General features: G+C 46.2%; 1 protein-coding gene across 4 annotated transcripts; it reads left to right on the top strand.

Moving 5' to 3' along the window:
- The first annotated feature begins 22,287 nt into the window (after nt 1-22,287).
- Ehf (ETS homologous factor) lies at nt 22,288-65,617 on the top strand. Of its 4 annotated transcripts, none has more exons than XM_075961555.1 (9): nt 22,288-22,435; nt 42,906-43,005; nt 49,862-50,107; nt 52,705-52,767; nt 55,041-55,109; nt 55,224-55,292; nt 60,820-60,882; nt 61,872-62,067; nt 62,166-65,617. In XM_075961555.1, the coding sequence occupies exons 2-9, from the start codon at nt 42,909-42,911 to the stop codon at nt 62,263-62,265; spliced, it is 903 nt and encodes a 300-aa protein (XP_075817670.1). In that variant the 5' UTR covers nt 22,288-22,435; nt 42,906-42,908; the 3' UTR covers nt 62,266-65,617. The 4 variants fall into 4 exon arrangements, with proteins under 4 accessions (XP_075817670.1, XP_075817671.1, XP_075817673.1 ...); XM_075961556.1 differs by lacking the exon at nt 22,288-22,435 and adding an exon at nt 23,044-23,062; XM_075961558.1 differs by lacking the exon at nt 22,288-22,435 and adding an exon at nt 24,853-24,869.
- The last annotated feature ends 5,926 nt before the right edge of the window (nt 65,618-71,543 follow it).

Here is a 71,543-nt window from a genome sequence, read left to right as displayed (position 1 = left end):
ACGGAACAGGCTATGCCTGAGCTGGAAGAACAATCGTTAAGGGAGAGTGAGATTGCCCACAGGCTGCGGCTGCCCAGACAAAGCACTGAATTTAGGGATAGAGAGTTTCTCTGTCCTCATCCAAACTTGTATCTAAGTGGATTCCATCCCTGCCTCCTTTGTTAGCACTATTCAGAGCATGGCTTGGCAAATATTTGCTGGATAGAGACAAGAGAAATATTCTCTGCCCCCCAGACTGGACAGTGTCTGTCCTGAACTCTGCTATTGTGGTGTAAAGAGCCCACAGAGAACCTCAATCCCACACTGCTTTTGCATCTATATAACTTAAGGTACACATGCTGGAATTTGAATTTTGTATGATTTTCACATTTAATATATTATTCTTGTGATTTTTTTTTCGGTCACTTAAGTTGTAAAATATATTCTAGGTCAACAGCTGTAGAAGGTCTATATTTGGGCAAAGGGCTGTAGTTTGTGGACCTCTGATTTAGAGCTGTAAGTCTTATTGCAGTGAGCCCCTTTGAGCATGCAGGGAAGGTTCCCCAGTCATTCACCCACTCGTCCTACAGATGTTTTTAGGTTTCCTGGGTTCTGGGGCTTCTGCAGTCACTGTAGTTGCTGCTCTGCCCCGCACAAAGGCCTGTCCTGGGGAGCTTCAATGTCATATGCTAAATTACCAAGCAACAGGAGTCCTGAATTTTTAGTTCACAAATAGGCACTACAGGGAATTTGGGCTGGGGATCAGGTGCTGCCCATCGGCCTGGGAAGTCAGGGGAGGTATGATTGAGGGTGAGAAAAGGGGGCATGGATGCCAGGAACAGGGCTCGGGGCAGAGCTGAGACAAAGGAGGCATGGATGCGCGGGACATGAGAGGGTGGGCTCGGGCGGAGCTGAGACAAATGAGGGAGAGAGAACTGTTAGGCGGAAGACTCTGGGAGGAAAAGGAGTCACGTGAGCATGGGTCCTCTGACCCAGGCTGAAGGAGAGGGCAAAAGAGGGTCTCCTGTGTCCCAATCAGGCCTTGTCTTCTTTACTAGAAGCGAGAAAACAAACAGGAAGAAAGCAAACCAGCGTTTGAGGAAAGGAGCACCTCCCGCTCGCAAACTCAGTTTTGTGGCTCACTGAGAAGGGCCTTGCTACAAAGTGCCTGCTCCCCACCTTCAGGAGCCACCTGCTGAAGGAGTGACAGCCAGATGGGAGCTACCCATGGGCGGGGTTTGTGCACAAATCTCTCAGAGGTTGGAGCGTCTCTTCCACATCCTGGTCATTGTCCTTCACTGCCCCCTCCCGCCCCCCACCCCTCCGCCACACGCAAGGAACCAGTTCTTGCAGGACCCACATCCTTTGCATCCTTCCCAGTAACCTCCGCTGTTCGGCACTGTGCAAACCTTCTGGGCCTCACCCTGCCCTCAAGGGCTGTGATCCCCAGGGCTGTGCCTGAGATCCTCCTGGTCTTGCTGAGAGAACCGGGTCTGAGTCAGGTTCTCTAACCCAGCGGCCACCTGTGCTCCTGGGGAGCTTCGGGGAGGCTGGGAAACTTTCAGAGCGCAGTTAATCACTAACTAGCTGGAGATAAGGAAAAGAGAATGAAACAATTGAGAAAATGCCCAACCCAGAGCTTAGTGAGGCTCTGCCCACACATGCCAGGAACTGGCATGCCAGGAAAAGCCCCAGGATCAAACTGAGGTTGTTCACTGGAGAGCAGGCATGCCAGTCCCTGGGGGCTGCAGAACCCTGATTGACAGGCTGAGAGCAGCCAATGACCTTCCTCTGCTAGGACCCTTTGGCTTCAGCTAAGACTCAAACCCAAGGACAAACAGGGCCAGTTGTTCCTGCTGCTCGGTGCAAGGCTTGGAAAATCTGGATAGATCAGACAGCTGCCTGCGCTTACTAGGTTCATGCTGAAAAGAAAGTCAGACTGAATACCTGTGTGTAGTCTAGGCTGGCTTGGTAGGAAGACAGACCAGCTGAGGTCAAAGGGAGTGGCCAGTGCCTCCTGAGAGGTCAGGAGAGGGGGCACCACAGCTAATGGAGGGTTTGTAAGTGTCAGACAAGCCTAGGCGCTTCCTTTCTGTTATCCCCAACTTTGTAACTGACCTGTGTTCAAGGGATTAACCCTGCGTTACAACTGGAGAATTCAGTGGCGTGTTTCAGGTCACCTTGCTGCTGAATCCCAGAGCTGGCATCCCAGCTCTCGTTCTTCTGACCTCAAAACCACAGAACTGTCCTGCGAACTGCCCCTTTCCCATGGCCAGTGTCCAAAATGCTTGCACGGGAGTGTTTTGCTTTCAACTAGAGACTTGAATTCTGGAGAAAAACAAAAGCCCAGACTTCTATCCAAGTGCTGACAGCCATTCATGCCTTGCTATGAATGACGGCCTCCCGAGGGACATCGATGAGTGATGTGGGAAACTGAGGGTGCAGGAAGCACAGAGACAAGTTCCCTCAGAGACGACGACCCCAGCACACGTCCTGCTCCTGCCTGGGTTTACCGTACTGATAGCCTCAAGGGGCTTTTAAGTTTTCTCTGTTAGCTCACTGATAAGTATCCCTACCTTCTTGTTGATGCTATCAGCTGGGCTCAGTACAGTTACTTCATCAATTTTTATTACGGTCTGTCTTTTCAGAATATTGTAGATAAAAACTGTCCCCACCCGCAAGCTCAGAAGGGATTTGAGGGGAAGAGTACCCAAGTGCCTGCCAACTGGAAGAGCTCATGATGGGAGGCCAAGTGAGCTGGCATGGCCTGGGGTTCCTTCCACAGCAGCTGCTGAGAAGTGGCCTCTGCAAACTGACCATGCTCAGAGCCGTTTTACTCCCATGATCAGTTGGAAGATGGAAGCGTTTCTGAGTGCTCACTATGCGGCAAATGAGACCAGACAGAAGTACTGACTGTGTAAAAACTTATTTGAACCTGCCCAGAACCTTGCACACCCAAGTTTAAGCAATGGGCTCCGGCCTACATGGCAGGAAAAAAAGAGTTGTTGAATCCATATGTACAGACTCCCCAGAGAGCTTTGCACTATGCAGGAATGCTCCAGGACCATCATCTTGGGTATAACATAAGAAGCTGATCATAAGTAGGGCCCTAACCATCCCCCAACTGCCTTCAATCTGCATCTTTGACAAGATCCCAGGTGACTGGCAAGCGCTTTGCAATTTGAGAAGCACCACCCTCCTTACACAACCCAGGTCTAGTGCTGGTGGCTTCCTAAACTATTGTGTTCAATCAGTTGGCTAAACAATGGCCAGCTACGGACTGACGTTGGATCAGACAACTGGTGTAGGTCAAGGGACAGACATCCTTATGGGAACTTGTGACTCTGCACTTTATAGGAGAGTGTGGGGATTGGACCGAGGTGGTGAGAGTCAGGAAACTTGGATCCAAGCCCTGGCAATGCCACTCACTGTCTGAGTACTGGCTTTTTCTGAGTTCTGTGTTCTCACTTGTGGAACGAGGTAGGTAAGCCATCATGTACCCAGCATAGTGTGAGTCTCACAAACACAGGGAAGGGATCTGGAAGGCTCTGGGGGAGGGGGGAAGAAACCCAAAACTAGTGATCTTCCCGCTCATCTTTCACAAGGAGACAGCCCCCCCCACCAGATGAAGGAAAGCAGTCTGCTAGGGTGGCAAGACAAGAGTGAGGGCTGCTTTGTGTCCCAGAAATGTGGGGTCTTCAGACACTTCCTAACCATGACAGTGGCCTGGATTGCCCCTCTCAAACTTATTTTACTTAGTGAGCAGCTGCTGCAAACTCGTGGGTCACTCAGCAAACTGGCGGGATCTTCAGGGTGGACCGGTGGTGAGGAATGATTTCAGTCTGAGTCTCGAATCTGGGAGCCTCACTCATTAAAGGGAAGGAGATAAATAAGACCCAGAGATTCAAAATAGCTTTCCGACTCTCTCCCTAATCGCCCACCTCTTTCCTCATCTGCACACTTTTTTGAGTCGTCCTTAGATGTCGAGGTCGGACCAATGCCACCTTAAGCACAGCCAGGGTTTCCTTTGCTTATCCCAAGCCAGTCACAGCACTGTGTACTTCTGCTCTATCCCATGGTGGAATCCCTCAGACATCCTGAGGACGCGTAGATACTCTTATTGTCATCTGCATTTTATAGCTGGGGCAACTGAGCCACAGGGCAAGGAAGCAGCTTGCCTGAGGCTACTCACCCCTTTCCTCCTGACAGTGAACAGGTTCTGTATTGGGCTCAGTTCCAAAGCCCGTGCACTAAACCACTATACTTCCCACCTTACAACCGTGGATTATAACTTGGTTCAAACAGTAGGCCTGTTGACATGGCGTCTCCAACCTAGATCATTGGCTCCCCCATGCCAGTAAGCAAAACAACCATATTTCCCTAAGGACAGAGCACAGCTTCCCCCACCTTTAGGTGTCTGTCTGTCTTGTGGCAGTCTGAATCAGCAAGACGGCTGTCGTTTGGTGAGGTTCCCAGGTGTTTTAGAACCTCCGTAGGCTTCATGGCTCTGGGAGAAGCTGGGTTCCATGGAAGTGGCCTTTTTGCTTTTTCTTCATGCAGAGCAGGCTACTGGCTTCTGGGAATGCAGGGTCATTACCTTTGAGGGAGCTTCTTGCAGGTGACCTTTGCCCTCTGAGAAAATGTGGTGACTGAGATAAGGATGTGAGTTTGCAGCAGGAGGTCAGGCTTCGGGGCTCAACTTCTCTCATGGAGAACTGAGCTCAGGGTGACGGGAATTGGGAGGGTGCTAGAGATGGCCTACTAAAACTTATTAGTAACTAAACCTTAAGCAGCAAGCCTGTGGGCTGTCTCACACTGGTTCTTAATTAATATGCGTGTGTTGTGAACATGTTCCTGAGAATATAGGACCATGCCTACATGTGTGGAGGCCAGAAGCTGACACTGGGTTTCTTCCTTTATTTCTCTCCACCTTATTGTTTTGAGACAGAGTCTCTTATTGAACCCAGAGCTCCCTGATTGGCTAGATCTTGAAGGATATGCCTGTTCCTGCCTCTCTAGCACTGAGATCATACGCACAAATGGCCAAGACCTGATGTTTACATGGGTCCTGGAGATCTGAAGTCAAAATCTTGGGCTTCCATGGCTAAGCATGTTATCCACTGAGCCATCTCCCAAGGCCTCAGGTTTTTTAAAGCCTTCAAACAGATGGCTTTAGTTTGTCTGGGTCTTCAGATGTAGACTTGCTCTTGGCACCCCTAGTCTGATGATGCTCCCCTGTTCAAGTCTCCCAAACATCCTTTGGTTTACTTGGTGTATTTGCCACCTACTAGATTAGCCTCTTAGGTCTTTCTTAAACACGAGTCACTTACTAAGGAAAAAGTTCTGATGCTCTGTAGCATCGCAGGGTGACTGTAGCTCACAATACTCTATTTTATATCTTTTTCTTTTTTCTTTTGGTTTTTTGAGACAGGATTTCTTTGTAGCTTTGGAGCCTGTCCTGGAACTAGCTCTTGTAGGCCAGGCTGGCCTCGAACTCACAGAGATCCACCTGCTTCTGCCTCCCAAGTGCTGGGATTAAAGGCGTGCGCCACCACTGCCTGGCCTCTATTTTATATTTTATAAAGACTGAGAAGAGCCAATCAAAGGCTCCAAGCAAAGAAGTAATAAATGTTAAAGGAGATGGAAAAGCTCACCTCTCTGATCTGGTCATTATTCACTGTATGCGGTATTAAAATTACCTCACAAATATGCACAATTACTATATTTCAGTGAAAAAAAATTCATGCTTCTATAAAGCAATCATATCTCTACCAATAGTAGAAAATAAGCATCAATAACTGTATATAGAAATAAAATATTTGCATATATTAAAACCTAGCAAAGGCATGGAACCCTGGAACCCCAGCTCTTTCTGTGGACATGAGATGCCTGAACATGGAGACTTCCTTTGAAGTGTGTGAATAAAGAGCGGATCGGAGGGGATGCACTTTCTATGTGGTTAACTGTAAATCCAGGCCCCTAGGTAGTCTAAAAGCATGCCATTTCTGGTGACTACGGAATGCGACAGCATTAGAGCATCAGCTTCACAAGGGCAGGGCAGCGGTGGTTTCTCTTTTGCTGATCTGTTCGTTCACTGATATTGTTCCAGAGTCTGGATCAGAGCTTGGAGTGTATCAGTTTCTTCTATATCTAAGTCAGACATTATCTGTAGGGTTTATAACCTGATTCTTCCATCCCTTATCTTCTCTCTACTCCGAGAAAGCTGGATCTAAGTGGGGAGAGTGTTCAGTTGGTTCCTTTATCAGGACCCAACCATCCACTTAGGTCTGAGAACTCTGGGAAACTGACCCGTAGCCTACATCAGCTTTGACTTCTTCCAGTTCTTTGATGAACGTGCGACTGTGTTGATGTGGGAATCAAATGATACCATGAGTGGGCAAGCCTTTAAAAACTAGAGAGCCCTCTGCGCAGGGAAAAGTTGAGTTGGTTGGAAATGGCAGAGATGTCTGGTTGTGACTCAGCGACACTGTGTGGCTCCCAGCTGCTGTGTGAGCGCTCCTCCAAAGCCTGGCTCTTCTCCTCGTCTTTGTTTTCTAGCAGAGAACCCATTGCTCCCCTTTTCTCACTGAGCCAGCTCCTTGACCAGCTCCTGTACACTACGGAGTGTTGGAAAGGGCAGTCAGTGATGCTGATGCCATCCTCCCTGTGTTTATTTTTTATTATACTGCTACTAATATTAGTAATAATATTGTCCTTACTAATAATGCAGGGAAACTCCCACTTGTCTGTGACTGGACCGGTTTAGCCTGGAGGCAGAGGCATGGATTCAATGACCTTTTGATCTTCATCTCAGCCCTTCGGCTCTATTACCACCTTGTAAACCTGAGGGTTTTCTGTTTCTACCCTTAAGGAGTTGTGGTTAGAACTCACCGAAAAGTTCCACACAGTGTACCTCCCAATGGCCACTGCCTTTCATAATCTGCCTGTCATTCAAGATTTCCCAGGGCATGACAGTGAAGCAGCACTGGCCATGTAATGAAGGCAGCAGGATTTATGTGTCACCCACCAAGCTGGTGAGGCTGTCATTGCAGAAGTCTGATACCTGTCATCTACTGAGGAGGTGACATCCATACCATGCCATTCCTTATCATTAAGTACGTGTTTGCAGAGTCTTAGGATGCACCAGCCACTCTGATAGTCTATCCCAAGAGAGAGAGAGACAATGAAAATCAGTAAGGGTTTAGGAGAGATAGAGTCAAGGAGAATTCAACAAGCCGGTGTGTATGTGTGTGTGTGTATGTGTGTGTGTGTGTGTGTGTGTGTGTGTGTGTGTGTTTGTGCTCGTGCGCATGTGCAAGGGAACATGTGCTAATTGGTGGTAAAATAGTCAATCAGGAAAGGCTCCCAGAGGAAGCTGTGTTTGGGCTGTGATCTAGGGATGAGTGGCCATGAGAATGAGGAAGAAGGACTAATGAATATATTCTGGGCTTTGCAAGAGTGTATGATATAGTTTAAAGGAGAATAGCTGGCCCATTCATGGAACTATGTTATTGTGAGATGTAGATTTAGGTTTCAGCAGTAGCCATGAGAATGAGGAAGACGGACTAATGAATATATTCTGGGCTTTGCAAGAGTGTATGATATAGTTTAAAGGAGAATAGCTTGCCCATTCATGGAACTATGTTATTGTGAGATGTGGATTTAGGTTTCAGCAGTGTGTTGGTATTCCACCTCTCATAATATCCAAAGTGATGTGTCTGAAATGGTATTTATAATAACGAGTTGACTAATGACGGTCATTCCTAGGTTCCTTTAAGGTACAACATGGACAATGGAAAACCCAGGGGCTGGTGAGATGGTTCCGTAAGTAAATATGACAGCTACCAAGTCTGGCGACCCAGAGGATGGAAGGAGAGAGCGGATTCACGCAAGTTGTCCTTAGATTTATACACATACACAGAGGCAGGCACGCAACACTTCCTACAAACAAACGAACAAAATAAAGAAGAATCTATCTAATCATGTGGTTAGAGCGCTGTCATTCAGCCCCGTTCTGTACCTCTGAGGGTGAGACAGGGACTGGAATTTGAGTTAATTGACGATGGACAATGATTTAGTCAATCATGCTGAGCTAATGAAGCTTCCAGAAAAACCCAACAAGACCCGTGCTCTGGGTTTCCAGGAAGACGAACAAGAAGTCATCCATATGCTGAAGATGGTGTACCCCAGTTCCGTAGAACTGGAAGCCTTGTGCTGGGGACCCTTCCAGACCCTGCCCTACACAGCCCCTCATCTCACTAGCTGCATCATTTCAAATGTCTATTATAATAAACTGGTAAATACGGGTGTCTACTCGAGGCCTCTAAGTTGCTCCAGAAAATTAATTACAACTCAAGCAGCAGGTGTTTGGGAGCCCCAGTGTGTATCTGTCTGGAGCAAATATCCCGGAGTTTATAATCCACAGAAGTTTTGTGGAAGTAGGTGTTTAATCTATGAGGTCTGGTGCTATCTCTGGTGATTAGAGGACACCCAGCTGGTGTCGTCTGCAGCATTGCTTGCTTGGAAATGTGGGCAAAGTCCCACATGAATTCCATCACAGAAGCAAGCCGTGTTATAAGAGTACTGTAGGGCAAATTGAGCCTATCCTATTAGGATCCGGGTACTAAAGGAGGGATTATGCAAGGTGAGAAATACTCGGAGAAAAGACTGGAGAAGTAACTAGATGCCAAAATTATGCCGTAGAGGCTTGTTTTTTTATTCCAAGAGGCAAGGATTCCACTGGTGAGTTTTAAACTAGCGGATTCACATTGGAAGAAGAACTCTAAGCTTCCTTTGATTCCTACCCAGTGCTCTGGGTACATCTGTCTTAAGATGCTCCAGGCAGACATTCATATGTCCCGCTATAACCAGAGTGGTCCTGCTACCATACTGGAGTTTAGACTCAGTTCACAAAGAGCTTAGAGCAGGATGACGTTAAATAACCAGTGCTCTGTCAACAGAGGGAAGAAGGCATCTGTCGGGGTCTGGCTTTCCTGGTTTTCTGATGGTTTAATTGGAGGTTAGGATACCAGGCTTTTTGCTTCCTCAACCTCTTTTAATCCCCCTTCCCTACCATGTCCGTCCGGCTCAGTCTATTCCCCCTTCCTTACCATGTCCGTTCCTCTCAGTCTATCTGCCCCTTCCCTTTCAGCTTTCTTAGCTACTCTTTGGTTTTCTGAGTTTCACATATCCCAGAGAAGTGCTGATTTTGTTTTTTGATAACCAATGGGACACTGACCAGCTAAACTGCTCTGCTCTCTGTCTTACTCACCTGGTTCTTTATGGCATCAGAAGGTTCGATCATTTGAAGAATGGCTTCCCAATCAAATGAAGGGAAGCAGGTCCTGAGATGTGGGGAAGGCTTGGCTCTGAGGTTAAATGGAATCTCCGTAATTCCAAAGGTGCCGCTTAGAAGTAGTTTAATACTTTAAGCGCGAAGAATTGTGTCCTAAACATTATGTTTTCTGATTTTGTTATTATAGGAAGTTTGTGTTGGGAAGGGTGGCACTTAGAGGAAGGCACGAGGAAGTTGAAGTGTTAGCTTAAAAGAGTGTGTCCCTGTCACTGTCAAGCTGTGACTAGGCTCATATCCTGATCACATGACCTTTCATGTTACTGGATGCAAAGGATCTGGTAACCAAATGGCATTTCCCTGGAAAGAGCCCATGGCTGGAGCTGTGTGCTGGTGAGTGGGCGAACTCTTGTGAGGGAGAGAGGAGGGAGGGGACGGTGCAGCCACTGGAACCTTCAGAGAACTGTCACCTTGGTTAGATTTTCTGTTAGTGTGATAAAACACTGATCAAAAGCAATCCGCGGAGGAGAGGGTGTGTTCACTGAGTTTGCCTACACTCCACCATGCAGGGAAACCAGGGCAGGAACTCAAGGCAGAGACCTGGAGGCAGGAGCAATGCAGAGGCCGTGGAGGATGCTGCTGAGTGGCTTGCTCCCCTTGGCTTGCTCAACCTGTTTTCTTGTAGAACCCAGGACCACTTGCCCTCAGTCATCAATTTAAAAAACAAAATGCCCCACAGACTTGTCTAAGGGCCAGTTTGATGGAGGTCTTTTCTCAGCTGAAGTTCCCTCTGCTCATCCAATCCTGATTTTGTTGACAAAAAACAAACAAACAAAAAAAACCCCAAAATAAAACAACACAAAACAACTAAACAAAACACCCACTAACGAGAGCAGTTTCTGTATCACAGTGATTGACAATACGGCTGCCACTCCTTCTCTAGGGACCCAGTTGGGAGTTGGTTCTAAATCCCACTGACCTTATTTTAAAAAATTCTCAAAATGGACCCAAGAGGTGGCTCAGCAGTTAAAAGCACAGGCTGCTCTCGCAGAGAACCCGAGTTCCTTTCCCATCTACTACACAGAACAGGTTACATCTGCCTGTAACTCTAGCTCGAGGGGATCAGATTCCCACTTCTGGACTCGTTGGGCCTCCCCACACACATGAACCCATAATTCAGAATAAACTAAATCTTTAAAGTTTTACAGGGCTGGAGAGGTGGCTCGGGGTACGTGAGGCTCTTACAGAGGATCAGAATTTGGCTCCTGGCATACACATCAGGCTGCTCGCAACTGCCCATAACTCGGGCTCTTGGGGATTAGATGTCTTCTTTTGGACACCATCAGCATCTGCACACACAAGTATATATATGCTGTGCACATGTGCCAATTATTATACACAAATGTTATTTATTTGTATAAAGAATAGCTCTAAATTTATCATCTATCTATCTATCTATCTATCTATCTATCTATCTATCTATCTATCTATCTCCCAGAAGCAAGGTCAAGAGTCAAGTTTGCCTTCCTCTGAGAACATAGATATCAGTGGAAATTGTTTAGGAGCTTCAGAAACTGGAGGTTTAATTTAGGAGTATAGCAATAGTAAATGAAACAACTGACAACGGTACCCTTTACATATGTCATCCAACTTTGTCTCTTTATTAACTCTATCAACTTAGTAGTGCTAAGATCTTCAGATAGAAAAAAAATGGGTTTAGGGGAGGAGGATGTAGTTCACTTAGGAGAGTGCTTGCTGAGCGTGCCCTGGATTTGATCCCCATCCTCAAATAAATCAGCCATGATGGTATATGCCCGTAATCCCAGTATTCAGAAAGTAGAAGTAGGAGGATCAGAAGTTCAAGGTCATTCTTGGCTATACAGAGAGTTTGAAGCCTGCCTGGGATGAGCAAAAAAAAAAAATTGCTATCAATAATAAATAGGAATAAATTTAAAAAGAATAAGCTTAAAAACTCAGTGAATCCAATTGTGTCATTTGGCCAATGTTGTATTGTCACAGATGACCAATCTGGGCACAAAGCTGCCTGTCTGATTTTACGCCGAAATGCTTCCTGAAGCATGACGGGGTTTGGCTGGACATAGAGGCTGCTGCCACAATGACTGGTACACAAGAATGAAAGTGTTTTATTTTATTTATTTTTATCCTGGTGAAAAAACGAGCCCTTTTCAACCTCCCACAGGACAGTGGGGCAAGTCAGGACTTCCAGTGCTTACCGGCACTGCAGATTTGTGCAGATTTGACAAGTCTCCCCCTCAAATCCACATTCTCCCCTCGCTTTTGGAGAACACAGGGCAAGTGAGAGACAGAGATAGGGACTTAGCAGGATGTCTGGAAGAGTAACAAGGAGACCTTGCAAGGTGGTAGAATGCCTGAGTGACTTTTTTCCCCCTTTTTGTTATTTGTTTGTTTTTAAAACAAACTTTACTTGGGTCCGCAGTACCTGGTGGAAACTCTGGACCTCCTGAAGTCTTTGAGGTTGTGATTTATGACCCTGTAAACTAGACCGCCCTTGGCCTTCGTGTTGCTGCTCCAGCTTGTAATTATCCTGGCCACAAGTGGCTGCCCGGCTTTGTTCTGCAGTTAGATACTCCTTTAGTCCCTCTGTGCTCCTGAGTCATTCTCAAGCTCCAGTGTGCACATTCACCCTGGTGAGTCACTGCCATCACTCGGGAGGGCGGTGTGGGCAGGGAGGAGGAGAGGGTGCTCCTGAGGATAACCCCTTCTCTTTTACCCACGCTCTTGAAAAGCAGGGCCTTGAGGGATGTGCAGCCGAGGATGGGAGCTAGGCTCACCAGTGTGGGCAGCCCTATTCAGAGCTTTGCCTGTGAGAGAATGCACACCAATGACGGACAGGCTTTCAGGTCAGACGATCTGTACTCTAGACCTTGCCCTACAGCCTTGGCCCAATTTCCCACTTTTCTGTGACTGGGTTTTCTAAGGTATAAAATAGAGATAAAAGTAGTCCCTATGTGCCAGGGACATCTCAGTCAGTGTGGTACTTGCCTTAGAAGAGTGAAGACTTGAATCTTAATTCCTAGAACCAACCGACTGTCAACATCTGGGTATGATGGCACATGCCTGTAATTCCAGTGTTGGGAGATGGAGATGGATTTTGGAAAGCTCAGGGGCCAGCTTTCCCTGCACGTGATGGTGGAGACCCAGGCCAGCAAGAGACACTATCTCTAACAAATAGGTGGGAGGTACCTTGGGATGGACACGAGAGGTTGTCTTCTGACGTCTATACGTGGTATGCATGTACGTGCCAGTACACACATATACATACACACGCACAACACGTACATGGCTGTACACACACACACACACACACACACACACACACACACACACACACAGTGAAAAATATAACCACCTCATTAAAGGGATTTTGGGCTATTAAGTGGTACCAGAGGTGATGATGACCTCGATAGGATGGGACTAACTTATATTCATTTTAAAGATGGTCGAATTGAGTCTCAAATTGTCCAAAGTAACATAACTAGTAAAGAGTGGGGTCAGATAAGAACCCCAGTGTTTCCAAGGCAGGAACCTTTCCCGCTGTAATTAGTCTGTGTTTGTTGTGGGCTGACAAACAAGCTGTCTCTGCTACAGGGGTAATATCACCCAAGTGGGTTCTCGGGGTTTTCTCCTCAGTGTCAAGCTGGAAAGCAATGTAATAAGATTATGTAAATATTAGTTCAGGGTTCTGGTAAAACCAGCAGGGCTTCAGGGTAAGCCGTCTCCCAGCAAGCAAAGGCTTGCCTGCTAATTCTCTGGCCTTCTAAGACTGATCAGGTTGCCCAGTGTGGAGGTAATGCCAGTTTCCTTCTGTTTGGAGGCAGAGCGGCTGTCCACTCCCCCTGAGGCTGGGGGAGAGCACATTCCTTGTGCATGGCTAGAGGGTTTTAGGAGAGGGGCCCCCAGGTCAGCCTAAGCTGGTTCCCATCTGTCCTTCCCAGAAGTGTGACCTTGGGAAAGTCACCTAATTTTTCTCAGCTTCAGTGTTCTCATTCTTAAAATATGGGATTATGATGGTACTTTCTGGAGCCCTTTTGAGGATTAGGTGATAAGTTAATAAAACAGTGTCCAAACCAGTACACAGTGGGTACTTGACCAAAAAAATACAACTGGGTAAAGGGGGGTTTGGTGGCCCGGATGCTGTAAGTGTGATGCTTCTTTCCTGACACATGTTGACCACCCAAAGAGTGATGGTCCCTCAGCCAGGACTAACCAGCTGTCAGGGTTTCTGATTCAGCAGGGAGCTCTTCCTTTCCACACAGCTCTCAGTGTATCACCCACAGATACTCATCAATGCAGGCACTCATGGTGCCTGCCGAGCCCCTTTACCTTCTCTCCGTGCCAGCAGTGCTGGGAGTCAAGCAGGCTCTCAGTCCAAAAGCAGAAGAGAAGCATGCTCAGAGATGGTCACGGGTCTAAGGATGCATGCAGGCTGTTAGAGAAGATCAGGTTGGAGAATGTCTGTTTGACACGTGCCTGGGTTGGCCAGCTTTTCTAGTTTGACTGGGAGTGAGGGGTTTCCTGGGACAGTCAGTGTTAAAATGGGGGTGTAAAAACCCAAACAAAGGAGGTCCTGTAAAATCCCGGTGGTCCTGTAGCTCCCATGCCACTACAAGACTATATGCAAGCCAGTATCTCCGCCATGAGGCTGGAATCACATAAAGCTAAGGAATGGGCTGGATCCAACTGTCAAAGCCACGGCTTCAATCCTACCAACATTGCTTAGTAAATTAAAGACTCATGTAGTCAGAAAAAGAGAGATATACAGAAAAGAGAGATTCAAAGATGAAGAAAACTTCTAAATGGTTTACAGTGTGTTAAAAATATATGCAGGCTTGAAAAAAACCAAAAAGGTTAAAGCCATTAATGATTCTAAGCCTGGGTTTTCAACCCTGGAGCTGGTAGCAGCAAACATGGCTACTTCATTTCCATCTGTATCTGCCACAGTAGACATATTTGTTTTTCTCCTATGACGGAGGCACCGCTGCCTAGTGCCCCCTAGGCATGCGGTAGGTGGTCCGGAGCATCTGTTGAATTTTGACTGTTTCCAAGGACATGGGATCCTGGGAAATTCAAATTCTGAATGAAGGCGGATGGGAAGATGACACCAGGGAATGGCTGTCTTGCCCATTTTGGTCCTGTCTGGGTGGTGGGACAAAAGGGAACAGGAAGGCACAGGGTGCCTATATAGAACACACATTCCTGGTGTCGGGATGTACCCCCTGAGGTGAGGTTGAAGATTTAGAGACTTAGAGCTAGAAATTTAGGTGGAGCCTATACTGTGGAGGAGTCAGTGTCTCTCCCTTGGCAGGACGCAGCACCAAGAACTTGCTTTCTGTCATGGTTCTGGGAACCTTGGAGTACCCATCTTTAAACCATCCCCCCTCACGTTTCAACCACTCCCATATCTTTGCTACCATTTTTGCTGTTTCCATTCTCACCAGAATTACAGAACTTAAGAATTTTCCTTCAGTTGGGTAACTTTTACTTATTAATTTTTCACATCAAGATCATATAACTTAAGAACAATGGTTTGCTCTTGAAATCATCTTTCATGTCACCAGAGATGGGTGTGTTTCCCTCTGAGGAACATGGGACTGGGATGGAGAACTGGCAATGATTTTGATTGAGAGAATAAGCTAGTTGCTTTCTTGAGAAGTTCACAGATGCAAGTAAGTCCAGAATAGTTCTTGTGTGTGTGTGTGCATGTGTGTGTGTGTGTGTGTGTGTGTGTGTGTGTGTATGTGAAGTTCAGGCAGAACTGTGTACTAAGATGGTAAGACACTTTATCGAGTGACTTTGCAGTCACTGGGGTCAATTATAAACCCCCAAGCTCCCCTCTCTCTTGGTCACCCTCTTGCCTAGCAGTTCTGTCCTCTGAGCTGTGTGTGGTGGAAGCCCAGACGAAGAGAAGAAACAGTGAGCACAATGCACGCGTCTCCTCTGAGGGAGACTGCAGACTCTACAGGGACCTGCAGGGCTCTGGATGCCTGGCAGTTACTCCTTCCTTCACTGGTGTGATTTTATGGCTTTCTGGACTCATCTTGCTTGGTTCTAAAAAGGAAGATAACCCCCAGCCAAGGCTCAAGTTTTATTCCTCCTCCTAGCGAATTGGAAAAAACAAATGGATTAGCGAAAGTTGCCAGGGGAGCCCCTACCTCATCATGATTGCACCCCTCCCTCACCATGACCACATCCCTCCCTCACCATGACCACATCCCTCCCTCACCATGACCACACCCCTCCTTCACCATGACCACACCCCTCCCTCACCATGACCACACCCCTCCCTCACCATGACCACACCCCTCCCTCACCATGACCACACCCCTCCCTCACCATGACCACATCCCTCCCTCACCATGACCACATCCCTCCCTCACCATGACCACACCCCTCCCTCACCATGACCACACCCCTCCCTCACCATGACCACACCCCTCCCTCACCATGACCACACCCCTCCTTCACCATGACCACACCCCTCCTTCACCATGACTGCACCCCTCCCTCACCATGACCACACCCCTCCTTCACCATGACTGCACCTCTCCCTCACCATGATTGCACCCCTCCTTCACCATGACTGTACCCCTCCCTCACCACGATTGCACCCCTCACTCACCACGACCACACAATCATGAGATCTAAGATTGGATTTCCTGAGGTTTTCTGCCCTGGTAGTTCTAGAAACTTTTGAAGATCCACAGACCAAGGAGACTGAGGACCCATAAAGAATGTTTTAAGTTTTTTGGTGTTGATAGGAAAAGTCCATTGACATTGGATTTCACTGTTGATGGAAAGGAGTCCACAGCCAGTGGAACTTGCCTGTCTCTAGCAGCTTGTTGGAGCGGTTCCTTCCTCTTCATTCCTTGTATGATTCTTTTTCTTCTTATTCATTTTAAACCAGGTGTGTGTCCATGCAAATGTGCCTGTGGAGGTCAGAGGTCAATTTCAAGTGTCTCCCTCTTGTTCTACACCTGATTATTTTGACACAGAGTCTCCCAATGGACTTGGACATCACCAACTGACTAGACTGGCTGGCCAGTGAACCCCAAGGATCTTTCTGTCTCCACCTCCCCAGGATTAGGGTTATAGGCATATACAACCATGCCTGACTTTTAAGTGGGGCTCTGAGCCAAAGTTCTCCTGCTTGTGGGCAGGCATGTTACTTTTGATTTTCACTGGGAGGGGATTGGTGCAGAACTTAGCTGTTCTCGCTTGCAGCCGGGTTGTGCTCCTAACAGAAGTTTTCGCTGCACTGACGGTGCAGATTTGGTTCTCTTTGTAGCCAAGTTCCTTATTTCGCTTTTACTATACATCCACCTACACAATATGTGCATGTATATATATATATTTGGTTTTCTGAATTTCAGAGATATTTGCCTCCAACCTTAAGTCAGGACTCTTATCAAACTTCCCTGGGTCAATGTTATGAAAGAAGTTAACTCTCAAAATATCATTATTTGGTATATAGGCTGTCCAGAGCAGAAGACTGACTAATCGCAAACCCTGAACTAACATGTGGTTACTGAGAGCTGGGGCGGGGAGAGGAGAGAAAAATCAGGGACATGTCCCAACACCAGCAGGGAGATTTCATCTGGGTTTCCCCCAAATATGAAATTATTCAGAAATAATTCCAGAGGCCTCTTTCCTGCCATCCTACCAGCGAGCAGGTGCAAATGTTTTGAATGGCCTGAATGGATAACTTATTTATGCAAATGAGTATTTTGCATAGTCCCTGTAGATGTGCCTGTCTACTCTCTGAGGTCACTGTCGGGAGGGTTAGAGATGTATTTGGTTCAAGGGCATGGACAGTCCCAGTTTTATCTGGAAGACGTTTTTAGGAATGGCCATCTGGGTGGTCACTCTGAGACACCCTAGGCCACTTTGGAAGAGGGATGGCGACTGATGGTGACCCTCTTTCCCTGTTAGGCTCCTCTGCTGTTCCCCATCTTTGCTGCTCTCACATCACAGCCCCCCTCCCTGCCATTCCTCAATTCTTGACCCAGAGACTCAGTTGGCACTTAGCCTGTCCAGTGCCCAGAAGCCTGGTGAGCAGCAGGGTGACCTTTGTGTCAAAAGACCCTCAAGACTTTCAGGGCAAGACAGAATCACTACTCTTGCAGTGGGGTTTCCCCTCAATTTTTATTTTGAACGTTTAGCTTTTTCGGTATTTGATCTTAAGCTATAGCAGCTGTCTTAATACATTAGACGTTTTCATTTTGGCTTCCCAGTTTCATTTTGATCTCCTGTTTATTCTTTTATTTTTACTTTTTTGAGACAAGGTCTTACTCTGTAACCTAGGCTGGGCTGGAATTCAGCTCATATGATGTGATCATCCTTTAATTGGTTTTATATTTAAGGTTCCATGATAGTAGGAAGGGCAGTCTTATGCAGAATGTAGTATGTGAAAACAGCTGCTAATTGTTCGACCTGGTGACTGTAGTTAAAAACAAAGCATTGTGTGCTTGAAAGCTGCTGAGAACAGATTACAAGTGTTCTCACTGTCCAAAAATGTTAAGTATGTGTGGTAATGCATATGTTAATTAGTTTGATCTATTCATCCCTCAAGATATACATGATCAGAACATCATGTTGTAAAGTTTATATATATATATATATATATATATATATAATACAATTTTAATTTGTCAGTTATAAAAAGAGTAGCACATTAGGTAGAAGAAACCTGCTATAATTATGAGAAGCATTTCCCTGTATAGAAAAGAAAATACTGGCCACAGGAAATCCGTCTGGCAGAGGCTAACTTTTGCTTGGTCTTCTGGCCTTTTTCTGAGACTGAGAATTGAACCAGGGAAGCTCAAAGTAGTTTGATTCAAGAACCAGGGTGAAGTTTTCACTCACTTGGGACAGTGTGTGAAGCTCTGCATGAGGAAACATAAAGCAAGAGAGAATTCAGCAAGATCATGAGCTACAGAGGAGACAAAGCTGGGCACACTATACTAGGCAAAGCGGAGGGGCCCTGAGTCACATTTTAGGGTGGCCGTTTTTCTTTGGTGCTTAAGTAGGGCTGGGGACATATTTAAACTGGAGAATCTGTCTGTCTGTCTGTCCGTCTGTCTGTCTGTTTCTCTCTCTCTCTCCCTCTCTTCCTTCCCTTCCTCTCTCTGTGTGTGTCTGTTTCTCTCTTACCACAGAGAGCTCTTTTCAGTACCACTGGGTGACCCCCCTACTCCACAGTGAGGCTGTTTCTCGCCTTGACATTTCAGAGGGTCTTCTCAGCCTGTGGGTGTCCAGATGTGATGAGAATAGCTACAGAGTGTTCTGTGCAAATGTTAGGAAAACTGTCAACCTATGACCTCCCCGAGAAACTGAAATGCCACTTTCAGAGCCCATGAGCTATCTCAGAGTACAGGAAGGTACCCTAATGTTCAAAATTAAGGAGAATGGTAAAAGGCAAGATGCATAGGAACCCTAGTTCCTTATTTAACTATAGCCAGGGTAACCAATGATTGACTTTCTGTACCCTGTGAGTTTTACTGAACCAGAGAGAGAGAGAGAGAGAGAGAGAGACTCTTGTTCCTGTTCAGCTTGTATTAATATTTTTGTTGTGTCTCTTATTACATAGCTGTCCCATTCTGCCCTGGGGTAGATCTATATCATCAGTGGAGAATGAGAGACAGAAACATACACAAACACACATTTGCTTTCAAAGATAAATATAGGCTTCTATTTAGGAACAGATGTGTAAAGCAAGTGAGCATCTGTGTGTGCAAAGTAAGGACATCCTGCTGCCATTGGCCTGTAATGACATCAGGGCTTTGTCTGAGACTTGGACCCCTTAGGGCTTGATAATCTCAGAGAGGCTCTTTGTCTTGGCCTCCATTTAGCAGTTAGGTCCCTTTGCTTCCTTGATTTTGTGATATGGATCTTTTAGCAGACAAACCAACTAACTCAGGAACTCCACGCCACTGCAAATAATCCTGTCTGCCCTGCCTGCACCATTTGCGTGTGTGTGATGTGTATGTGTATTTACACTTGAGCGCTTGTGCGCATATGCACATAGAGTCAGAGACTGACATTTTCTTCAGTCACTCTCCGCCTCATTTTGAGACAGGGACTCTCCGTGATTCTGCAGGACTAGCTGGCCGGCAAGCCCTAGGGAACTCTTCTCAAGGCATCTCTGGGGCCAGGATTGCAGGTGCACACTGCCATGCCTGGGCTTTCTACCTGGGTGTTGGGGATCCAAACTAAGGTTCTCATGCATGTACGGTAGGCACCTTACTAACTGAGACACCCTCGTCAGGACTTGACTCAGGTTCCATGCCTTTGCAAAAGCCTGGGACTGGGAGGGAGCCTTGACCTGTGAAGAGACAAGGCAGGTTTCAGAAGATTTGTGTTTCTAGACTGTATTCCAGTTTCTGGAATCATCTTGATTTTACCTCACCTCATTACTCTATGTCCTTCTTCTGTCTCCCAGAGAGTCTTAGAAACAGGATGAATGGTGGAAGTCTGGTGATAATGACAGTCTTCTGCATCCCGTTCAGGAGCATACTCTTAAAGTATCTACTGTTTGATGTTTCCATAGTTACTATTTAAAACTTATTATGGGGTTTATTCCATCCATCCATCCATCCATCCATCCATCCATCCATCCATCCATCCATCCATCGCCCTCTATCTATTATCTATCATCTATTATCTATCTATCTATCTATCTATCTATCTATCTATCTATCTATCTATCTATCTATCTATCTATCATCTGTCAATCAGTTATCTAGCTCTCTACCAACCAGTACTATCTTGTTAAAACTGAGCATCAGGTAAATGGTCTCATCTGGAGGAGTTTTTCCATTGATGCATGCCTAAGAATCAATCTCTCTCCTGCGAGGGAGGTACTGTTTTGGCTGTTCTTCTTCTAGAAGGGTCAGCTCAGTCTCAAGTAAAGAAAACAAGCAATACTTGAAAGGACCTGCTAATTATCAGGCACTTTGTTTGGCATTTCATATATATGAACATGAACCTCCATAGTGGCCGTGGCTATAAGGTGACAGCTTTTTATCTCCTCCCAGCTCCACCAATGCCCTGATTGATGGAGTGTCCGTCCAGCTGGTTAAGAGTGGAAAACAGTAGAGATGGAAACAAAACTGTCTCATCTTGAATTCAAGTGCCTACAACTTCAGGTGGCTGGGCCTGAGCTAGGATCCACATTATCTTAGGCGCCTGCATTCGGTGTTCATACCTCAGGAATACACAGCTCCTACCCCTTACCACGCCAGGCTGCCTCAGGTCAAGGTTTGGCAAAAGTGTAGAGTAGGCTAAGGTTGCTTGCTCTAGAGTCTTTTCCTCCCCCTGCTAACACCCACCCCGCGGTGGGTGGAGCTAGAGGAGCTTGGGCTGCTCCTGATTCATCTCTCCAAGAAGACTCTAGCCGGCTGTTCCCTGGGGCCTCTCTCTCAGATCTGGAGCCGATAAACTAATTGGGGCTAATGTGATAATAGGCAATGATGACATTTACTGTTTTTATCAGGCCCAGGGCACACATTTGCCTGTTAACAGGGCCTTTGGCAGATAGACACGCTGAACTGGAGGGGAGGTGGGTTTATTTGCTGGAGGTTAGAGAAGCAGAGGGGCTTTACAGACCTGCCCCGAACTGTACCCCAATACCTCCTTTAAAGACCCACTTCCTTCCAAGACCGCCCTCCCCAAACCCACCACTGCCCCACCACCGTCTTTTGCACTTGAAAGTTCTTGAAATTCAAGTCACTTAAACCAAGCAAAACAAGAGAGCACTGCGTGGGCTGGCTCCCCATCCCTGTTAACAACTATTTGGTGTCTGCTCCTTTCTCAAGCCTTAGCTTCTATATTTCATTTTCACAGATGGAAATTCTGGGTTTTGACCACAAACATCTATCTACCTTTGCCGAAACTCCCCCCTGTCTCCCGACAAAGAGGGAGAAGTTCAAGAAACCTGTCTTGATGCTTTGCTCATAGAAGGCTGGTGTCCAGGAAGACCCAAGGGGGAAAGTTAATGGTTAGGAGACTGTATTTTTCCTGGCCAGGGCACTCGCTCACCTGTGCAGGTGGAGAAACATTTGGGACCCAGTGAAGCAAGAATAGGAAACTCCCTGCATAGTCTTGACTCAGGGGGATGGGGCTCTGGAAAATCTGAAGATCTCCTTAGCAGTTCACGTCTTGTTCAGACTCTGTTGGAGTTTGGATTTTTTTTCTGGATTCTACAGAAAGGGTTGATAAACAGTACCAAAAAAAAAAAAAAAAAAAAAAAGGAAAAAAAGCATCTCGGAAGTGAAGTGAAGATGATCTTGTCAACCAGTCCCTGCCTTGTCAATGATTGTTACCCTTAGGCGTCTCATAGTGGACCCTTCTAGGGCCACCCCCTTATAACCTTCCTCCAAGGTGCTTACCTGGGGCTGGGGAAAAAGCCTGTTCAAAGTCCTCTAAAACTGTCAAGAGTCACTACCAAGAGCCGGTCATGGTGCCCCGAGAGAGAGAGAATGGGCTAGACGCTCCTTCCACGCTTGGTACCTGCACAGCCAGAGCAAAGGTCTTGATGCTAAAGCAGAGAGGACTAAATACAGGTTAGAAAATGAGACAGATCTTCAGGAGCACCTCACAGCCCTCTTCCTTCCTTCGTCTGCCCGCCAGGGACTTGGGTTTTTATCTACCCCCCCTTCCCGAGTGTCTTTGGGAAGTGAGGCATTTTTTACCTGAAACTGCCTCTAAGCTGAAAGGCACGGTCACCACCAAATCAATTCCTCATCCATTAACAGGTTGTCTCTGTTCTTGAGACACAGGCATAACCTGGTTAGACCTGTTTTGTTTGAACACTAACGTGTGAGTTGGCCAAATGCAAATGAGCCAATGTTTGTAATCCTTTATTTTATTTTTTTAAAGGGCTGGGCAGCCAATCAGAGGAGGGGGAAGTGACTTAGGGAATTCCCGGTTGGTGGCTTATTGCTTAACATCCTACAAAATGATTTTAAATTATTGTCATATGCATTTATCTTCACTCTGATGAGAGCTGAGACGTGATAAGGCCGTGGCTCCCCATCCCGGTAGGAGCTGGTGCCATAGCTGCCTGCCTTCTCCTCCATCCATAGAGCCATAGGACTGCCCATCCAGAATCTTCAGGTAAATGAGGTAAGTCCTCACCTTTAAATCTTCTTTGGAACCTGAAATTCATACACCTGTGTGGAAAGAGAAGCCTGTCTTGACTCAGACAGGTGAAAAGAAACCAGAGGCTCCGGGACGCAGCTGGCAGGAAGTGAAGCTTGTGTTACCTGGCCTCACCTACTGAGTCTTGTTCGAGTTTATTTGGGTGAGAGCCTCTGGGCTGTGTGAGTGTTATCTGTAAACTTTTTTTACATTGTCTGAATTTCCAGTCAGCAAAATTCTAAAAGCCCCCTGGCTTCTCTCTGCCCATGTGGTGTGACAAAGCCATATCCCTGGGTTAGAGTTTTGTGGAATGAAAAGTAGCCCGAGACAGGTGACTCTGATGTTGCTCAGTGACGAGCTGGTTGGCTAAAGGCTGCCAGGGATCAGGGATCACAGACTCACAGTCTACAGGTGTCTTTGCTGATATATTTTTTTTCCTGACTTACAAGCAATAAGGAAAAGCCAACTCACCTCCACTGTATTCCAGTTGGGGAAAATGGCTGAAGATAGGTAAGGTAACCTATATTCACAAAGGGAACAGGGACCAGGTGGCCAAGGCGGGAAGACTGTAGCTGTAAAAATGATCCCCTGTAGAAAGAAGACTCAAGTTAGGTAAATGATTTTTCCATATCACAAGGGGACAGACTAACCCTTTGTTTTCCACAATGGGATACTATGACCAGACAGACAGTCATGACTCACCAGCAGCAAATGCCTTCGATATAGGGACTCTGTCCTTTTGTTTGTACAGCATGAACAAGTGTTGGCCCCAGTGCGGATCGAGGAGAGAAAAGTGGGGGAATGAATCTTGATGGCTCGTAAGAGCACCACGGTGGCAAGGTCACTTTTATTTTTATTTTTTATTATGTTTTAAAGTCTGCTTTAGGACACTCTGAGCGTTGCTGTGGGGTGGTGTGTGAAGTGTAAGCTGAAGTGGAAGGTTCTCTGGTTTTGAGTCCTCAGGTGCCTCTGCCTTTCTCTGTGCTGACCTCAGGGAGAGCGGGGGAGTTCAGAGTCTGAGATTTCTGGTAGAAGCAGCAGTTGATTCTGTGGGCATTGGTGTGAGGATGTATCAAGACCGTATCTTTCAATGTCTAAGGGGAAGTTAGGACCATGAACCGCTGTGTGCCACTTCCCCTGAGGTCCAGAGAACAGTCAGTCTCTAACAGAAGAGATTCAGATGTGTTATGAGAAGAATTTCACAGTCGAGAGTGGAATTGGAATATGGAGCCGTGTGGGACTGGTTACTGCTGCATCAATGGGCCGTGCTATTTAAAAACTGTAATGGAAGAGACGAGAGTTATTTGGAAGTTTGTAACCACATTTAAACACTACCAAATAGCATGAATACCATCTTCCATGTTTCTAGATTGTCGGGCAGAGATTCTGAAAGAGAGCGATCTTGAGGACTCTACTATGTTGCAAGTTAGAGAACCACTCAAGACATCGTTATTCAGGGCCTCTGGCTGTAGTTGTGGGAAGGACGTGTGTTGGACCCAGGCTTCATTTATGAAAAGGTCTCAGATTTGATAACATCGTTTTGGTGTGTGTGCTAAAAAAATTATATTACCTATATCCATACAAGCTTCCTGATATTTTTATTATTAAATTATTATACTACGATTTCTCATGGGAGTACCTTGGGTCTTTCTTAACCTCTGGTAAGCTCCAATCACATTCACAATTCCATATTTGTGGGTCTCATGAGGGTTTCCCCTTCATCCTCTTTCAGTACCCTTTTGACTCCATTGAAGGCCCGAGACAAAAATGGAAGCTGAGAGCTCAGCTCTGCTCTCAGTGGCATTCTGTTAGCTAGCTGGGGTCAGGTCAGAAGGTGAGTGCTTTCCGGGCCATGTTCTGCTCTAAGGAAGTGGACTGCACTTTCTGCAATCTACTAGGTTTTCTTTCCTTCTTATCGTCGGTGCTCTCTGGGGGACTTGAGAGCTGGGCTGTGTTCACTGGACTTTCTTGCAGTATTTTTTTTTAAACCTAAGTATGAGAATCTTGCTTTGCATTGCACCGTCACACACAGTTGGGGGAGTGTACTCGGTCTCCTCTCCTTTTGGATGGTGGCATCCCTAGGGCTTTTCCAACAGATACGACCTTTGAAGGCTTCTGGGAGGTGAGGTGGAGAGGGTACCAAAACACCGAAACTGAGTCTGCCAACTCGCAGCGCTCCGGTTTGAAGGAACTAAACATAAACTCAAAACCTCCATTTCAGTACCACCACTTCGCTGGTGTCTTAAGCCATTTCCCCCGTTCAACTGCCTCTCCTCTTCCACAGAGGCGAAGCAGCAGGCTTTTCTGTCATGGGTGGGGCCCCAGTTGGGGAGCATTGGCTTGCTGTTTCAAGACCACACAACCTGACCCTGCCTTTGTTACTGTTTAACAGAGCACAGAACAGTGGCTTTCAGAGTGGGTAAGCTAATTCTGTTCTGGGGTCCTCAGAGCAGTGAGCGCTGCCCAACTTTTCTTAATTCGATTCCCAACAGCTGGTGGGAGAAGGTGGGTAATTCATTTTATTTGACATTTTCATACCTGCTTATAAAATGGTTTTAAGTGATATAATTTGCTCTGAGTAGCAGGCATTTTTTTTTATCTTATCTCAGGATGGGATGTATTTTCTAGCCAAATGCCATCATGGTGAGGAAGCCAAGATGCTCTTGAGTAGACGTTTCTGTCAGTCCTTTGGAGTTAGTTGACGAAAACTTTACTGCCTTTTAGATGGGAGCAAAGATTATGTCTTAAGGCTCGTCCTGGACAGCTGGCTGGTGCTATCTTTGGAGTGATCAGGGCACACGACAGGGAAGGCAGTTGGTGGGACAGTGCTAAGCATGACAGTAAGGAGACCTGGCAAGTCTGAGTGGCCCAAAGAGGACACGCTGCCTCTCTGGGTTTTAGTTTCCTCTTTTATACATACTGAATACCTTTAAGACATATTTGAACTCACAGATTCTGCCGGCTATGGTGGCCAAAGGTAGGTGGAACATTTGTGCTGAGTGTCAGCAGGATTGAGTCTATGAGAATAAAGAGAGGGATGACAGATGCCCCCGAGGCAGAAAGACTACTGGGGGCCCTTAAGTATCTCTGTTAGGATCTTCAGAACTTTGAGGAATGAACCTGGCAGCCTTCATTGGCGGTGTGGGGAGGGGGGGTCTCAGCCGCTTATGGCACATGGTACCCCATCTTAATCAATAGACTCAGAGCAGGTGAGATAGCGACTTGTGATAATGGGGAGCCCGTGATGTACTAACAGCACTTGAGGAAGCACCGAGCTACTTCTGGATCAGCCCAAGGTGAGACTTCCTATGCTGGCATCCACTTGGCCTGAGCTGCATTGATTTGTCTGTGGTGACTGGGCAGATGAGAAAGGTGTGGACCCTGTCCTAGAGGAAGATTCGATGGTCATCATGTGGGCAATAGGGCTAGTTGGGTCAACCAGGAGCCTGTGTTGTTTCCAGATGGTTCAGCCCTGTATCTGCAGCAGACAGAGCTCACAGGAGGGTCAAGCACGGTGTCCCACTTAAAGAGGCTCCTAGGGTATTAATTGACTTGGTTTAAGAGACACCCTGTAAAATGCTCCTTTGAAAATGATTTCACTAGCACCTAACCACATTGTGTCTTTGGTTTGCTGTGCGGGGCTGGGCTTCCCATCGCCGGGCCACTGGCCTCACTCGTATCTCCTCTCCGGCTCTCTCTCTTGCTTCTCAGCGTTAGAATCATTGTTAAGGGTTTCTGGCCACTCATTTAAATTATGGTGTGTATAGGTCTACCCAAAACATGATTTCTGATGACACAAGCCTAAAATTAAAAAGGGGCAAAGAGCCAAACAGATAATTGTGTGCCTGTTAAGAGAACCGAGTATCCCATTAACCCAACTATTTCACTATGAAAACTTATCTCAGATAACCTTGTCTAGATGCACACTTTCTTTGAGGTAGCTGTGGTGAAGTCAAGGTGGCCTGCCTGTCCGCTGCTTCTTGCTCTTCTTGTATCACGGACTCACGATAAACAGTCTTTGGGGCTGGGACCATATGCCGGGTATGAATGTGAGAAACTTCAGTCACTATTAACCCGTCCCCACCTGATACCAGCTGAACTCGGATGAGCCTCTCTCAGAATAGAGAGGAAGTTCTTGTTGTACTTGCTGTGATGGCAGAGTCTTGTGAACATGACCAACATAGGGAGTTTGCCCCAGAATCTCTTAGGAGACCTCTAGCAAGCTTCCCTCAGAAGGGCTGCTGTTACAGTCTTGAGGAGAGGTGGGGGGAGAGCTATTACCAGTTCTGTCTTCCACGAGACCTCTGAGCTGACTTGTTTTGGCTTTGTGTGGGCTGTAGATTTGGCCTGAAATTTAGCCTCTGCCTAGCTTTGTTCTTTTTAAGAAATTAAAGGGCAGCTGGTTGCGATTCTGCCCTCTTCCCTCCACTGGCCAGAGGCTGTTTGGAAGATCACGAATGAAAAGTAGATTTTGACTGTTTGTGTCTGAAGGGGCAGGCAGCGTTGAATTCTCATGGCTGGGAAGGGGCTTTGCTGGGATGTGGTAAGCCGGACACTGGAGGAGTCCTGGGTACCTGGCTTTGAACTGGACACTGCCATTGAACAGTTGAGTGCTTTGGGACAAATTAGACAAACTTTAGCATCCAAGTCTCTTCATCTAGAAAATGGGGTAATAGCATCTACTATGCAGGAGTAATAAGGATTAAATTAAGCAAAGATGTGAAAGCACCCAGACAATGCTCGTGAGTAATGTTCAGTAGTCATTTGCACGCTGGAAGTCAGAGAGAAGTATTCAGCCTGGGCGTTTTTCTCTCCTTCTCCACTGAGTTGGAGCAGATGAGTTTTAAATTCTGTTCATTATTGTTGCTTTTCAATAATGACCAGCTTGGATTCTAAACTCTGACTCTGGGAAAGAAACTGGAAACTTAATTTCTCATAGAGATGGTGGGCATGAGGAAACGGGAAGGTCTATATTAATAGGAAACCTCCAAATTGATTCTCATGCTGAGCTGGCTTCAAGCCACAACACACATAGGGGTGGCCTTACAGGACATCTCTGTACCATGCCTTGATGCCTGGCATGTAGGAGACTCTGGAAGAAATGTCTCTCTTCAGATTGTTCACCAGCTAACACAGCTGTGTGAGAGGGTGCCCACTCCTACAGTCCTTAAGTGTTTCTGTGGGTATCTACTGATCACTGCCACAGAAAGTGGCATCTAGGGGCTTTGGTGTGTGTGTGTGTGTGTGTGTGTGTGTGTGTGTGTGTGTGTGTACTTATATATTTTGATGAGATCTTGTGGGCCTGCCTCTTGCTAAATTGTTGAGCTGTTGTGAACAGGTGCAAGTCATTTCTAAAGACCAAGTTGAATAGTCCTTGCTGTTAGTAAAACATCCATGGTTCTACCTAATGTCCAGAGGAGAGAATTCAGGGGGATCTAGGAACTTTGATGCAGAAGAAATGACATTATTATTTTTAGCAATTTTCAATTATAATTTAATATATCTCTCAATGTGAATATAGGCAAATCTCTCTATTAGTATTAGCCATGATTGTGATTATTCCCAAGAAAAATCATTAACATTTTTATATCACATTGTACTTGTTCCAGATGTATCGACATCTGAAATCGCAGAGGTGATTAGATATGTGACAGATATGAAGCACATAATTTAATATCACACGTTCAGCAAAGTTGAGAAGAGGCTCACAAACTCCAGCAGACTGCACAAAGGGTCCATGGAGAAAGAAAGGGGGAGAGGAACCAGGGGGCAGCATTTTTTTGCACAGGAAATGACTGTCGAGTAGATTAGCTGATCCACATTCTTCACTCCGACAGGGGAGTGTGTTTTTTCTGCTTATGGACTTAGAGTTGTGGTTTTACTCAGGCACAGGGCGTAGTGAAGAAAGTAACAATAATACCGATGTTAGTAAATGCTGTTTGCTGAGTGTCTGCTGTAGGACAGGGAGGAGGGGGTTGTCCCCTGCTATGTTCAATGTTGTATTGTATTTCATTCTCTAATCTATCTCAGAAGGCAAGATCATGGGGCGGGCATTCAGGGGCAGGAAAGATCACTCCACCCTCAGTGGTGATGGAGTCTTAATGGGGTAGAGGCAAAAGTGGGGCTGATGTCTTGGAGATGGTCAGCATCAGAGAAGACTTCTGTGGTTATATAGGTGGGGGCTGTGTTCCAGAGAATCTGTGCTTAGGAAGTCTATTGGGTTTAATACCCTGTTCCTAAGCTATTGATCTGCTTAATTCTCTCTCTCTCTCCCCCTCCCTCCCTTCCCCCTCCCTTCCTTCCTCTCTCTCCTCCCTCCCCCTCCCTCTCTCCCCCTCTCTCCAATGCATAGCTAGGGATGACTTGGGACTCACTACGTAGTCCAGGCTGGCTCACACTCCTTATCCCCTGTGTCTGTATCTCACTCAAGTGCTGGTCTTACAAGCCTGTGCCATAGTACCTAGCTTAATATTCTTAATAAGGTTTGAACAAGGGGCTCTGCTTTTGGTATTTGCTCTGATTCCTACATTCTGGAATTTACGTTGCCTTTCATCAAGGTGAGGTTTTTGAAATATGTGATCATTCTTGGGGCTTGGCCATCTGGGAAGTTGTTCTGCACGTGTTCATCTTATTCATAAACTAACCCTGGTATAGAGCTGAGACTTGGGTCAAGAGGGGGGAAGATGGGAGTTGTGGCATGGGTGAGTTCTTGTTTTGTTTGTACACTGAGAGTTTCCTCTGAAATAGTTGTGGGATGGGCCATGTCATTATTACTGTGGCAGGATTTAATTCCCAGGAAAGCCTTTGTGAGATTGAGGTGCTTGCCTTCATGGTGGGTTTTCATTCTTGAATTTCCTGAGAGCTTGTTGTGTACATAGAAGTACATAGGAGAAGCAGAGGTGTGTTCTGGAGGGAAAATGAGACCCAGGGTGCCAAGGGGCCAGATTCTTATAGGAAGAGTCTTAGAAGGACCTTGGGTTGCTTACCTCTATCATTGAATGGTTATCTAAACAAAAAGAAAGCTATGTTGCTACCTTTTCTTTTTTTCTTCTCTTTTCTCTTCTCTTCTCTTCTCTTCTCTTTTCTTTTCTTTTCTTTTCTTTTCTTTTCTTTTCTTTTCTTTTGAGACAAGGTTTCTCAGTAGCTTTGGAGCCTCTCCTGGAACTAGCTCTAGTGGACTAGGCTGGCCTTGAACTCAGAGAGATCCGCCCGCCTCTGCCTCCCAAGTGCTGGGATTAAAGGCATGGGCCACCACTGCCTGGGCCGAGAAAGCTACATTTTCTTAAGAAGTCATCTTTAAATTTGCAAGGAAATCTAGATGTTATTTGCATCTGACACTGTAAAGACGACGATAGGACCTTACATGCTTCTCTGGGGTTTCCAGGTTGAGCTGGAGACCTACCAGGCTTGGCTCTGTGGTCATGGAAGATGGAGGGAGGCGTTGCTGGTTCTCTTTAGGTAGAAATTAGGCTCCCCAAAGACACACCCAGTCTCTTCCAGTGCTATGGTGTTCCCGACAATTGCAGGTCTTCCCCCAGACTTCGGGTGACCTCCAAAGGGGCTATAAACCCTCCTTAATTTTCACCGGGGTTTCCTGCTATTATTAGTGCTCTTTTATTAAGGACTAACAAGTCTGAGGTGGCTTCAGGCAGCCACTTCAACACCTGAGTCAATCTGGGGCTTTCAACAGAAAGGCAGACGGAAGAGTTTGGTGTTGGGGATTGAAGCAAAGGGCTCTCACATGCTCAACCGTGCCGCTCAGGGACATCTTCAGCGTCTCCTCCCCCCAGACTTAAGGTTTCATGAATATGTTCTGGGGACCACGAGTCAGCAACCTTGTAGGATCTAGGCTCATGTTCACCCAAGGACTCAAGAAGCACAGCATGATCAGTTCATCTCCCCCTGGCATGTAGGGTGGAAATTCAAGGAGACATCCTGAGTTTTTTTTTTCTTTCTTTCTTTCTTTTCTTTTCTTTTTTCTTTTTTCTTTTTTTTTGAGACAGGGTTTCTCTGTGTAACAGCCTTAGCTATCCTGGAACTAGCTCTGCAGACCAGGCTGTCCTTGAACTCACACTCAGATACTTTTAAATGGAAAGTATGAGGTCCTAGAAGAGACTCTCTGTTCTTTAGTGACAGAAAGACCCATTTTCAAAGCTACAAGGAACGATGCTGCTTTCCCCAGCCTTTCCAATACCCAATACACTTATAATACCCCCTCTGTTTAGGAGATCGACGGGTAAGTTTTTTTCAATTTCAATATGTCTTGTCTTTTGTAAAATGGAGATATTAGTAGTTATGTTTAGCATTCTCATGAGGATTCCAGGAGATGATTCATGTACAGTTTGGCTCCATTCAGACTAGGCAATAAAACACTTGATAAATATGAACTGCCTTCCCTATCTTAGGTTTTGCTATTGTCTTGTAATTATGCAATTTGTGAGATTTCAGATTGGTAGTTGTTGGCTTGACATTTTGGCGTTTTCCGCAGAGGAAACTTGACTCTCGAATTGGTCAAATCCATTGTCCTAGTCCATCCCAACCCCTCCCCGCCTCCTGTTCCCACCCCTTACCTCCCTCCACCCTTCCCGCATTCCTGTGCAGTTGGTCTTATTTATTTTTCAGTCAACTAAGGGTGTTGTTAGAGCTCTTCTTTTTCTGCTGCCTGGTTTGATGTGAGGAGCTCCACTCCCTGCCCTGCTCACGACAAGAATGCCTGGGAGTGCTCAGCCAACCATGTCCCACCCCTACTGGATCTCCCTGTCCTTAACACTCAGACGAGAAGGCACAAGCCCTGCCTGTTCCACAGTTTCTCCCCACTGCCCTCTGACCCTTTAAGCCCCTGGTGATAATGGGTCTGTGGTCCAGAAAAGGCTGGGGGGGGGGGGAGGCGTTTGCGGTGGGGAGTGACGCTTATTGCCTGTGACTATGCTTGAAAAGAATATGAAGATGCTTCCTCTGACGGGCTGAAGGCTGGGTGACGAAGCCGTGAAGCCACTGGCTAATTGATGTTGTTCATCGTTTTTGTTGGAGTGATTTGTTTAGAACTTTGTGCCCCTTTTGGGCCTTAGCTCATCATGTGCTATTGACAAACTGATGAGGAATGAGGGCACCATGTTATTTGGGTTAGAGAAGAAATCACACCTTGAACGTCACAGGTCCTCTTTCTTCCTCCCTGGACCTCAAAGCCCTTGGTAGGGCATGAGTGAGCTTTTCCAACTTGGTTTGCTATAGGTATGGCTAGACTCATTGCCATGGTCAAGGGACTAGAGCTTTTCGTCCAGACTAGATGTTGGGCATCTGTGGGAGAGGCTGGACTGAGACTGGGGATGTGTATGCTAAGTCTCCCCTTTCGGTCTCCACCTCCTCCTCAAATACCCTGGCTTACAGAAGTCAACCATTTGAAGAGTGGTTTGGGATTGGAGCATCACCCAACAGTCCCTTCTCCACCCTTGTTCATCTCTTTTCTGATCTGAACCCAGGCTGGCTGGAGGCCGGCCATATCATTCTGCAGACCTTGGATACCCTCAGTGCCCTTGCAAACCAGTCAATGGAAAAGTACAAAGTCTTCTGGCTCTCCTTCCCTGCCAGCTCCCACTGGCCTATTTGATCCCTCCTTTTCTTCCGAGGGAGTGGGAGGATAGCCTCAAAACTGAAAGTACAGGGTTTTCTCTCTTTCTTTTTTTCTTTTCTTTTTTTTTAATAGAAAACAAATTGCCATGAAGCTGAGACAAACCAGCTCAGGCTGTCTGGGCAGATGCCTTTCTTTGCTTTTTTTTCTGTTTATTTTCTAACAAATCAATGCTTAACTGCATTGTTATCGGAGTAGAGCAACAGGTGCAAGAAAATAATCCCACTGCCAACTCAAATGAAGAGGGAGGGCTTATCCCCTCTGGGAGGTATTCAGAAAATAACAGAAGCCCCTGCCAACAACTGAATTAACAGCTCTGTGGACGGTGGGTTCTGTGTTAACAACCCACTCCTAACCCTACGACACATAAACACGCCATTGTCTTGGGAAGAGAGTTTCAGTCATGCAGACAGCCGGCTGCTTCATTCTGCCCCAAGTGGAGATTGGTTTTGGCTGAGGCGGCTTTGTGAAACTCAGAGGAATTATCCTGTGCCAAGTCTATGTCTTACTGAGGGTTTTCTCAGAGGCCGAGGGGATGGGGTTGCTGCTGAGAAGAGGAGCTGATCTGCTTGTTACATTGGTTGAAATTCCTTCTGTGGTTACTTCTCCCCAAATACCAGAGAGGGTTGCCTGGTATTCTCTGCTCGCACTCCATTACCAAGGAGATGAACGAGCTCAGGGGACTCTGGAAAGATCTGATATTGTTTTGGAAGTGTGTCTTGGCTGATAATCTCTTAGTGCAGGGCGGCATCTGTGTTTTGTTCGCTATCTTTGTTTCCCCGGCACCAAGCAGGATGCAGAGCATCTAGGATAGATGCTAATTGGAAGGGACCAGTACATATTTGTAATAGTTGAACAAGCATTTCTCAGAGATGGTTTCTTTCCTCTGAAGGCTGATTCATCAGTTTTGAAGGGTGTAAGGCTAAACACCTAGGCGGTTAAATAATCTTTTAAAAGTGGAGGTGGGGCTAGGTCAAGTCAAGGGTCACTGAACCGGTCACAGGATCCTTTTGAAGCAACACAACAACCAACAAACATAAGGGCCACCTGGAAATGCAGGGTCCCGGGGCCAGAGTATCTTCTTAGTCTTTATTTATAAGGAACTAGACGCTGTTGAATTTGACGGTTGGGGGTCCTGAGCATCAGAGGCTGGCCTGTTGACAAACAGTACAGCAGTAGGTTCTCCATAGACAGATTGGGTCTTGAATCCTCCTGCTGGAAATTTTCGTCTCTCTGGCTTTATAAGGACTGTTTTCTTGTTTGAGGCTTTCCCGTCAAGGCTGATGTCTCTAGGAGTTAGTTACCTGTGGTGAGAAATTGATGTAAGAGCAGGTAAGAGAGTCTACAGACCAGACATTTTCAGCTGTGAGGGCGCTCAGGGTTCTAACAGAGGGGCTTGGGAATACAGGTTTTGGTTTGGAGGTTTGGGTAGGATTCCATGCGGGTTGAAGTTCAAGCCTTCCTTGGGTGGTGAGCATGCCTTGGGGGATCAGTCCTGGTTTTCCAAGGGAATTTGGAAGGCGATTGTTGTGGCAGTCATGGGGTGCTCCTGTCTCTGCATCTGTCAAGGTCCATTCAAAAACGCAGTAGGAGTGAGGTTGTGTCTTTACTATGTGTCCTTCATTAGGCTTTGAAGTCCAGACGGGGCCATAGCGAGGAGACAGATTTTTGAGGTTCAGAGGTAGTAAGGAAAAGAGTGAATTCTTAGAAATGATCATCTTAGGAGGTGACATGGTTCCTACTTCAGATGCCACTCGAGAGAGACAGTGGAGCCTTTCCTGGTCCCAGTGGGAGGCACCAAGGTGACACCAAAGCCAGGTCAGAGAACAGGGCTAAAATCTCACAAACCTTTCAGGGATGGCAGCCTTAGCTCTGATAACCTGTCTCTAACATAAAGTTTTTCTAAAATTCTAATCTCACATAAGTGTGGAGCTTTATTATTTGTTTTATACTAACTTGAATGTTATCCACGACAACTATACCGGTGTCAATTGATCTGTGGGCGTCAGTAGCTGCTCCTTCGAGGGACTGTGGTCCACAGGACAGAGGTGTCGCAGCAGAAGCATATGCACATTTTTGGTAGAAAGAGAACAATTGCTCTCTTGAAGTCTCAAAGCCTCCGTGATCTTTTGAGATTCAATCTAGTTTATAATATCCGGATGAAATTTACAGAGGCCCTGTGGGTTATTCCAGGTAATCTTGTTTTGATCAGTTTTGGTGCCTGCCACTGTCAGTATGTGCCATCTTGTCTAGGTCTGGCACCGAGGCTGATAGGGATCAGCACGATCTGTCTATTTCCCAGTGGCCTACGGCCAAAATGGTTTCTCTGCCATAGAGCCAACCTCACCCTCCCCCATATTGATATTATTGATCGTGAAAACACTCAGTATCCCAGGAATATACTTCAGATGTTGTCCCTGGAAACAAGAAATGTCTGTCTCAAAACATAGGCGGAAGATAGGAAGTTAGCTCTGACATAACTGGAGGGACAGATACATTCTCCACGTTTTGATTCCTTTGCAAAAGCACAAATTATTGCCTGTATTCTATTCAACTACATTTCACAGGGCCATGCATTTTCTTTTCTCCTGCTTGGGAGTAGTCCTTTGAAAGAACAGTCAGATTGAAGCAGAAAGTCAGAAAGCTGTTGCGACATCTTTAGCACAAATGCTGTGAATTCACCTGCTGGCAGATTTGAGGAAGGATAGAGAAGGTATGGCTGTTGCTGTCACAGAACAAGTAATTATTTAAAAGGCTTAATTGCTTTCCTGGCTTGGGAAATAAATGTGTCCCATGGCAACCAGCTCTGTGGCAGTGGGAAGAGCATGTGGTTGACTGAAGAAGGAGAGAGCTGTGAAGGAGTTACATCGTGGCCTTCCCTTGCAGTTCCTGGGGCTGAGGACAGGGAATACCAACACTAACCCTGATGAGAATCTGCTCTATAGTGCTGGCTGTTCTTCGAACACTTTCCACCTGTGATAGGAGGGAATTATACCCTTTGGCCTGGGATCTAATTCAGGGACAGCACCAATAATTATGGGCCAACTTATTTCTCAAATATTAAGTTGAAAATAAGTAAAGGAATTATCAAGGAGGTTAGTTATATCATACAGGTTTATATATATATATATATATATATATATATATATATATATATATACACACACAAACACACACACACATATATATACATACACATATATGTATCTATTTATTGTGCATATATTTGTACATTATAAGGCAGTTCAGTGGTGTTGAAAATGCTGTGGCCACATATGGAATGGTACTGTGGGTGCAAATGACTTGAGGGGTACTCTAGACTCTTCTGAGTGTTATTGTTAGACTGATGTTGAATTTTCAGTTAGTTACAATCTTGCTGAACCCCGTGATCTTGAACAAGTTGCTGAACTGCTCTAAGCCTCAGTAGGTCATCTGTTAGATGGCATAATGCCTCAGGGAGTTATGGAAATCCTCAGCATCCACTGGGATAATGTTTTCAAGACTTTTAGCACACAGCTGGCACATTTGAAATATTCCCAAAGTTTAATCACTATTATACAATAAAAATGGCAAATTTTGCAGCGTTTGGTGTTTGCTGGGAGTCCTACCACTGAGCAAAAGAAAGACCCGCTTCTAGCTGAGCAAGTCCATGTTTGCCTTGTTTGTCTTTCCTGGTTCTCTGCCAGCTCTCCAAGAGGGGCCAGTGGAGCTGTCTTTGGTCTTGTTAGGAGTACCGAGGCTGGGAGAACTTCCTGTATGATACAGGGCTTCATTACCCTCTCAGAATCCCAAAGATGTCTCTTTCCTTTCTTTTTCTGTCCTGATACCCCAAGTTTCAGAGCCCACTCTTTGGAGTCCTTGTGGTGTTTCTGTATGAAGGAACCCACGGGCAGAGAGCTCCGTGGTCACGCTTTATTACAGCCATGCTGCTCTTCCATCTATTACTGCCCCAGCACAGCAGCCATGGGCTGTGGGCAGTGCAAAACCTGTGATCACACAGAGCTTGGGAATGCGTGCCCTTCCACTGGGCTTGGCAGCCTCAGGCACGATGTGGTTGGGGAGAGGTGAGGAACCTGGTAGGGTGGAGTGGTGGTTTCCAGTCCTCCAATAACATGACTTCTGCAGCTGTGGAGAATAAGCTTGATTAAGGCTTGGCTGCTCTGGCAGCTGGAACCAGAGAATTGTGCAGATGACAGAGATATGAGGCTCTGCTTGAAATGAATTTGGTTCTCAGTTTTCTCTGTGGAGGTTCAAAAATGACAAGGCTGATGATTGCTGTTAATGTTATCATTATACAAGCTACCCGATGTTTATAAAGTGTTTATTATGTGTTCAAAACTTTCCTAAGCACATATTAGTTCATTTCTTTTTTCACTCAAAGATTCTTTTCAGAATATCCTTACTTCATAGATGGGGAAACTGTGGTCTGGAGAAGTTAAATGAAGTGTATAAATTTGTCCTGTTGATAATCTGGCAAAGCCACGACTTCAAATATGGCCACCAGGCACTCTAGCCAATGGCTCCCAGACTCTTACACTCTTTTGCTTCTGAGGAGTCTAGTCATATCCCAAGAATATCCCCGAAGCTGGCCAATTTCCAGCTTAACAAGAGGTTTCTGGGTCAATCCTATCTTTAGAGCTAATGAGTATTGCGCAGCGACAACATGTAAAAGACTTGAGTCTGCTTTGACCTTTCTTATTTACTTTTGTAACCTCGACTTTTTGCCATATGGGGAAAGAGAGGCTGTAAATAAGAGTACTTCTCCATAATCAATGTGGCCATAAACATCTCAGCTGTTGTGGTACATGTCACGGTCCTTGGCATTTAAAGGCTGCCCTGCAGACCAGGCAGATTGAAATGAGTTGAAATCTTCTGATACTCATGAACATGTCCTTCGAGCTCAGCTCCGGGGTGAGCCAGTCTCTGTGGCTAGACCTTGCCTTCTCCCATGTGCAACAAAAATCCAAGACTTAAATTTTAGAGTCAGGTCAAATGCTCCTTGTTCTCCTCTCTATATTTCTCTCAAGTGGTCCAGTCTGAACGGTGACTGGGCTGCACCTCCTCTGGAAGAGAAGGGAGCCTTTGATGAAGGCCTAGATGAAGAGCGGTCCCAGGGCATCATGGAAACTTAGAAGAAGCCTCTGTCTTGGCATTTTAGGAGGTTGTGTTGTTTAGCTTAAATCACTCTTTAAGACAGCGATGGACAAGGAGCCTGTCACTCCTGCAAAGATAAGACGATGACAACCCAATCCACCGCAGCGTTTTCTTTCTGTAGAATTAAGTTCTGGGTTGGCTAATTCCTAGTGGCCCCTGATTCTCAGAGAAGCTGACAGCTCATTACTTGTAGGGAACTTGTTGCTGATTATCCAACCGGTCCCAACTAGTCCCAACTAGTCACCTAGCGTGAGGTAGTTGTCTGGGTTTTACTCTGAGGGTAACATGGCTGGCCCCTTTTCTTTAGGTAATGTATAGGCTTTTGTCCCCTAAACTGTCATGCTTATCAACTTCTGCACAGAGTGCTGTCATTTTGGGTAAATAGAAAAGTCTAGATTATCAATAAGAGCACAGATGAATATTCTTCTCTCTCCTTATCCATACCTACGAAGAAGGAATAAAAGACTGAAGATTGTTTTTATCCCTGTATAATTTACATTTTATTTCACTCCTAGGGTATGAAATAAAATTTACTGTGGTATACTATAGTTTTTAAGAGGCCAAGCCATACTTCATGTTTTTCTCTCCAGTTAAATGTACTCTAGAACCAGGCTGTGCCTAGGGTACCTGGTGCTTCTTCTCAACCACTGATTAGCAATGGCTTTGTGTGCCAGGCGTGGCTCTGTAAGCTCACCTGTCTCCGTTGTGTTTAATCCTCAGTGAGCCCATGTAGCCAGGAGAGATACTGCCTGCTTCTCAGGATAGGAAAGAGCAAATTAGAAATGTCTAGATCCAGCCCAAGGTTCCATTCCAGCAGAAGAGCCCTAGCTGCCACCTCCACAGGCTTTAGTTTGAACTACAGTTCTCAACCAGGGGTGACTTTGATCTAGGGGACACATAGGAGAGATAGATAGATGATAGATAGATAGATAGATAGATAGATAGATAGATAGATAGATAGAGTGAGCTTCTGGCATGTGAGATCTAGAGATCTAGTGGGTAGAAGCCATGGGTCCTGCTGGTTACCTTACCTGTGTGTGGCAACTTCCACACCAAAGAATTTCCCAGTTCTTCCTAAATTCCCATGTTTCTTATATCAGTATTGATAGTGCCCAAGATATGGACCATTGAAAGATGAATGGGTAAAGAAATGAGGTACATATATGCACTAGACTAATATTCAGCCATGCAGTGAATAAAATCTTGTTATTTGTGGCAATGAGGATGGAACTGGAGGGCATCATGGTGAATGATAAGGCAGACATGGAAAGACAAACACTGCGTACTTACTCCTACTCCTTGGTGGCAGGTTAAATAATGATCTCATAGATGAAGGGAGAATAGTGGATGTTAGAGGCTAAGAGGGTAGAGAGCGAGGGGGTGCAGAAAAAAGGTGATAGGTGGTGATAGGTAGCAAAATGCAATTAGAGGAAGAATTAGTGCCAGTGTTTTCCAGAACAATAGTGTAATCACAGTCTGCAATCATTCAATAAATATTTCAAAACATCTGGGACAGAAGTATTCTAAACACAAGCAAATGACATGCCAGAAATGAAAAAATATTGATCCTATATTGTATGTACGTATGAGTTGCCAAACTGCACCCTCTAAGATATGCACAAATACTAGGCCTTAATTAGAAATTTCAAGAAAGAATTATTAAGCCCCAAGTTTTGATTGTAGGGATGTTGAGAGGCTGCAATTAGCCACTGTCTGGCATGATGAGGATCTGGTCCCTGGTGCCTGCACCATGACCCCTGACAGCACCATCAGCATCCCTCAAGCTGAGGATGAAGAGAACTGAGCCCTTTCTCCAGCTTGCTTCATACACATTGCATAGAATGCTGCTCTTAGCCCTGAGGTGCAGAGCCAGTCCCAGCAGAGGGGAAGAGTGTTGTGGCAATGCCCTGACATCTATGTGTAGAGAAAGAAAAGGCTACTTTTATATTGGGGTGTGGACATGCCGTGCACTGTACTGGACACTTCTAAAGTCACTGTGCTATCCTCCAGGACAGCTCTCCTTGCACTTAGTCAGGGTCCCTCATCTCTCACCCCCATCATCCCAGGCTGGGAACGAGCTGGGGAATGAGCCTGGAGCCTACCTGGGGTCCTGCAGGCTCTAGCTGGACTCGACTCATGACTTGTTTTTTTTTAAGAAAGCTTTGCTGAAGGTTAAGTAGGGAGCTGAAAACAAGTCCTAAATATTCCTTGCTCCTCCTTTTAATTAAAAGGGTAGCTCTTTACACCCCATAAAGCAATCAGTGTACAGCACGAAGAGTCTATATTAGTATACGGGGGTGTGGGTACGTTGGTCATAATAGGACTTTTTTATAGTTCCCAAGGCACATTTATTATCCATTATCTCATTTGATCTCCTCAACCGTCCCGGGAGTCTGTTGGAGGACAAATGTCTGCATTTTCTATTTGAAAAGCTGGGAGTAGTAGGCTGGTCCAAAGGCCCTGGCTAACCCAGTCCACCCAAGGCGCCTCCTGTGGCTCCCTGCAGCTGCTGTCAGGGTCCAGGGCCAGCTATACTTACAAGCCTGGGGGAGCTCCCGTGAACTCTGACTCACTAAGGGTTAAGCCACATAAACTCTTTTATGGGTGGTAACCATTTAATGGGCCCTGTAAAAAGGGCCCCTCACTATGCTGCCTGCTTTCCCCTGGAAAGGGGGTGCTGGCAAGGTGGAGGGCTTGGGAGCGGGTACAGGGTAGGAGGTGACAGGACCGCTGAGACACTGACGTCCTAAAGGCTTCTCTGCGAGTTGGGAATAATTAGGAAAGTTTTCAGGAGGTTGCGTTAAGAAAAGACACCTGCCCAGCTAGAACCTGAGCGCTGGCTGAGACACCTACCAAATTCCTGTTTTAAATGTTTTTATCCTTCTTATTATTAAAACTATTTTTAGATTTATTCATTTTGCTTGTTTTATGTGTATGAGTGTTCTGCCTACACGCAGGTATGTGCACCTGTGTGTGTCTGGTGCCCAAGAAGATGAGGACATCACATTCCCTGGGTCTGGAATTAGGGATGATTGTGATCTACCATGTGGGTGGGACCTGAACCCGAGTCCCCTGCAAAAGGGACAAGTATCTCACCGTCAGAGCCGCTTCTTCGCGACAGCTCTAATTAGGACCTCTGAAGATCTTGACGTATTTAGTGCCAAGCGATTCTTCTCAGGCTTTGAGTTTCATGATATACCCATTTTGCAGTGGAGAAAGTGAGGCTCAGGAAATCTGGGGCCAGACAGATACAGAACTTCGCATCATCTACAGTGAACCAAGGAACCAGAGTTTCATTTCCTTCTGCTACTCAGAAGAGTGGGGCAGCCCTCAAACGGTCTGCTTCATACCTATGCCTTTTCTTAGGAGGTGGAGAACAAAACCCTGACCTGGCTAAAAGGGAGGCTCCTCCTGGATCCTGCGGGTCTCATCCCCACCAGCACACCCACTTTGAAGCAGCCCTGCAGGCAAGTTCTTGGGAGGCCTGAGCCTGCAGGACTGCTCTCTCCAGCAGGGCTGGGCTCTGAGCTTCAGTACTCTTGGGGTTAAACAATAACCTTTCCACTGCTTGTGGGTGAGCAAATGCTGCCAAGGAAGAAACCCAGCCTTGAGCAAACATAAGCCAGGGCCGGGCCCTGTCCCTCCCCAGCTGCCAAGTCCCCCCATGGATGAATTAGCTTAGGGGGATTGTTTTAAAAAGCCCGATGTGAAAATGCCACCATTACTGTGTGAAAGGAAGGTTTGGCCTGGTTAATTTTTCTTCCCTCAAGGTGAGAAGAAAAAAGTTTGCTAGAAGGGGGCTCAAGAATCTTTTAACTTTTCAGTCTGAGAAATGGAGGCCCGGGGTTGTTTGGAGTCCAGCTTATCCACAGAGGTAGCATTTCCCCCTTAATTGTTAGACGTGTGCCGAGTGCTGCTAGTGTAGAAATGTGTTTGTCTTTAGTGTCCAGGCGAGATGTGATGGTCTGCATTTTCACACGGGGGAACGGAGGGCCAAGGGATGTTGATAACCCATGTGAGCTAGCGAGTAGGAGAGCTTGCAGGAATCCCAGCTCTCCTGTGCGCCCTCCACAGCCTCCCTTCCCTGACTTGATTGCCTGTCATTTCTACTCCGCCTTTCTTTCTTCCCTTTGCACTCATGCTGGGTGCAAGCCTCCATGTTCACCCGGCAGCAGTGATGTTGAGGTCAACAATTACAAGTGGTGTCTAGCCCAGCTGAGCCCCCAGGTGCTACTCTGTTCTCAGAACCTATAGACAGCACCTAGCCCTTCATCAGGGTGATAAATATTTGCTGCATATATGAATTATGAATATATTATATATAATATTAATATATACTATTAATATATAATAATATATATAATATATAATAAAAGATTATATATCTTTTCTCTCAGGTCCTACATAGAACCAACCAGAGGAGCTGAAGCTCAGTTAGGTGTGTGTGTGTGTGTGTGTGTGTGTGTGTGTATGGAATTACTCTGAGGGGACCATTCCAATTTGTTGGCATGGATGACACCTGAGAATGCAAAATTCCTTCAAATGGGACAAAAAAGCACCATGATGTGTAGTTTTCCATACATCACCATTTTATAAAGAACAGGAGCATTGCTTCTCAGGCCTTTTGGCTAAGATCAAGTGTGAAGAATGAGAGACTTTTACAGCCTCACTATGTTCAGAAAAAAAAAACCCTGCTCTTGCTTTGATGATTGCACACACTCCCAGACTCTGCGGGTATCCAGTTTGGGGGCAGACACATCATAAATGCCAAGGAATTTTTCTGAGATGTAAAATTGTTACATTGTTCCAACGTTCCAGAATCTGAGGAAGTCACCTTGAGGATGGCTTCAAGGCCTGTTGAATTTTCCAGGTCTCCATCAGAAGAAAAACTAGACATAACTTTTTATCAGAACATAAAATCTTAGTTTTCTGTACCAAGAAGATGAAGTGTCTGTCACAGAAATCAAAGGATTCCTAATCGTAGCCCAAAGCCAAAGGCTTAAAAAGCCCTACTAAGGCTTTTAATCCCAGCACTTGGGATGCAGAGGCAGGAGGATCTCTGTGGGCTCGAGGCCAGCCTGGTCTACAGAGTGAGTTCTAGGATATCTGGGGGCTGTTACACAGAGAAACCTTGTCTCAAAAAAGAAAGGAAGAAAGAAAGACAAAAAAAGAAGTTTTACTAAGATATGATGAGCTTCAAAGAGGACTCAACAGTGAGAAAGTCTTCCTGTGTCCCCAAGCTTGGGGCCACTTATGTGAGGACTCACAGGGGCGTCTGACATAGGGACTGAGCCTGATATTTCACCGATCGCGACTCCACTTCACATACGATCCCTCTGGCATTTTCACTTTTGTAAAGCGCTTGGACACTGGCCAGGCTTGCCCTGTGAGCAGGTATTGTGTTTTCTTCCCTGCTTCGTTTCTGATCAGAGATTATTCATTTATGAATGGGTGGCTATAAAAACTTGCCTCATGCATATGAAAATTGAACCTGGAAAATTTTAATTGCCATGAGTTTTGCTTTTACTGAAAGGGCTGTGGCAATGGGTGGAAGGACACGTTCCTTCCTCCCTCTCTTTCTTTCTGTCTTCCTTTCTTAATGAACTCCATGTTGTGGACTCGCCAGCGAGTGTCTAAGGGGCGCTGATTAGATGACTGTTTGATCCCTTGCAGATCATGATTCTGGAAGGAAGTGGTGTAATGAATCTCAACCCAGCCAACAACCTTCTCCACCAGCAGGCAGCCTGGACGGACAGCTACCCCACATGCAATGGTAAGGGCCCTGCCCATGTCTATCGTCTCCTGGTCTGACTTCTTTTCCAACTTAATGCTTGAAAAGTAGAGGTTTTACTCAGCGATGACATGGCTAGGGACAAGTCTCACTCTTTCCCTCCTTTCTCCAGGTAATTCAGTGCGTTGTTTATCACAGACTTTATCACTGATTTATACTTTCTTATATGAGAAAACTTTCAATGCTGTTTACCCTGTAGTCCTCCAGGCCCCTATGGCAGAGACCATTTGAGAAAGATCACTGCCTCCTTCCAAAATGCAAAGATTTGGGGTTGGCACTAAAGGTGGTAGATGAGATGTCCCAAGGGAAGGGAGACATATTGTTGAAGTTTTCGATAGTGTTTCATTAGGATATCAAGATAGAATCAAGAAGGTGAGCGCATACATGAGTATACACATGCGTTTAACACACACCACACCACACCCACACACCCACACACACACACAAGGGTTAAAGAAAAAGGGGTTATAATAGTTTAAACTTCGTAGCTTATTTCCCAATCACATCCCAGTTTAAGGAAGCGAGATTTGTCAGGGAACCCCGGTGCCAGCTTTCACTGCGTTACTCTGGAACATATAGACTCCAAGCGGGAGGACCTCGTGGTACGCAATGGTTGGTGATCCAGCCTGTGGCTCCCAGGAAAACTGAACCAGGGGCTCCATGCCTGGTAGTGAAGGCATTCAGCACAGCCAGGCTGCTGGGTGTCCAACAGTGCTGGTTTAGAAAGCTCAGCGCACCCCCACCTGCTGCCAATTACCCCCCCCCCCACTCCCCCAGCCGCTGCTGCCCGTGTTTACCTTGACACACAGAGGTGTCCTGTTAGAGACCAGATTGAGAAGTAGGGGTGAGTGTAAATGGCAGGGTGACATTCTCTGCCGAGTGGCGGGTCCACGTGGCACTCCTCTTTTAGTTTGGAATCCCAGCCAAGCATGGCAGGAAGTTTGAAACAGGTGGCCTTCCTGTTTTAAATCACTTGTCTCCTAAAACTGCTGCCCTTTCTGGACAGTTGCATATTCTGTGACAGACCTTGAACTTGCTGTGAAGGCCTAGAAAAAAAAACAATCTTCCAAAGAGAGCTGGAAGTCTTGGCATGCGCGCCCCAGGCATCGGCTCTACTATTTGCTTTGGAGAAAAGTGGAGCAGTGGACTGAGCAGGGAGCAGAATTCAGAAGTCACTTTTATTTCTTTAGCTCAGGAGGAAGGGAGGTGTCAAGAAGACACTGATCTTCATAAGGACTGCAGGGGAGGGGGGACCGCAGCTGCCTGGCAGAGAACAGAACCCACTGGCTTTTCAGTTTCCCTGACACTGAGGGACTCTGTTGACTCTGCCTGACGAGGGAGGTGCCTTTCTCCAGCCAACTTCAAGCAAGTTTCTGGCTCTGCTCTCCTAGGTAGTAGCAGAGGATCAGAAGCTGCCGTAATCAGGTTACCTTGAGTGCACGGGGAGAAGGCCCTCGGTCTGCCACTGAGCTCACGACAAACCCACAGCTTACTTGTTACAGAGCCGAAACCTACCTAGTTCTCATGCTCAGCCAACGTCGTGTGTGAGATACAATGATAAAAAAAATGGTAACAAGGACCGGAAGCGTCCCGCATAAGCTCTGTATTGGGGGAGGGTTTCTATAGACCGCAAGTTTTGGACCACTCCACTCTCCCGTGTAGGAGGGGCTAGGGGAACGCACTGCTCAGCTGTGTGGTGGGAGCAATGAAACTCACCCGGTGAGCGGCAGACAGCAAAGACCATCCCCTAGCCTTCCTGCCTCTTCTTGATTGTGAGGTCTGGAAGCAAGGCTAGATTCTAAAGGGGGAGAAAAAGTGAGATTGCCTAAGACCCTACCCCCTACCCCTTCCTATCCCTCCTCTGGTAAGATAGAGGGTTGGCTCTGAGGCAGTATGGGAATGGAGAGTCCTGAACGTCCCTGTCACTCCGTAGTCCAGCAGCAGCAGCAGCAGCAGCAGCAGCAGCAGCAGCAGCAGCAGCAGCAGCAGCAGCAGCAGCAGCAGCAGCAGCAGCAGCAGCAGCAGCAGCAACAGCAGCAGGGCAAAGCTTGCTAGGAACGCAGAAATTCAGGCCTTAGCCCCGACCTCCTGGACTGGGGCCTGCATTTAGGCAGTAGTCCCGAGCGATTAGCGATCGCAGTCACACTGAAGTTTTGTTGTTGTTGTTGTTTGTTTTTTTTGGGGGGGGGCGGTAAGTTTTTTGTTTTCTCTTTTTTATTGATATTTATTGAGCTCTACATTTTTCTCTGCTCTCCACCCTGCCCCTCCCCTGCCCCCTTTAACCCTTCCCCAAGGTCCCCATGCTCCCAATTTACTCAGGAGATCTTGTCTTTTTCTACTTTCTACTTCCCATGTAGATTAGATCTATGTAAGTCTCTCTTAGTGTCCTTATTGTTGTCTAAGTTCTCTGGGATTGTGGTTTAGTTTTAAATACTTCAGCCAGCATGATTTTAAAGGGATAATTAGAGGTATTTTCCTTGTAAATACATTTCCTCATAGAATGCTGTCCCCCGATTATGGCTCAGCTGTGGCTTCTGGAAATTGGAGTAAGTGGGACCACTCTTAGGAGACCCACGTATGATGGGATCCACTAACATTGCTTTGTGGAGGGAAAACCAACACAGTCCACAAGGCTCCTCCCTCCACAGTATGCAAAGCTCCTCCTTCCACAGTATTCAAGGCTCCTCCCTCTACAGTAAACAAGGCTCCTCCCTCCACAGTATGCAAAGCTCCTCCTTCCACAGTATGCAAGGCTCCTCCCTAGACAGTACTCAAGGCTCCTCCCTCCACAGTAAGCAAGGCTCCTCCTTCCACAGTATGCAAGGCTCCTCCCTCCACAGTAAGCAAGGCTCCTCCCTCCACAGTAAGCAAGGCTCCTCCCTCCACAGTATGCAAAGCTCCTCCTTCCACAGTATTCAAGGCTCCTCCTTCCACAGTACTCAAGGTTCCAGCCCTCTCTGAAGATACAGAAACAGTGAACAATTGCAGGCTGGAGGAGACTCCTTTGGTGGTACTGTTTAGGGTCACCAACACTTCCATGATGAACCCCTCACCCATGCTCCTATAAGTAACCTGAAATTAAACTCAACAACTCACCCAGCTAGACTTGGTATTGAGTCTTTGGTCTGCTGGTGGTGTCCTATCTTCAGTGAGCAGACACCTGCTTACATCTTCCCAGGAAAAGCCGTGCTACAATGGTCCAGATCTTGAGTTTGTGTCAAGTTCAGTTACATTGCCCGGCTTGGGTTACAAGGTGTCTGCCTTTGACTTTGCCATTTATCTTTCTTGGAAGAGGGCTCTCTTCCCCTTTATCTCTGTTTTCAGAAGACCTTGAGGGCCTTCAGTTTGCACCACAGCCCTAGAGGCTGGTGCTCTCGTCTCTAGCTCCCATGCCTTTGGGTCGGTTCTCTGAAGTTCTTGTAAGTGAGCACAAGGCAGCCATGTACACAGACTATTAACATATAACATGCTCAGCAATTTAGCCACCAGAATGTACTCTACATCATCATCCAGTTCACCTCACAGTACAACTATATCCTGCATTATTTGTTCTTCAGCTAAACTGAATCACAGTGACTAGGTAATGAGCTTCCACCACGGCTCCAAAGGAGGTTTTATGGATATATGAAGATGAGTAAGACAGACAGAAGGTCCGTGACCTTGAGCGTACACTTTGCAAAGGACAATAAGCCAGAACTTAGGAGCCTATAGAGATAAGCAGAACATAACAGGTGCTGTTGAGAGAAATCCTAAGCATGATTCCTGGAAGTTCAGTTCTCAAAGTGAGTTGGGGGAACTGCAGCTCTGAATTCAGCTAGAGGCTAAACAGCAGCAAATGATGGGACAGAAAAAACACAGAGGAACTAGCCACTTCAAAAGCAGTTGGCCAAGTGCTTCAGTGCTTGGCGTTGCATTTCATGTCTTAGTCCAGGGAATAGTAGAGAGCTTGTGAAGGGACCTGAGCGGAGAAGAGGCATTGGGACAAGAGATGTATCACCCAGGTAAGAGCAAAGCCATCAATCAAGAAAGGGAAGCTTAATTTAAGGCCCCATATTTGGTGGAAAATAGTCTGTATTTGATGAATCTCAGCTTTTGTCTCTAAATCTCTGCCTCTCTCTGTCTTACTGTGTGTGTAAGAGGGGAAAAAAAGAAGTGGGAGACAGAACTATGATCAGCCCTCTGATCCCCAGGGTTCCACACCAAAGACTCAACCAACTCCAAATTTAAGATATGCGTCTTGGGGCTAGAGAGATGGGCCCATGGCTAAAGCCCTTGCTGGAAAAACACAAGTGTCTGGGTTCAGACCCCAGAACATGTGTGAGAGCCAGGCAGGTGTGGTGATCACACCTGTAACTCCAGACCCCAGTACATGTGTGAGAGCCAGGCAGGTGTGGTGATCACACCTGTAACTCCAGACCCCAGGACATATGTGAGAACCAGGCAGGTGTGGTAGGTCGCATCTGTAATTCCAGACCCCAGTACATGTGTGAGAACCAGGCAGGTGTGATGATCACTCCTGTAACTCCAGACCCCAGTACATGTGTGAGAGCCAGGCAGGTGTGATGATCACACCTGTAACTCCAGACCCCAGTACATGTGTGAGAGCCAGGCAGGTGTGGTGATCACACCTGTAACTCCAGACCCCAGTACATGTGTGAGAACCAGGCAGGTGTGGTGATCACACCTGTAACTCCAGACCCCAGTACATGTGTGAGAACCAGGCAGGTGTGATGATCATACCTGTAACTCCAGACCCCAGGACATATGTGAGAACCAGGCAGATGTGGTGATCACACCTGTAACTCCAGACCCCAGGACATGTGTGAGAACCAGGCAGGTGTGATGATCACTCCTGTAACTCCAGACCCCAGGACATGTGTGAGAGCCAGGCAGGTGTAATGATCACATCTGTAACTCCAGACCCCAGTACATGTGTGAGTGCCAGGCAGGTGTGGTGATCACACCTGTAACTCCAGACCCCAGTACATGTGTGAGAACCAGGCAGATGTGGTGATCATACCTGTAACTCCAGACCCCAGTACATATGTGAGAACCAGGCAGATGTGGTGATCACACCTGTAACTCCAGACCCCAGGACATGTGTGAGAACCAGGCAGATGTGGTGATCACACCTATAACTCCAGACCCCAGTACATGTGTGAGAGCCAAGCAGGTGTGGTGATCACACCTGTAACTCCAGACCCCAGTACATGTGTGAGAACCAGGCAGGTGTGGTGATCATACCTGTAACTCCAGACCCCAGGACATATGTGAGAACCAGGCAGATGTGGTGATCACACCTGTAACTCCAGACCCCAGGACATGTGTGAGAACCAGTCAGGTGTGGTGTATCACACCTGTAACTCCAGACCCCAGTACATGTGTGAGAACCAGGCAGGTGTGGTGATCACACCTGTAACTCCAGACCCCAGGACATGTGTGAGAACCAGGCAGATGTGGTGATCACACCTGTAACTCCAGGCCCCAGGACATGTGTGAGAGCCAGGCAGGTGTGGTGTATCACACCTGTAGCTCCAGACCCCAGTACATGTGTGAGAACCAGGCAGGTATGGATCACACCTGTAACTTCAGACCCCAGTATATATGTGAGAACCAGGCAGGTGTGGTGATCACATCTGTAACTCCAGAAGCCAATACATGTGTGAGAACCAGGCAGGTGTGGTGATCACACCTGTAACTCCAGACCCCAGTACATGTGTGAGAGCCAGGCAGGTGTGGTGTATCACACCTGTAACTCCAGACCTCAGTACATGTGTGAGAACCAGGCAGGTGTGGTGGGTCGCATCTATAACTCCAGACCCCAGTACATGTGTGATCACACCTGTAACTCCAGACCCCAGTACATGTGTGAGAGCCAGGCAGGTGTGGTGATCACACCTGTAACTCCAGACCCCAGTACATGTGTGATCACACCTGTAACTCCAGACCCCAGTACATGCGTGAGAACCAGGCAGGTGTGGTGTATCACACCTGTAACTCCAGACCCCAGTACATGTGTGAGAGCCAGGCAGGTGTGGTGGGTTGCATCTGTAACTTCTGCACTGGAAAGTCAAAGACAAGTAGCTCCCTGCATCTCCCTAGCCAGCCAGTCTATCCATATCAGTGAGATGGGATGGAGAACTATACTGACATTGACTTCTGGCCTTTATCCACCCACTCAACACACATGTGCATGCACCTGCATGTACACAAATATATACACACACAGCACACATACACACACATACAATGCATCTGTTCTGAGTAAATACAAAACTTTCTCTTGTCATTATTTTCCAAACAATCTATCACTAACTATTTACACAGCATATACATTGTTGTGGGGATTGTAGTTAATGTAGAGATAATTAAAAAAAATATGGGGAAATGTGCAGGTTATATATACGAATATGAAATGTTCCATAAGGGATGTTAGGATTTTGGTATTCATGAGATGTTCTGTCAAGGTAAATGTATTTGCATATGTACAATCAGCTAGAAAGTAGATGAAATTATAGCCAACTCTTTTACTTTGATACTTGTTTGTAGGTGGGGTGGGGAGCAAGCTCAGGGAACTTCAGGTATCATGCATTATCTAGTATTTGCTGTCGCATTAGGAAGAACATGAAGATGCCCTGCCACTACTAGGTAAAACGCCCCCATGCGCAAGGAAGCTGCTCTGCAGAGCACATTTTGTATTCAGTCCCCACGGTGATGTTCGTAGGATGGAGCCTCTGGTTCTGGTCTGCATTATATTATCACACAGTCGTGCCTCTTGTGTCTGAGACTGCCCAGGAACAAGCAGGGGCCACTCACAGGGCCATGTTCTATTTTGCAGTTTCCAGTGGCTTTTTTGGAGGCCAGTGGCATGAAATCCACCCTCAGTACTGGACCAAATACCAGGTGTGGGAATGGCTGCAGCACCTCCTGGACACCAACCAGCTGGATGCCAGCTGCATCCCTTTCCAGGAGTTTGACATCAGCGGAGAACACCTGTGCAGCATGAGCCTGCAGGAGTTCACGAGGGCAGCAGGCAATGCTGGGCAGCTGCTCTACAACAACTTGCAGCATCTCAAGTGGAACGGTGAGTGGTGCTGGAAAGTACAGGGGCTCCACTGCTGGCTGGGCTCCCTGTAGATGCGACACACCAGCTTACTGGTTCCCAGGACAGGGAAGAGCAGCGAGAGGAGAGGAGAGAGAGGAGAGGAGAGGAGAGGAGAGGAGAGGAGAGGAGAGGAGAGGAGAGGAGAGGAGAGGAGAGGAGAGGAGAGGAGAGGAGAGGAGAGGTGCAGAGCCTAGCACAGTGTGTCTAATCCCTTAGAAACAGTGATAGAACTCCTCTGTGGCCGCTTTCATTTGCAGAGAGACAAAACTGTCCACGTGTCCACAGAATACTCTTCATAGTAAGACAGGCTTTTCCTTTACATGAAAAAAAATTATTCCTATGTATTTTATTTCATTTGACTGTTTATTTATTTTGCCTGTGCATGTATGTATCTACACCACATGTGTGCCCGGTGTCCACAGAATGCTCAGAAGAGGGTGCTGAGTCCTCTGGAAGTGGAGTTATGGATGGTTATGAGTCACCATGTGGATGCTAGGGACTGAACCTGGGTCCTCTGCCAAGTTCTGCAAGATGGCTCACCCTTAGGCACTGAGCCGTCTCTCCAACTCTCTTTTCATTTTCTAACAGAGTCTAAGAACTTAATTCTCAGTTGTTCATTTACTTGCTAAAGATCATCAGTAATTTTAAAGAAGAAGAAAAACTTATTGACCTAGAATCTTTTAATCTTAATTTTAAAAATTTTGGTCCAGTTATCCTGAGATTAGTGGGACTACGTGGTTCTAGAGCTGCCCCTGAGCTCTCTATGTCACTGGGGTTGACCCTGAACTCAGCATCCTCTTTCCTTAGCCATCCAAGATCTAGGGTTACAGGAATGTACCAGCGCACCCAACCCAGACCCACATTCTTAAAATGGGAGTAGAGGGCATTTCAGAAGGCGAGTGTAACTAGATTCGTGCATCTGGATGGGAGAAGGCTGACCCCACTCCCTCTCGCTAGGGCTGGGAAGGTGGATCAGCAGTGAAGAGCACGCACTGCTCTTGCAGGGGCTGCATTGGTTCCCCACACCCACATCAGAGACTGGACAATCTCCTATATAAACCTTGTTTCAGGGGATCCAACACCTACGACAATCCACGCTGCACCTGTGCTTATGTGCACATACTTACACACAGAGGCACACACATGAGGACACACACAATTAATAAATATTTAAAAATAGAACTATGCTGAAAATACTTCTGAAGACAGAATAGTTCCTAAAACATCATGTTTCTTTCCTCGGGTTTCTCATCTCACACACAGGAGGCCACTTTGCAAACTGTTCATGGTGACATAGTTCACACACACACACACACACAGAAAGAGAGAGAGAGAAAGAGAGAGAGAGAAAGAGAGAGAGAGAAAGAGAGAGCGAGAGAGAGCGAGAGAGAGCAAGCTGACCCACTGTAAAGTGAATTTATGTCTCAGTAGAGCCTATGTCTGACAAGTAACCAGGGCTCAGTAAACGTGAGCTCTAGAGCCGTGAGGACAGCTGCCATCAGCGGGGAGTCTGGCAATATTTCTGGCAGCCATGGATGTCCTCATCTGGCACCCTGGCATTCCCTTCTTCCCATTCACCTCACGGTGGTGGTTATTCATTTTTTTTTCTTATTGGAATCACACAAAACAAGGCTCTATTATTTAAATAACCTTCAGGAATCTTTGCAAAGAGCAGACTTATAGGTGAAGAATTAAAAATGCCACTCTAATTATCTGCACTCCCGTGAAGCTTTGCTCTGACAGACGACTGAGGCAGGGAGGCTTGGGAAGTGTGGTGGCCATCTTTGACCTTCCACGAATTGTTTGGTCTTACCGTTCTTGCCTCTAAGTGCCAAACGGTAGGCGTTTCACTCTGGCCTTGTTTCCGTTTCCACACAGATTCCACTAGTTTGCATTTATTGCGCCTTTATTTGTACTGTGAATTGATTCATCAAATGTCCCTTAGGGCAAAATATTGTACCCATTTTGAAGATGGGAAAACTAAAGGTCAGAAGTATGAACTACTGGTATCATAGGAGGCTATATGGCAAGCACTGCATGTGTGAGGGCTGAAGAAAACTCCTGGTATTTTATCCAGATGTGACTCATAAACGAATCTAATAAAGGTGGGGTTGATTGAGTTTAAGATCAAAGTCTTGAGTGCTGGTGAAGGTAAAATGCCTTTCTGTGTGTTTTTACTTTCATTTCATGTGATATCTGAGTGTGAGACAGCATCTCAGAGGTCACGTAAGTAACTCTATCCAGTTTAATCCGCTGACTTTACCGAGGAGGAGACAGACTAGAATAGCAAAGTCTTGCCGCTCCTAGTATTGGAGAAGATGACATTCTTGTTTATGCCATTCTTTACTTCTAGCACCAATTAATCCCACTCGTACAGGTGCCTAGGACTAGGAGTTCTCTGTGGACAGAGACGGTCCCAGACTCGGGCGTGCTGAGGCTGGCGGGGAGACTCCCACTGACAAACCAGGAAAGGCAGCAAGATGGCAGACACTCTTCAAAGAAGCCTTATGTTCTTATTAACTTGTCAAGTTTTGACTCTGTCTGGGCTTTTTGACTTTTCCATCTGTCCTTCACAGGCCAGTGCAGCAGTGACCTTTTCCAGTCCACACACAATGTCATTGTCAAGACTGAACAAGCAGGTGAGTGTGGAGGGGTGGAGGGAGCCAACTTGACCAGGCAAAGCCCTGGGGAGAAAAAGAGGAGGGAGAAGAGGGGAGCATGGGCGAAGAGGTGGCAGGGAATCCACGGAGGTGACTCCCCTGCCTCCAAGGGGCCTCTTCCTTGCCCTTGGGACCAATGACCACAAATTATGTCTAATGTATGGATGGGTGCTGAGGCATCCTTCCCCTGGTCACAGTACCATCCAGATCCAAGGCCAGTCACTGAGTAAATACAGACGTTAAGGTGGGCTTTCTTCTCAGCAAAAGTGAGATTGGGTTCAGAAAAGCAAGGGAACAAAGAAGTCTTTGTTACGTGTCCCTCCATGGGAGTGAGCTTCATAAGGAGGAAGATGCTGTCTTGATATTGTAGCTAGCATAGTCTCTGGGCCCTAGTGAGCTTCCCTGGGGACGTTGAAGGTGACTGTAGAGCCCAGTCCTCGCGAGGATATTTCTACTTGAAAGATCCTATCCTGAGCGCTGAGCAAAGTCTACAGTTTCATAACGTCTGCATTCATTTTTGTGCTCTTTCCTCTGTCCCCTAAACTTCACGGGCACAAAAAAAAATTACACAGGTGGCACTGCTCCTGAGTCACTCCCTGTGTCCACATCAGGTAGATTATAGGCCACGTGGGCTGGCAAAGCTTGCCTCAGGTCTCCCCGAGGGTTGTGCGATAGTCACCAAGGACACGATTTGACCTGGGGTGCTTTGAATCACTTGGCACCAAAATTAGCTCATGTAGTTATTTAATCTTTTATAAGGGCTCTGGTCTACCATTATTAAAGAAAAAATAGCTGCCAAGCATATTAACTCGGCCTCCCTAGGCCTGTCCTTTAACTCGGATGGTCTGTGTTTTGTAGGTCTGCCCAAGCTCTGGAGACAAATCAGGTTTTGGCTTAGAAAATGGCCTTGGCCTTACATATAACCCTGCTGCAGGGGCCAGGGTGATATTGGAGAGGCCCCACAGAAGATGATAATCCTTCTTGACCATCCGGACATTCTTGTGTTGCTGGTTCAGAAAAGTTGAGCTTAAGGGTGGAGAAGGTCCACCCTGGGAAGAGGGAGAGAGGAGGCTCACAGAGGGGCCAACGCCCCCAAGTCTCTTTGGAAGTTGTTTTTAGAGACAACAACAGATGTACAAGGTGACCCAACAAGGACAGAGGGTGTAACCCCAAGAGATTGGGCTTAGGGTGCCCAAACACGTAGCTGTGAGTTCAAATACCAGCTAAATCCCCATGTCGTAAACAGGAGGGCTTAGCCAGTGAGTCAGGCTTGATACCATTTATGCTATAAAAACAAAACACAGCTCTGCCAGTGGCTTGCCATCCTGGTCCTTACATGTGGAACTTGGGTATCAGGGAAGTCAAAGCAGCCCAGATTGGGGGCTAAGAGTTTGATGCCCGGGACAAGTTAAGAGTGTCAAGCTCTTGGCCAGCCGGCAGAGCAATTGCTTATGTTGGAGACTGGCCTGGATCTGTCATTGTGTGGGAGTTGGGCTTACTTGGGGCAGGTGGAAGGGAGTTCCCTTCTAATCCGCAATCTGAAGAGTGTGTCTCACTCCAACTAACTCTTGAGACATAGCATACAGGAGAAGAAACTGGGAGTGAGGGGGCCATTTTCTGCTTCTCCTAGAGATACAAAGGCCCACCCATAAAAAAAACCCTGTGATTTGGTAACATTTTCCACCTTCTCCGGAGTTTTGAGAATTTATATTACCCCTTACTTTACTTGGAGAAAACCCAGGCAGCAGCGGCTATCACTCATCTTAAGAGTAGCTAGTCTCTGAAATTCAGCAGTGAAGGAATTGTAAGAAAACTGGCCTGGTTTTTCTCTGAAAGAAACACCACCAGTTCCCTATGACCCCCAGAAAGAAGAATGCTCATTAATCCCTTATTATACTTGCCTTTATCTCTTGCAAAGCCTTCCCTCCACTCCAAAGTAAAATTCTGGTGATTATGTGGTAGGAGTGAGGTCAAGTGAGGTCAAGCAAGGTTGGAGCAATTCTAGATGAAAGGACCTGGGAAGAAAATGCGTGTGTATCACAAGGTTAGACCCATAACAAAGCTAGCCTCACGGAGCTGGGAGAAAAATGGGCTGGCGCTGTTATAAAGAGACACATAGCTGGAGTAGACTCTTACTCCTCATGGCTGCCTCTTCCTTCCCTCTGCCTCTTGAATGAGCAGACACTGAGAATGGGAATTCTTCGACCAAGAGATAACAATTGCTGACCTTCCCCATTCTCTATTCCTCGCAGATCCTTCCCTTATGAACACGTGGAAAGAAGAGAGCTATCTCTACGAGCCCAGCTATGGTAGCACAGTAGGTAACTAACTCTCGAACTTGGAAGGCCCTTCTGCATGCTCTTCTGCTTCGGTATTGTGTCATCAGGAGGGTCTCTCAATGTCCTTTCCCTTTCCTCCTTTTTTGTTTCCTGCAGATCTGTTGGACAGTAAAACTTTCTGCAGGGCCCAGATCTCCATGACAACCTCCAGTCACCTTCCAGTTGGTAAGTTGTCCAGACACAGACTGGCTTTGCCTCCTGCCTACACTTAGTAATTATCAATAAAACTTACTGCTGCCCTACCTTTCTACCTTGCTGGAGTCGTTCGCACTGAAAATCTAGGGAGTGAACTGAGTTGTCATCTGAATGAGAAGTTGTGCTTCCCAGCCAGTGTGTGCACACCAAAGACCCTCCAGAAGTATTCGCCTATGCACTCTGTAACTAGCCACTCCCTCGAGACAACAAAACAATCAAAGTTCCTTGAGTTTTTCTTTCTTTCTTTCTTTCTTTCTTTCTTTCTTTCTTTCTTTCTTTCTTTCCTTCCTTCCTCCCTCCCTCCCTCCCTCCCTCCCTCCCTCCCTCCCTCCCTCTCTCTCTTTCTCTATTTTAACACAAATTTGCTTTGGAGTTAAACCTGGTGAAATTATTTGTATTTACTGGTGAGAAGGCTAGAATTAGTTTTCAATTGCATCCCAAACATACATCCCAGCATCCCCCTCCCCGACCCCAGACTAGCCTTGATGGCTCTTCAGTGTTCTGCAGCCAGAGCATCTGCCCTGTTCTGCAGCCAGAGCATCTGCTCTGTGTCAGTTATGTTCTTATCAGGTGCGTTGCCCTGATTGGATACATCTAGGGGCTATCCATGCATGATGCTTTGTCAAAGGTTATAGCCATGATGGCACATTGGGGGTTAGGATTAGCTAAACAAAAGATTTCATGTCGTTCCTTGACCTGGTTGTTTCTGGACCTCTTTGGGTCTATGAAGGAGAGAGCTGGGAGCTAGTTTAAGCACCTTTGGTATTGTAGTTGAGATCTGAAGGAAGCCCCCTCCCCCAAGCCTTTAGTGTGTATCCTTCCAAGGGATTTGTTTAAATCAGGAAGCAAGACCAATGCCAGAAAAGTAGGGTATCTGCCACTATAGAGGAACAGGCCATCTGGGGAATTTTCTGTGGCAACTGTTGCCATCTAGAGAAGACTACCAGCTTCAGGGCTAAAGAAAGCACCCAAGTCACCCATTAATTTCCACTCCAACTTCCTGTGGTGTCACTTCCTGTGATGTCACTTCCTGTGGTGTCACCTTCCATTCTTTCCTGTCGGGTCTTTGAGGAGGCAAAAGGTTTCCACTAAGGATAAAGTTGAACCAACTGCTCCCCTCAAACTTCAGGAAGTCACAACCCTATTACCTCACATCCACGTCTGCCTGTGCCTTTCTGAGTCTCACATCTTCTAGAACACAGAACAGCAGGGGCTCTAGGCAGCCTATACCTGCGCTGTAACACCAGGGAGCTGCTGTCTCCTGCGACCACCAACTGTGCTTTTAGATGGCCCTTAAAATGAGCTTCATGAATCTGTCTGTCTCCCTCACCTCTTCACCCCCATCCCCACACTCCTCTTCTCCATTATCCTCCTGTCGTAGTGACAGGCTTGAAAATGAGATGTATAATCTAAGCTTTCCATCTTAAAACAACAACAACAAAACTCGGTGTCTGCCTTTGGTGGATTCTTTGGATTTTAGGTCTGGTAGGGACATTGATTGCAACCATATATGTGTCGATTCCTTCCAGAATAGTTTAGTGTCTAGTGGATGGGGCCAGAATGCCCCCAAAGACCTCTGCCACCTGCCCTAGCCTTGTTATTTCAAGGTCCTATAAAATAGCGTGCAGTTCAACATCTTTCTATGTTTTCATGCAAGTTTCAGCTGAGCTAAGGCGAGGCTCTGTGTCAAATGATGGTCTCCTCGATAGCACAGGCGGGGAAGCCAGCTTTGTTTGGATTATTTTTTTTCCCTTCTGCCCATTTCATAAAATGGTTGCCACCAGTATTCTGATCTGCTCGAGAGTGCCAAAACCAGTCATGCCATCCCGGGCTTGATGTGTTTATCTACTGACTTACTGAGCCTCAAGCTAGGGTGGCACGGTCTATTAGAACACTAAAATTTGTATATCCCGTAAAGAAATGGCTCACAGCTGACTCATATGCAAATACGTCTAATCTCTGCCTTCTTGTGAAGCAGCTAGGCTGAAAGCATAGGTTCCCATTTATACTGCGAACTCGGGTCTTGTCGCTGCTTCTGCTGGGACCCCCACGGGCACCATGACCCCAAGTGTCTGAGAGAGAAACAAGAGAAAACGCAGGCTGGACAACCTCTGTAGAGCTAGCCATTCTTTCGAACAAATGAATCACTTGACCACAGGGCTCACTTCAAAGGTCTGGCTTTTGTTTTGTGGCAGTGGGGAGTACAAGGGGACGGGAGGGAGGCAGTTGTATTAAATGAGCTCATAGATCAAAAGGCTTGAGAGCTAAGACTGGTAGGGTTTTTGTGACTTCCTCTGTACACTGGCAGGAGAAGAATGTCTGGAAGAAACATTCATCTTTTTGTCCTGGATTACTTATTCTCCCATGTGAAGTTGGGAACATCTAGACTCTCTCTCTCTCTCTCTCTCTCTCTCTCTCTCTCTCTCTCTCTCTCTCTCTCTCTCTCTGTGTGTGTGTGTGTGTGTATGTGTGTGTGTGTGTGTGTGTTCCAGCTTGAGGAAAAGGCTGTCATCTCAAAGAGAATTAATGTAGTCTTTTAATCTAGAGTCCATGAACTCCCTAAGTGAGCCAGGGATCCCTGAAATGACTGACCAAATTTCATTAGTGTAACACACTTGTATTTTCTGGGGGAGAACATTTAGGCGTTCATCCAATTCTCAAAGATACCATAACCCCAAAGTAGTTGATTCTACGTCAGGCTGAAGCCCCCATGCAGAGTAAGGCCAGTGTGCCAAGAAGCTCTTGTGTTTTTCTGAAGCCATCCCTGGCTCTGAAATCCTGGCCCTGCTTCCTCCTGGGTCTCATTGGAAAATGAGCTTTGCGTGTGGCCTGCTGGGTAAATACCATTCTTTGTCTCCAGAACAACGTGGCCCTGTCAGGGTGATGTATCACTGGGAAACCGGGGTGGGTGCCAGACCTGTCTCAATGTCATCATGTCCTGTTGGGGTGTTGCAACCTTGGCCTGTGAAACTGCAAGGGGCCAAGAGAGGTGTCCTTTCCAATTCCTTGTATTGGTCCTTTTGGATTTCAGAGAAAGCCACAGAAGTTCAGGCCCTGCTGGCATCAATGCCAGGAGAGAAATTCTTACTTAGAATGAGGACTTTCTCTTTTATGTAATCCTTCTTCTCATCACACCATGGTTTTTGGAGAAACTGTTGGGAATGTGGATGTGTGAGAAGCTGAGGGATGGATGGATGGATAGATGGATGGGTGGGTGGATGGGTAGATCGATAGGTAGGTGGATGGACCAACATATTGGGAAGTATAAAAAAGATTTTATTCTTTTGTCTTTGTGGAGATACTGTGGAAGTGGATTGCCTCTTAGAAAGACATCTGAGAAGTGTGTTGTGTGACCAAAGAGCCTCCTTTTAGGAAAGTGTTATGAGCAGAGCTTCTGGGATCCAACTCGTGATATTTACAGCCAGGCTCTACTGTCAGGCTGTTTCTCGGATCCTCCATAGACACAAACCCAACCTTATAGGGTTTTTGTATGGGTTATATAGTAGTACCTACCTTAAATTATTGTTGTCTGAATGACATAAGAGAAGCCAAGGAAAATGCTTAGTATTGTGCCCGGCACATAGCAAGAACTCAATAAACAGTAGTTCTTTTTCTTAAGTATTTTATTTTATCTTATCATTTTACTGTTGGTAGTGCCTTCTTGGTACGAGTGCTCTAACCCTGAGCCATAGCCCCATTTTGCTTAGTCCCTTTAACTTTTGTGGCTCATAAGCTTTTTTGAACAGTTGCCTGCTCTCTGAGATGCATGCCTGGACCCCTCCCCGAGCACAGTGTTGATGAGTCTAGAATGTTCTCAAAGACCTTACCACGGATCCCTATGTTAGGAAGTTCTGCTATAATGTCACAAGAAGAGACATGTTTTTGTTTAATTTATTTTAAGAATTGACGTGTATTTAGAAACATTTCGTATCAGAATTGGCTAGCTATTGATTATTGAGATCATCAATGGTCCGCCCAACACCTGAAGTACCCTTGGACATGTACAAACACAGACAGAGATATGGACAAACACAGATACACACACACACACACACACACACACACACACACACACACACTTGGGGGCACTAAGTTGTTAGATTTCTTTTTCTTTAACAGTTTTATTTATGCACATGAGTGTTTTGCCTGCACATATGTATGTGTGCCATGGGCGTGCCTGGTGACTGTGGCAATCATAAGAGGGCATCAGATCCCCTAGAACTGGAATTGCAGATAGTTGTGAACCACCATGTAGGTACTGGGAATCAAATTCAAATCCTCTGTAAGCACAACAAGTACTTTAAACTGCTGAGCCATCTCTCCAGTCCCTTCTTTTTTTAAAAAAATTAATCCACAATAACATTATATTCATGAGCCATGTTGTGGCAGTTTGGTAGCTTTATATAATATGTGATCATCAAATCAGGCTTGATAGCTAACTAGTATCCCCACCTCTTAAATGTTCACCATCTTAGTGCTGGGAGCCTTGGGACTTCTTGGTTCTAGTTCTTTGTCATCTGTGTGATAAACCCCAGGCATTGTATTTTCATCCTACCACCTAGCAGGAAATTGACCTTGTTCCTCCAGGGCAGCTGCTGTCATGGCATGTCATCCAATCTCCTGCTGTTCCTCGTGTCCCCGCTTGATCTCTTGCCTCCACCAGGCAGCTTTGGCTGGGATTAAGCTCGTCAATCTGTCATAGATACCTGAGAACATCAGTGGTTTAGGTTTTAGGAGAATTTTCACATCATAGATCTGCCTCTGTCTTCTCCTCTCTGGAGACAATGAAAGGGTTACCATAAAGAGTCATTTGTTAAGCTAATCTGTGTTTCCATAGTCCACTGTGGCCCTGTGTGCTGAGTTCAGGACACTCAATGGCCCCTTTGTCAAGGTGATTAAAATGTAACTTTGCATGCCAAAAATGGCACTCCTCTGCCTTAGACGTTGTCATTCTTTGTTATGAGTGTTTACATTTTTTTTATTATGTTATAAAAACATCCTTTGGATGACCTAAATCTTTCCACGGTTTACCTTCTCTCTCAGAATGAAGCAGAACAAAGTCCTTTCAAAAATTTCTGTAAGGCGTTAATGATCAGACCTTCACTTCCCAGCCCTCTGCCCCTTCTTCACATCCGCACTGGCTTCTTTCTGTGCTGTGTAAACATTTCATGCACAGGGACCTGAGGCAGTTTGCACTTACTGTCTTTATATCTGGAAAGTTTGTCCCCGGGTAATCTGAGTGGCCACCTCCCCCATATCCCGTGGGTCCCTTTATCACAGAAGTCTTCTGTGTCTCTCTTCTATTAAGTTGCAAACAAGTCCCACTTCCCTACCTCGATCCCCCATTTCTACCCTGCAGTATTTTTCCCCACAGTGTATCCATACAGCTGGACAAGGCTGACATGCAGGGGGTAGTCTGTGGATAGTGACCAAGTGTGTCGTGAGAATGATACTTGCCTGAGGTGTGTAAACTGAAGGGCTCTCACTTTTCCCTTAGCAGAGTCACCTGATATGAAAAAGGAACCAGACCACCCCGTAAAGTCCCACACCAAAAAGCACAGTAAGTTGCCTGGCAGTATTGCCTCTGTCTCCACTCCTTTGCCTCTAAAGGGGACTTGTTTTCTATCAAGGTAACTCCCTGTTGACTGTTTCTGAAAGCCGGGCCTCTTGGGGATTTCTCCCCCATCTTAATTTCTCTAGAACCAGGATACTAAGTGGATAAGAACTTGTGGGCGTAGGTTATATGTCTTGAGGAAAACAGGATAAGGCAAGGAGGGAGATGGATAGGAGTGGCTGGCACACATCGCTCTTTCTTGTCCCAAAAAATGACTTCTGAAGACTCAACTCCGCTCTCTGGGAGTCAGATTTCCCCAGGGAGAAAACCTTGTGAACTCATATAGACTTTCAGAGACATCGTCTAGAGGGGGCACAGAGAACTGTCAAAACTGTACAACCTAGAAATGACAGAGACTTGGGGTGTCTTTACCATCTGCCCCACCAGCTTGTCCCATACAGGTAAACTCATTCAGTCTCTTGAGTTGCAAGGGGAAGGGGCTCTGATGTGCAACTCCTGGAAATTAAAGTCATATTCAGGAGCTGCCTAGCTTTTAAGTTGGTTCCTCCAACCCCTGTTTGCTACCCCCTCCCCTGGCCCAAAATGCTTCTGGAGTTAAGACTCCAGTGCTCTACTGATGTCATGGCTGGAGCACAGCTGTAGGGCTGGAGTAACTAAAACAAGTGTCGTATTAGATAAGTGACCGAGGATTGCTGTCTGAAACGAAGCCCAGGCCATTGGTGAACAGTAGAAGGAATTCGGCCTGGATTACATAGTTAACACCACATTCTCTATTCCTGGCTTTGGCAGTAGACAATTGTGCCACATTATAAACCACTGAAATCCCCCACACCTTGGCTAGATGAGTTGTTCATTCTATGGTGACCATTTGGTGATTCGGTATCTCAAGGAAGAAGCTGTAACTCCTCATTCTCTCTCCCTCCTGTTCTCTGATTCGGGCCATTAGTAAGTCAATGTGTCTTGGTTTTCACCAGACCCAAGAGGGACTCACTTATGGGAGTTCATTCGGGACATTCTGCTGAGCCCAGACAAGAACCCAGGACTGATCAAATGGGAGGACCGTTCCGAAGGCATCTTCAGGTTCCTCAAGTCAGAGGCCGTGGCCCAGCTGTGGGGGAAGAAGAAGAACAACAGCAGCATGACCTACGAGAAGCTCAGCCGGGCCATGAGGTGAGCAACTTCGTGTTCATGAGGGGCAAGGCCACGGGAGCAGGCACTCCCTGCCGTGCTCGGGCTGACCGGCCGCCTAACTCATCTCCTTCTTACAGATACTACTACAAGCGAGAGATTCTGGAGCGCGTGGACGGGCGACGGCTGGTCTATAAATTCGGGAAGAACGCTCGTGGATGGAGAGAAAATGAGAACTGAAGCTGCCGACCCTTGGGACACAAACCAAAAACACACAGCAAATGGGTTATGATCGATGAAGAACTGGACGTAAATATTTCAAAAGACTGCTGTTCAGTGATATTTATGTACCATGAAGGGACAAAAAACATCTACTTCTGATGGGAAGAACGAACACTACAGTTGACGAAAGCAATTATTTTGTTACGTTGAAGTATGTCCTATGTGGGGAGCCAATGTACACAGTTTTCTGTGAACTCTGAAACTGTATGTGGTTGTGATTCGCTGTTGTCTCTGTTGTGATGTTCTTTTCTTCCCCCAAGAACAACAGGGCCTGTAGCCTTGTGCTTCTTGCTAAGAGGAAGGGAAAAGAAATATGAGGGCATTAAATGTTTGCATTTACAAAATGATTTAGAAGAAAGAAGTTGATGTGTTCTCTACACAGAAGCGTCCACGTGACCTCCTCAAGAGAAATGGGATTTATCAGTACGACAAAGTTCAGGGTCTCAGATTGATGGGATCAACCCAAAGGATGCTGGGAAATTTAACTTGATTTAGTGAGTAGAGAGGGGGAGCTTCCATAAGCCAGAGTAGCCTGTGATCACTGCATGATTACATGCCCGGGAATGCTGAACGATGGTGCGGGAGGCTTTACTTTCATTCATGGATGATTTTCCTGTATTTCCTTTACCCTTGGATGGTTAAGAAGTCATTGGCCACATGTACTTACCTCTAGCTGTGTAGAATTCAGCTCAACTTACTGAAAAATAATCAAGAAAGGGAGGTGGTGCTATGGGAATGACGGACGAGCATGCTCTTGTTTCTGTAACTTAAGGTTTCTCCCTGGGAACAGTTGACGTTTGGGGCTGGTCCATTCTTTGTGGTGGGGGTTGTACTGTGTGTTGTAAAATGTGTAGCAACATCTATGACCTCCATCGGTATTTCGTTCCTGTGACAATCCAAGTATTCCTAGAAATTGTCAAGTGTCTCCAGGAGGATAAAAGTACCCGTGAGTGAGAACACCAAATGAACCAGTCAATATAAAGGTAGTCATTCAGGACAAAGAGATTTATAGAACCTTCCAGTCCCTAGAGTAAAGGTGAAGCAAGACCTTGAAGTCAATATATTTTTATTTTTTTTAAATAATAGGGACAACAGGATGTGATAGATGGAGGAGATTCTTTTCAGAACACCACATGAGAACCAAAGTCAGATAAATGCAGTGACCTAGCAGGAAGTACAAGAGGAAATGTTTGCGCTGGGAATGCAGAGAGAAGCTTATACTGCAGAGGGAAATACTGAGGAAAGATTCTGTGGGTGTCTCTCTCTCTCAATGTGTGTGTGTGTGTGTGTGTGTGTGTGTGTGTACACGTATGTGGGTGCGCACATGCCTGTGTGCTTATGTGTGTGTGGGCTGTGCGCCTCTGTGTGTGTGTGTGCTCAAGTGCCTGTGTGCTTGTGTGTGTGCGCACGCGTGTGTATGTGAGGTGATGGTACTAGCCGCATCTGCCTGTTTTCTCTTTGCTGTTCCTTGCATAGTTTCCTCCTGCTTTGGTCTAGGGTGATGAAGCCATTCTCTGGGTTTACTTTCCACAAGCCTGTGAGTTTCTCGGATTCCTGTAACTGGCTTTGGCTCTTTCTACAGCTCCTTCACCACAGAGCTATCCTTGTCAGGAGAGTCTGGAGAGGACCGGTGGGAACAGTTCTGCAGATAAATAGATTGTGCTGTTTGCCGAGAGTGATGGTTTCTTGGCACCCAGTGCCTACTCAAAAGGGCTGCAGCATTGAGTGCTCTCATATCTACTTTCTTGGCTCTGCTGTGTTTTCTGTGTGCTGTTCACGACTTGGAGAACTCCAGGTAATGAAGCTATGCCAACTTGGGGTGTAGCCGAGTGCTCCCCACCACAGTTAGAAAGAAACAAGAAAGCCCTACAGAGAAGCCCCTCTTTCTTTAAGGAATAGTCACTTAATTGATAAGTTCATCTGTGATTAATTGGCTAAAGGCTTACTAAATAGAGTCTCCATGAATATGCCTAAGTGTCCTATTAGTGGTTTCCATGGGAACCTAAGTCAAGCAATGGAACATTAATACTTCAAATGACTCAGATCATCGGAGGCTCCTATATGATTTAATAAAATTAAGCAAGGCCCTGGACCCCAGCTTCTTCAGCATGCTACCTGAGCAGGACAAACCCACGCCTACGAGATTCACACACAGAGCCTTCCTTCAAGTTCCTGTCGGGCTGGACTGTAAGCCCTCTGAGGGCAGGGACCAAGTCTGACCACTTTTGTTCTCTTACCTGGGATGCCTTACCTGGATAACTATTCCCTGAGCGATGGGCAACCACCTTCGGGGAGATTCCTCTGACTGGGCAGGCATCAGTCATGTTCCTAACCGGGATGTGAATCGCTTCCAGACCTCCAAAGACACGTCCTGTGTGGTGACTGGTTTACTGTGACGCTCTCCTCTGCCTCCTGCCTGTGCTGAAAAGACGTTCAAACAGGCTGCTTGGTTCCACACACCAGTGTCTGCTGGATGGCAATTCTACTCCTTATCCAGAGCTGTGAGACTTAAGCTGGTTATAAGACGCCAGTAACGAACCCTGGACTTATTTAACCAATGAAGATTATAAATGTGTTTATATTATGTCAGTTGCTATTTAAGCATAAAACCGTTCTCAGTTTTAGTATTTAGGGGTTGGTTTTTATTTTTTTTTCCTTTTCGAAAAACGCTGAGGAATATTTTGATAAGGTTAGCCATGCACATTAGATATTAGTTTTGCAAGTGTGTCATTTTTTTAAATGTATGAAATATAAGAAAAGGAAGATTAGTAAGATGGAGGAGAAACTGCATTATTCTTCTGTAGTTTAAACAAAGCACCTGTTCAGTGACCTGTGTATTGTGGAGCATCCCGTATGTGAGGACGTAGGTGGTGAGAGACTCCTGATCTGGACCGATGGAGGAATACTGCCCATGAGACTGGAGCACCGTCATGGCAACCTTAGGGTCACAGGTGAATTGTCCTCAGCTGGGAGGCTCAAGATTCACTTCTAGAATAAGGGAGGCCATTAAGAAAGCCAAATTCCTTGGAACTGTGTCTCGCAAGCTTTTGAAACATGTAGGCTTCAGAGTTTAGTTAAATTGGGGTTAATCATTCTGTAGCTATAAATTTTATTCTTGCCATCTGGCTTCTGGGTTGGTAATTGGTGGGCAACAACCCTACTGACACTGTTTTTTTTTAAGCAGAACCTTTCCCCCTTAAACTGTTAAATCCAAGAAATTTCTGTTTAATGAAAGAATTCTATTTTTCAATAATATGTTTTTATTTGTTTGTTTGGTGGGATCCAGAAAACACTAATAAAAACCACAGAGGCCATGCTGGAGATGTGTTTCCTTCCTCGGGATAAACCATGCTGCAAACTAAATGCAGGGACAGAATATGCACAGCTTCAGCTTCTGTTACTAGTCAGTGGTTTTTGTGTGTTTGTTTGTTTAGATTTATTAAATTTGTGCATATGTGTGTGTGTGTGTGTGTGCCTGTTTGTCTGTATACCATGTGTGTGCAGGTGTCCTTGGGAACCAGAAGATGTTACGTCTCAAGGAACTGTAATTATAGGTGGTTGTGAGCAGTCTGAGTTGGGTGCTAGGAGCCAAACCCAGGGACTCTACAGAAGGATCAAACATTCGTAACTGCTGAGCCCTCTTTCCAGTTCCCACTTGTTGACATTTCTCTCTTATGTACCGGATGTGAGCATGGTACAGACAAAGATACTCAATTCTAATGCAGCTTATGTCCTGTCAGATGGAAACAAATAAGAAAACCAAGCATAGCACATCAGATATGTGGAGCAAGGAGAACGGTTGGTGAGGACGAGAGCAGGTGGGGTTTAGGGAGATTTAGGAAGAAAGCATTCCAGGAAAGGACTGATGGTCCTAAGAGAGGGAGGCTTAGGTAACCGGACGAGCATGCTATACCAAACAGACAGCACATGCAAAGCTCAGAGGTGGGCGTGTTACCGTCATACCTAACGAACAGCAAAGAAGTCAGCTTGCAGAAACAGACTCACAGTGGTTGGCCTGATGGAAGAGAAGCATGGGCAGGGCAGACCAGAGCAGACAGTGCACAGGCACACGCGAAGGGCCTGCTCTTTGCTTTGCATGGTAGGAGACTCAAAGGACAACATGCTTCAACTCCAGCTCAGATGGTGGCTGTGCCGAGAATGAACCGTAGAAAGGCATTTGGTGCAGGCGTACCCACACAGTGGTGGGATGCAGCATAGATTCCTCTTTCATTCTGGCTTCCAATACAGTGCTCACGAATGTTTTCAATAACCAAACTCTGGCTATGGCACCTTTCTCTCTTGACCCATAGCCTGCCACTCAGCCACCTAACCCCACCCAGGTGTAATGAAAATAAAAGGGGAAACTCACCAGGTATGGAGACCTGTGATAGGCTCTTGCTCCTCATATTTCATCCTCATGCAAGCTGGTGATATATTAGTTAGTTTTATTGGGCAAAATAGTGAGAAAGGTAAACTGACTTTCTTAAAGTCACGAGCTAGTAACGAGTCTGGCATTGTTTGCTATCAAAGTCCAAGCCCTCACCCCGCTTTTCTAGTTTCTCAAGATGCTAAAGTCTTATGTGCACACATGCACACACACACACACACACACACACACACACACAAATATTGATGTGCACATAGGACCCTTTCTTTAGTATGCTGGGATTTCTACGTTAAATCTTGTTTTCCAGAGGAAAACTCTTGGAGTCTGTATTATGTTGATGTACACTGTTGGTCCACAAGAGAAACAGAAACCACAGCCATTTCCCAAGCTTCTTTGGGATGGAGCATTTCCATCAAAGACGACCTCATCATTTACTTTTGAACACTTAATGAAATAATGATTTTTAGAGATGACTTCTGAGATATGGATGAGATGTCTTTTTCATGACCTGGCCAAATAACTATGCTAATATATTTCTGCATGCTAATTCAGCAAACTTTAAGAATGTTCCATTCTTTTCGTAAGAATTTCTCACTAACTGACCTGCTTATGTGTGCAAACGCATTTCAGTACTTTCCCCGTGATCAGAAACCAAAAACTCGTTGAAACTATCTATCTAAAATTACTTGCACTAGCTACAATTTGATAAATTAAACATTTGATTTCTTACATTGTCCACCTGTCACGTGCTGAATGGCCACAGATGGCTGGTGGTTCCTGCATGGGACAGACAGGCTGTGGGCACAGTCAGTGCCGGAGAAGAGTTTATTTGTCACACGAGGAGCTGAGATGGAAGGGACAATGAGCCAAGGTAATCACCGAGAAACAGGATCCCATAGCCTTAAGAACCAGAGGTGACTTTGAAACGTAGAGAACAACAAAAAAAAAGACTGAATTAATTGTCCTTGCGTTTGCTGGAATGATGACAATATTGTCAAGAACAAACAAGTTTGATGTTGCCAGTTTGTTGCTGCATGGAGCGGGAGGATTCGATTATTTCCAAAGCCCACAACTACCCTGCGGTTATCAATACGGATAGCTTGAGTCTGTGGCCTTCTGGTTCTATATGCCAACATTACAGGAGCAGGAATGAAAGACCCCCATATATGAATGGCGGCCCTACACACTACGGACTAAAAATGGCACCGAAGCCGTTGTCTTTCTTCCTTTAGAGAACAACCTTCTGTGGCCTACCTAGCTCTGTCGCCGCTCAGAAGTTAGATCTCATCTGTGCTGGTCACAGTCTGTTCTCTGTTCACATTAAGGTACTGACAATGCTGAAGGTCACAATCAACTTTTGCCCGAAGGCCTCCCTGTCCACGCAATGCTCTTTTCTTTCAACCCTGATGTCACTGGCTCCTTTAAGGTCTCGCTCCAGAGAGCCACCTTGTCAGTGCGCCTGCTGCAGCAGCCTGCCCACCCCATGTCACCTTCTTTAAAAAAAAAAAAATTAAAATTTTTAATTTCATTTTTTAAACAAAGAAAACAAACTATCTTTTTTCATTTGCATACTAATCCCAGTTCCCACTCCCTCCCTTCCTCCCATTCCCTCCCCCCCATTTTACCTCCCCTACCTCCCCGCACCTCCCCCCACCATCCACTCCTCAGAGATGGTAAGGTACATTGCTTTGAGGAAGGTCCAAGGCCCTCCCTACTATATCTAGGCTGAGCAAGGTATCCATCCAAAGAGAATAGGATTCCAAAAAGCCAATACAAGCAGTAGCGATAGATCTTGGTGCCACTGCCAGTGGCCCCTCAGTCTGCCCCAGCCATACATCTGTCACCCATATTCAGAGGGACTAGTTTGGACCTATGCTGCTTCCTTCCCTGTCTGGCTGGAGTTGGTGACCCCAAGTCACCTTTTTTAGGTTTTTTTATATCTTATGTTTTCAAAAAATATAATATCTGCCATTTCATTTTCTTTCTTATATTAATTTTTTGCTTTTTAAAATTACAATTATTTCCTCCCTTCCCTTTCTGCCCTCCAACCTCTCCCATGCACTCAACTTGCTGTCCCTCAAATATATATATATATATATATATATATATATATATATATATATATATACACATACATGTAACCTGGTGATATATTAATAGGTTTGGCAAGAAACAAGACTGGCATTGTTTGCTATCAAAGTCCAAGCCCTCACCCTGTTCCTCTAGTTTTTCAAGATGCTAATGTTACACACGCATGCACGTATGCACACACACACAAGTACAAAGGACCATTTTATTAAATATATTAGAATTTCTAAGTTAAATAATGTTCTCCAGAGCTGTATGCTATAGAACTTCTCAGTCATTATCATGTTGATATACATTGTGAATCTATAAGACAAATAGAAAGCACAGAAACAGATGTGTGTGTGTGTGTGTGTATTCCTAAATACATAAGTCAAACCTGCTCAGTCTATTTTCAGTTCATTATTTTATATTTAAAATGTTTACTTTAATTGCTAGGTCATGAGTCACTAGGGAGAAGAGACCTGATGCCAACACATTCCCAGAGCAAGGATGTGCACCTAAGATATGCACCAGACTCCATCAGTGTCTGTTGGGCAAGTGAGTGATGGACCTTATTTTGATAGGACTCTCTGGTCTTTACTCTAACTAGGAGAGGAGTCTATCTTCCCTTTCTTTTACCAGACATCAATCCTTCCAGTCAAACGCAAATCTTCTTGGCCCTGCCACATTCCTTCCATCCCCAACATAAGGATGCTCCACTTTAATGCTGATGTCGTAAAACCTTGCTTAGTTACAGTCAATTTATCGTCTCCTTTACCGCACAGCAAGTCAGGAAGGTCACACATCCTAAATGTTGAAAAGAGCAAACACGGAGCTAGAGGGTATGAGTTAGAGCCACTTGGGCACGATGCCTGTGGAGTTCCAGAGCTTGAGAAGAGGCCTCTGAGATGAACCCTGGGGACTCTCCCCTTAATCATCAGCTGTTGCTGCTCTGCTCCACTGTGTGGACGTGAGCAGGCACACGTGTCCCTGCCCTTCTCTGGCTTGCTCTCTGTGACTCTCTCGGTGACCCTGTTTCTTTATCATCCTCTTCCTTCCTTTCTCACCAACCTTCCAAGACTCTCTCTCTCTCTCTCTCTCTCTCTCTCTCTCTCTCTCTCTCTCTCTCTCTCTCTCTCTCCAAACCTGCCTTTCCAGGTGGGTGAAAGACAGAGCCAAAGGGGAGTAGGTCCAGGACCAGGGATGGTGCCACCTCTCTGGAAGGCTCAGAGGTGACAATAACAAATAGTATTTACTTAAGAATTATTAGCACATCACCTGTTCTCCCCTTCGCTGTTTAGTCATGTCATTCAACACTAACGGGCTTTTCCAAGAGCAAACAGAAAGAGAAGAAGGGAAACAAACAGTGCATTCACACAGACAGAGGCAGTGATCCCTGCCGGAGCTGCGAAAACAGAGGTGAGCAGTTGGATCTGAGGACACGGCTTGCCTGAGCAGGCGTTCGCAGGACTCCGGACTCTCCACTGAGGTTTCCTGTGCACGGAAAGCGGGAATAACATGGCTTCATGGTACAAGAACAAAAAAGCATCTCACTTATTCAACAACTTCCAACTAGGTATTGATGACCCTTAGCAGAGAACGGCTAGGGCCTGCCACAGAGACAGGCCACGTGTCTGCTCCAACCTCCTATAGTGGGTCAGTGTCAGAGGTCACCTGACCACAGCCAGGGCTCTTCTACCACCCTGCCTCTTTGATGACCTTTCTTTTTTCCTTTATGAAAGAGAACAATCTCCAAAGAGCAGGCTGAGAAAACAGACCCACGGCACAGTACGCTCAGGCCTTTGAGCTGGAAGGATCCCAGCCCTGGTTTTCATCTTCAGTTATGATCTGGGTGACCGGGCACATGAGTTGATGTCACTCAACCTCTGGTTTCTCATGAATGAGCAGGGAGTTCTAAATCAGAGTGAGTACTGCGGGGTGGGGGAGGGAAGGAGGACCAGCCACACTGTGATCTGTGATAGGTAACTGTAGGGAGACAGGATACTGGGCCTGGGTTCTAGTCATGGCTCCCCTGCTAATATTATGAAGTTTCTGAAATTCTTTTATGGTAGTTTCTCCCTCTACCAATCTACAGGTTGGATCTGAGCATCTCTGAAGTGGCTTCAAGTAGAAAATGCTAGGATTTGTGAAAATAAGTTTGAGTTCAGTCCAATATTTGTTTAAATGCATGTAATTCAGATGAACAGCTTGAAAACGTTTTTTTTTTTCCAGTGTCCTGGGACGGATTGTGGCACTCAAGTGACCACTGAGTCATCTCTGGTCATGGTGTAGAGGTGGGAGGAGAGTGGAGGAAAATGCAGCCAACGCTGGATCTTGGGTGATTGTAACCACTTCCAGGGGAAGCCGCCCTTTGGGATCTGAAAGTTGAATGTAGAGTTTTGTCAGAAATACAAATGGGGCTGAGAGATGGCTCAGTGGCACAGAGCACTTGTTCTGGCACAGGACATAGATTTAGTCCCCAGCACCACATGGTGGTTAACGACCATCTATACTTCCTGTTCCAGAGCACCTGACATCCTCTTCTGACCCCCACAGGTACCAGGCAATGCATTGCGTGCATATATACATGCAAGAAAACTCTCATACACATAAAATGAACAAATTTTTAAAAGCACGAATAATAATTTGAAATTCAAAACTCACAAAAGACATTGCCTTTCCTGAGACCGATGGGTCCCCAAAGAGGGAGAGCCAGAATGGGACTTCAAGCCTGCTGACATCAATGATGGGTCAGGTTGGACCTGAATATGAGGTTATTCTG

This window comes from Microtus pennsylvanicus, chromosome 2 (assembly GCF_037038515.1).
Source record: "Microtus pennsylvanicus isolate mMicPen1 chromosome 2, mMicPen1.hap1, whole genome shotgun sequence".
NCBI classification, from domain to species: Eukaryota; Metazoa; Chordata; class Mammalia; order Rodentia; family Cricetidae; genus Microtus; species Microtus pennsylvanicus.
This window is presented reverse-complemented; position numbering and strand designations above follow the sequence as displayed.

Bases quoted from the DNA above. Each gene is read 5' to 3' on its own strand.
- Ehf (XM_075961555.1), top strand. From the start codon at position 42,909: ATGATTCTGGAAGGAAGTGGTGTAATGAATCTCAACCCAGCCAACAAC. The intron at 50,108-52,704 runs GTGAGTGGTGCT...TGTCCTTCACAG, and splicing joins GCAGCATCTCAAGTGGAACG to GCCAGTGCAGCAGTGACCTT. The intron at 55,110-55,223 runs GTAACTAACTCT...TGTTTCCTGCAG, and splicing joins CAGCTATGGTAGCACAGTAG to ATCTGTTGGACAGTAAAACT.